Below are 72,089 nucleotides of genomic sequence, written 5' to 3'. Positions count from 1 at the left end.
ATCTTCAAAACCAGTTGACCAGGAACACTTACTTCAGTTAAACTGATTAGTGACTGTCAAATAGGTCAAATTAACTAATTTGACTGGATTAAAATTATAATATTTGTTTTGCTTTGAATTTTACTAAATTCAATGTTTTAGGTGGGTGTGTAGAAAATGCCAAAACATAATTTGTATGTTGAACTATTGAGCTCATGTGTGGAATATAGCAATCTTCCTCAATACAGAAAGCAAGAGTGGGACGAGGTCTGCCGCAAGGAGGTGCCGGGCCCAAGATGGTCATCTGGTGACTCAGACATCCATCTGCCACAGCACTGAGATATGGAGAGTAGGGTGTTCTTCCAGTGACAATGGCTAAGAGGAGCACACTCAACTCCTGAGGGTTGATTTCTTTGTGAATTCTGGAAACACATCCATCAAAGGGGCATCAAAACTTGGAGAAAGATAACAAACTCCCTTCAAGAGCAGACCGAGTTAGAGAGAAACTCCTTCTGTTATGTTAACCAAAATTATGTAGCCAAAATGGAGTCATTTTGTGACTAAATAAACTGTGGTGTTTGGAGACTGAAAGCATACTTGGCATTTTAGAAAAAATACAAATAATCTAAAAAGATTCCAGTTTCCAATGAAAGGAAAACAAGCCTGATTAAAAGTTTTAAGAAATAGTTAACTAAACAACCATCTCAGAGGGAAAGATCTACAATTATAGGAAACTTACCATTTCTGTTAACAGATAATATAGTCCAATTGAATCAATTATAATATCAATTTATACTTTAAACAATATGGATTCCAACAATAACGTAGTTGGAGGAGTACAGTCTTTCTACAAGTCAAACAATAATACAGTTGAAATAACAAAGCAAACCATGTGACAATCCAGTTATTTCAGTTACTGAAACATTTGAATCATTATGGTCACATAACAGTCTGAATGATGTCATGGTACCTGGCATCCAGATGGTTTAGAAACTTCTGCCTAAATAAAGATGCCTCTACTAGTGTTGACTCAAATGATAGATCTGTACCCTTTGGCAAAGACTAGCCTATAATACAAAGCAACTCTGAGTGTAATTGATGGTAAGTGTGTTAGTTGTAAAAACTTATTTTTTCATTGACAAAGGCTGGATGCCATTCAGTAAAAGGCATTCAGTCAGCACAATGTTATTATTCCCTAAAGACATGCATAACTATAAATAAAACCATCAATTAATAAATATTTGTTAACAACATGTTATGCTCTCAAAGTCCTTGGTCATATGGAACTTAAATATTGTTTCATAAAAAATCATATAAAACAATTTGAGAGCAAGAATGTAAGATAATGCACACAGGTGGCACAGCAGTAATTCAGAGAAGGCTGATGTAGGTGTGAGCTGTGCCTTCAAGGAAGTTCACAGACAAGGTGACAGCAAGGGTGTGGTAGAATTCCCACAGGTGGAATAAGAAAGAGTCAGGAACGGAAGGAGGAGGTGCCGGTGAGCTTGATGAGTAAGTGAAGAGATGCTGAGGAAGGAGAAAATCAGTCTGAATAAAGCACAGCCTTCACATAGATGAGTCAGAGAAACAAGTTCAAATATGTTTAAACTGCTCTCTACACTGCTTGTTTATACCGTTATAATGGACTGTGAAGTCTGACTTCCAAGACCGAACTGCCCTTTCTCTTAGAGAACCTCCATCTCTGAACTGAAACTAACACCAGGGCTGACAACAATTCTGCAACTTGTCCTTGCTGAAGGGATGGAAATAAAAATAATAATAATAATAATGGAAGATTTCTCTTAACAGGATTTTTTAAATTATTAAGCTTCTTAGGTGTGATATTGTATGGTTATATAGAAAACTGTTCTTATGATCAAGAGATACATGCTGCAGTATTTAAGGGTGAAGGGTTAGGATGTCTTTACCTTACTTTCAGGTGGTTCAACAAAATGTATGCATACAATTGATATTATTAGTAATCACTAACAATTTTTAATATTAACAATTGATGAAGCTAGGAAAAGAGTATACTGGTATTTATTGTGCTAGTATTTCAACTTTTATGTAGATTTAAAAACTCTCCAAATAAAAAGTTGAAGTGTATAGTACCCACCTTGTGAAGAAAAAAAAAAAAACACTGCAGGTAAGCTTTGGAAATTAAATGATATGTAAAGCATAAGTAAGTGGGTAGATAAATAGACAGGCCCTGGCTGGGTGGTTCAGTTGGTTGGAGCATCATCCCACACACCAAAAGGTCACAGGATTGATTCCTGGTCAAGGAACATGCCTGGGATGGGGGATTGAACCCTGGCTGGGGCTCATAGGAGAGACAACCAATTGATGTTTTTCTCTCTTTTCCTTCTTCTCTCTAAACATATACTTGAGTGAGGATTAAAGATAAAATAAAAAATAAACAGACAGGTAGTTGAAAGTAAATAGAATTCTCTTGCTTATCATTTATACAGTGAGAATACTTCCCATCTTCCTTGAATTATAAAAGTTTTAAGAAGAAGATGCAGAATAGATTTTGCATTGTAGTTGCCATTATTGAGTTCATGGTGTAGACTGGGCATTTTCTACACATTAACCTAATTGTTCTTCTCAGTTTCCCTGCAGGGTCAAATAAATTAAATATCCTGCCCAAATCTACACAGGTTGCTCTGGAAAAACTAGAATTCAAACCAAAATTTCAGTGACACCCAAGTCCTTGCTTTTCCAATTGGGGCCCCTGCACCCCAGGTTCTGAAAGTAGTAAAAGTGTTATTGGCTTCTTAAGTTGCCATGTACACTGTGTATTTATTTCCACCCCAAATTTGTATGTTGAAATCCTAACTCCCAATATGTGATCATATTAAGAGGTGGGGCCTTTTGGAGGTAATTCCGTCATGAGAGTGGAGCCCTCCTGAAGAGGATTAGTGCCCTTATAAAAGGAGCCTCAGAAATGCTCCTTTGTCCCCTTCTGCCATGTGAGAACACAGCAGAATTGAAACTAGGAAGTAGGTTCTCACCAGACATCGAATATGCAGGGACCTTGATCTTGTATCTTCCAATCCCCAAAACTATGAGAAATAAAATTTCTGTTGTTTATAAGCCAACCAGTCTATGGTATTTCTGTTAAAGCAGCTCGAATGGACTAAGGCACTATATTCAACCAGCAACTGGCCTTCAGTGACATTTGAAGTCGGTCCTGGAAGGAGTAAGATCCTTCGAGAAGGCCACATGTCAGTAAAGACTGTGACTGAGGTGCTTGCAAGAAGGCAGATAAAAGTGAAAAATTCAAAAGTTAACATGAAGAAAGAATGATTAAGTGTGCTTAAGAATAATTCTATAATAACTAAATCTAACAACAGACTTACAGGGTGTACAACATTGTAATTTTTTCTCAGCAGTTGAAGCAGTAAGTGTACTTGATCTAAAAGTAATTATACAGCATGATAATGAATGCAGCAAAATAATGCTTGCAATGGAAATGAAGACAAGAGAAAATCAAGGATTCAGAGACTAATCTGAGTCACCTGTAAACAAAACTAGAAGTCAAATGAGTAGAAGAAAGAAATCACTGTTGGATCATCTAAATGCATATTAAATAAAGACTGGTGTCTAGAAATCATTGAAAAGACAACCTAAGACGCTGAATCAGCTGGCTGGACAGGTAGGCCCAACCTACAAATCCCTGAGGCACACACCTGGGCTTGAGTTGTCAGCACACACTGCCCAGGCCCCTCTTCCCTCACACAGCAGAGTGGAGGAGACCTTGCAGGCCTTCAGGAGCTATTTGTCTTGAAGAGCCTACTTGCCACGTGACACCTAAATGACTAGGTAAAGGAATTTTTATGCTTATTTTCCAGTATTTTTGTATAGTCCCTCATTTAATTGTCACAACCAGCTTGAGAGGTAGGTAGGGCAAACATATTATAAAACTCATTTTTGAATTTAGGAAATTAAGGCGCACAGGCATTATTTAACATGCTTTTCTTCACTTCAAAAATTAGCGACAGAATAGAATTTACAATCCATGTATCTAGCTCATTGCTCTGGACTTCAGGCCAACACAGAAACAGAAGTGATTAGGTGAGCTGTACAGGGTCTGGTTTAAGAATACAGCACATTGTTCTCATAGGCCATGGCCCTGACTCATATGTCTTTTACAAAGCTATAGAAAATGCAGCTGGGCAAATGTAATTAGTGTGTTTATCCACGATAAATGAACTCTTCCAATTCTTTGTTTGGTTTTATATAGATTCTAATTACTGCCGTTAGAGGATATGCCATTTATTCCAGAAACAGTTTTATAAAGTTTATTGAAGTACTTATGATAGAACATCTGTAATTTCTCTAGGATTATTTATTGGTCCCAGTGTTGTGCACGATTCTTTCATTATGAATGCCTGTCTAGATTTCCATGTCATTAGAGAAGTTTAAAGACCTCTCTGTTCACTGACGAAGTTACTGAGTCTGGCCAAACACACAGGGTGGGGCAAAACTAGGTTTACAGCTGTGAGCACATGAGACACGGAGTTTATTCTGATATCATTGTTAATTATTGTATTTCCCACACAACCAACTGTAAGCCTACTTTTGCCCCACCCTATATACGATACATAAGGTTGTTTTGCTCCCCTCAGAAGCAGATCATGCTGCCAGCATGGCCCCCATTCACTATGCAGAAATCTTTAAGAGACAACTGTGTATGCCCAGCACTGTGTCAGGATCTGTGACAAACACCCACCTAAGTTCAATGCTGGTCCTGGAGGAGTTCACAGATGGGTAAGGAGCATTGACAATGAACCTAGCATCTGTAAAAATATCAGTAACTCCTCAACACATTTCTGTGGGCCCACTATATACCTGCTTATGGCTAAGTGCTGAGGACAGAAAAAAAATTTTCAGAAACTGTCCTTGTACTCTAAAAAAAAATCTAAAATCTTTAAAATTGGAATTTACAAGCAGTGCTGCTTTTGTAACATTATCTTATTTGGTTCTTGCAATCACTGTGAAGTACCATCATCCCATTTCATGCATGGGAAGCCTGAGGTTCAGAGAAGATAAGTCAGTTTCCCAAGATGACACAGTGAGTGGCTGAGTCGAGACTCACACACAGACCTTTAGACCTGGAGTCTTTCCATGATTCTCTCCATAATTTTGATAATTATATCTCAATGATATTTTCTTTATATAAATAAATCATTTCAGATGAAACCAGAAAGAGAAAAAAACAAAACAGAAAAAGATGAAACCACATTAGAAAGACAAGACAATACAGAGACATATTCTGGACTCAAATATATGAAATTAGGGAATAATGGGAAATGAGTTAGGGCACAAAAGAAGCCAAACAACCCATTTATTTGTTTTGCAAACAACCCAGGGAAATGGTGAGAACATATTTTAAAAATTATTTTCTGACTTCTGGTCCAGATGGAGGCGTAGATGCTTTACCTCCTTATGGAACCATAGAAGGAATTACAGCTAGATCTCAAAACAAATAACACCCAGAACCATCAGAAAATCGAGATGTAGGTAAGTCCAACAACCAAGGATTTAAAGAAGCCACATTCATCCAGATGGGTAAGAGGGGCGGAGTCGTGGAGGCAGGTGTTGAGGCACAGAGACACAGCATGGCGCAGACGGGCTGCTGCAGTGTAATAGACAATGTCACATTCATGTATGGTGGATAAAAATCCAGAGCCATACCTTAGAAGTGAGCAATCCCCACCCAAGGCCAGACTGCATAGCCCAGGGTTCCAGCATCAGGAAGATAAATCCCCGTAACTCCCGGCTGTAAAAATCAGTGGGGCTTGGGGCAGTAGAAGAAAACTGCTGGATTTTCAAGAAACTTGGCCTGAAGAGTCTATAGGGACCTCATATGCAAACTCACCCACTCTAGAATTTGCCACCAATGCAACAGCTGGGAGGGCATCAGTCGCATGTGGGAAGTAGGTGAAGTGACTGGAAATAGGATGAGTGCTGGGCAAACCTCCATAAGCCGGGCAGCGATATTGTCTCCTCTCTCTTCCCTCCCCCACAAAAACCCACAACGTGGTGAAGCAGGTTGCCCCACCCTGGCAATTACCTAAAGCTCCGCCCCACACAATTTATAGATGTCTTTTCTACTGTAGGCCATGCTACTAAGACAGGGAGTCAAAGCGGCTCTACCTAACACAAACATAAACACAGGGAGGCTGCCAAATTTGGGGAGACAAGAAAATATGGACCAAATTAAAAAACAGAACAAAACCCCAGCAAAAGAACTAAGCAAAATGGAGATAACCAACCTATCAAATGCAGATGCAGAGCTCAAAACACTTGTGATCAGGATACTCAAAGAATTCACTGAGTATAGCAACAACATAAAAAAAAAAAAACACTCAGGAAGAAATGAAGGTTACACTGAAACAGCAATAAGAAAAAAAACTTCAAAAAAACCCCCAAGGAATTAAAAAAAAAAAAAAAGGAGTCCTGGCTGGTGTGGCTCAGTGGTTTGAGTGCCAGTCTGTGAATGAAAAGGCCACCAGTTTGATTCCCAGTCAGGGCATGTGCCTGGGTTGCAGGACAGGTCCCCAGTTGGGGACATATGAGAGGCAACTGATCATGTATCTCACTCTGATGTTTCTCTCCCTTTCTTCCTCTCTTCTCCTCTGTCTAAAAGTAAATAAATAAAATCTTTAAAAACACAATAAGGATAGTATAAGAACCCTCTGGAATCTCTCTAAATGTACCAACATCTGAGTCATTGGGATACCACAAGGAGAAGAAGAAGACAAAGAAATTGAAAACTTATTTGAAAAAGTAGTTAAAGAAAAATTCCCTAATTTGGTGAAGGAAATAGACATAGAAATCCAGGAGGCACAGAGAATCTCAAGTAAGTTCCCCCCAAAGAGGACCACACCAAGACTCATCATAATTAAAATGCGAAAGGTTAAAGATAAAGAGAGAATCTTAAAAGCAGCAAGAGAAAACTAGAGTTAACTATAAGGGAGTTCCCATAAAACTATCAGCTGATTTCTCAAAAGAAACTTTGCAGGTTAGATGGTATTGGAAAGAAGTATTTAAAGTGATAAAAAGCAAGGGTCTACAACCTAGATTACTTTATCCAGCAAAGCTATCATTTAGAATGGAAGGGCAGATAAAATGCTTCCCAGACAAGGTAAAGCTAAAGAAAATCATCATCTCCAAGCCCTTATTATATGAAATGTTAAAGGGACTTACTCAAGAAAAAGAAGACCAAAACTATGAACATTAATATGATAATACATTCACAACTATCAACAACTGAATCTAAAAAAAAAACAAACAACCAGGACAGGAACATAATCATAGATATAGATATAATTTGGAGGGTTATTAGCTGGGGAGAATGGGGGAAAGAGGGGCAGGGATTTAGAAGCATAATTTGTAGGTACAAAATAGGCAGGGGGTGTTAAGAATAGTACAGGAAATGGAGAAGACAAAAAAACGTATATGCACAACCCATGGACATGAACTAAAGGGCAGGATTGCTGGGGAGAAAGGGGGTAGCAGATAGAGGGGGGCAAAGGATGAAAAATGGGGACAACTGTAATAGCATAATCAATATATTATTTTCCCTTAATTCACTACCTTGTCTCCTGCAGGACTCAATGAGAAAGAGTACCTTAAAAGAACTGTGCTGACTTCTGCCAAGATGGAGGCATAAGTGGAGATGCCGTGCTTTCTCACACAACCAAGTTTAGAGACAATTAAATATTAGCAACAGAAAACACAGCCAGAACACAGAAAATTGAACTCTTCGGAAGTCTGATAACAACAAATTCTTCAGCCTGACCTACCGGTAAGAGGGGCAAAACCAGCAGCTGGTAGAGCAGGGTTGCACAGGAAAACTCGGTCAGAGGGACTCGGGCATGTGGAACCCAGGTGCAGGGTTGGACCTGGTGAGCGACCCAGCAAGCGGCCGTGGGGGAAATAGCGAGGGAGCAGGGCTGCAGGTTGACTGTGGTCGCGCATTCGTGTGTGGGTGGACAGGCGAGGGAGTGGACGATTGGACGGGACCCAGCCACCTCCGGGGGAGGGCGCAGCCATTTCCCCGCTCTGACCACGCCCCCACATACAGCGTCACAACCCAGTGACCTGGGAGTCCAAGACTCCACTCCTCATACTTAATGGGCGCAAACAGACCAAAAATGGCTAAAGAAGATCTCAAAGCCCCAGAGCCAATAAACCTAAGCAGTGAAGAAATAGCAGAACTCTCAGACGCACAGTTTAAAACACTGGTGATCAGGATCCTCACAGAACTGGTTGATTTTAGCCACAAATTAGAGAAACATATGAAGGCTAAACTAATTGAAATAAATGGAATTGCACAGGAAACCAATAGCAATGAAAAGGAAACTGGGACTCAAATCAATGGAGTGGACCAGAAGAAAGCAAATAATGGCCAAACAGAAAAGAGTGAAGAAGCAAGAATTCAAAAAAAATGAGGAGAGTCTTAGGAACCTCCAGGACATCTTTAAATGCTCCAACATCCGAATTATAGGGGTACCAGAAGGGGGAAAGGAACAGCCACCAGTGGAAAACTTATTTGAACAAATAATAAAGGAGAACTTCCCCAATCTGGCAAAGAAAATAGACTTCCAGGAAGTTCAGGAAGCTCAAAGAGTCCCAAAGAAGGTGGACCCAAGAAGGAACACACCAAGGCACATCATCATTACATTAGCCAAGATTAAAATGAAGGAGAGAATCCTAGAAGCAGCAAGAGCTAAGGATACAGTCACCTACAATGGAGTTCCCATCACACTGTCAGCTGATTTCTCAAAAGAGACCTTACAGGCAAGAAGGGGCTGGAAAGAGGTATTCCAAGTCATGAAATCCAAAGACCTACAACCAAGATTGCTCTATCCAGCAAAACTTTCATTTAGAATGGAAGGACAGATAAAGTGCTTCTCAGATAAGATCAAATTCAAGGAGTTCATCATCACCAAGCCCTTATTATATGAAATGTTAAAGGGACTTATCTAAGAAAAAGAAGATAAAAAATATGAACAGTGAAAGGACAGCAAACTCACAGTTATTAACAACCACACCTAAAACAAAAGCAAACTAAGAGGACAGCTAGATCAGGAGTGGAAACATAGAAATGAAGATCTCAAGGAGGGTTAGCAACAGGGGAGTGGGAGGAGGAGAAAGGGGGAGAAGGTACAGAAAATAAGTAGCATAGACAGTAGGTAGAAAATAGGTGGGGGGAGGGCAAGAATAGTATGGGAAATATAGAATCTAAAGAACTTGAGACACATGGTCATAAACTAAAGGGGGGGTAATGGTGGGGACGGGGGGTAGGGTGGAGGGGAATGAAGGGGGGAAATAGAACAAATGTAATGGCATAATCAATAAAAAAATAAATAAATAAAATAAATTTAAAAATTTTTAAAAAGAACTGTGCTGAGTTTTTGTCATAAAATGTTCTCATTTTATTGGTTCTCTCATATGATGCCCAAAGACCCAGTAAGTTTCCTGCAAGTGACTCTAGAAATAACAAGTGAGAAATAAGCAAACGTTTGTTTTCAAGGATCAAGAGCATTTCTTATTGATCAATATCCATTTCTTCTTTCAATATTTAGTCACTGATATTTAAAACAGTTAAAAAAGTGAATGACTAATGAAAAAGCAGTAAAGTATTTTTCTAATGCTGCTTTAAGCTCATACATGTCCAGTGATCTAATTGTTTGCTATTAATTTTCTTTTGCCTTTTTCAGTATGTACTTAGCTGAGCACTAAAGTAAGTCAAAACCTCAATCAAGTGTTTTCAATGACTTTGAAGTAAACTAAATTTATTCTCTAGAAAGGAGTTAAACACTATTAAATAAAATCAATAGCAACTGAATTTACATTAGCATCCATATAGTGCTACTCTAATTATTGCCATTTGTTTCAGTACTCAACTACATTCTCAAGCATGTATGCTCAATACTCTTTGATTAAATACTCATGACTTAAATATCATGGTCATTCTGCATGTAGAGGAAATCAGAGCATACCAAACTGCATGCTCTCTCCAAAATAGTTCAGACAAGCAAAGGTGACTCACTCTATAAGGAAAGTGGACACTTGACCTCTAAGGAGAGAGTAGATATATCCTGGAATAGTGTTCTCTGTAGGTTTCCACATTTGCCATTTTCATCCCTAAATTAGAGCCAGGAATTAAGCCAGAGACTGAGATTACCAGCACTCCATCAGAACCGATACTCCAGTTAGTAGTCTGTAACAAATACAAACTGTAAACACTTTGCACCCTTTATCTTAAAATATCAACAATGCTTCATCTTATTTTTCATTCTATATCTTTGTGACAAGCCTGGATCAGAAAAGGTGGCTAGACACTGTACATGAAAAGCTTGCTCTCACTCTGAGACCTCTGTTGGGTTTAGTAGTTTGATGAGTCCCTCTTTTCCTGTAGTCAGGGCTGAGGGCTGTGTAGTGGGAAGTGCCAGGTGCTTTAGGTGCAACTTCCTTCTCAGTCTTCCCAGAAAACTGATAAGATGACCACTGATATCTTCATATTGCAGATGTAACTAATAGAGCTTAGTGATGCTAGGTAACTGCCTCAGGACCATAACACCTGTCTAGTCTCAAGGCCTCTGTTCCATGCCACCTTTCTGTGAGTTTTCTCCAGGTACTCCTAATCTCTCCAGATGCACAAATCTGTCTTCCTTTAACCTTATTTCTCAGTTCTGCTTTTTCAAGTTTCCATTACATCACAGCAGAATTCTGCTTGTAGGCCTAACACCTCTGTTTCAACTGTCTACTTAATTTTCTACATTAATTTCTACTCTACATACTGTATCTTAAATCTCCCTGGGTTTCAATCCCATATCCAGTTCAAAACCCTAGGACACAAGATGAATTTAACATCTGGAACTAAGTTTGGATATGAACATATATGGCCACCTATCTACTCTCATCAAACATTATGATGAAAGTCTTGCAAAGGAAGAGGCAGGGATAGAAGTGAATGAAAAAGGAAGAAAGACACTGAAAAAGCATGTCCTTAAAATGACCATTATAGTCTTACTCTAGTTGGGTCCTGTGGGGCTCAGTGTCATCTGTGAAGTTGTGCTCAGAGTCAGCAGCAGGAAGCTGAGGTCAGGGCCTAGCTCCTTCGATCAAGGTACACACCAGGGGAGTTAGAAAACAAACACATCATTTGAGCCAAAATCACACAGCTCTTTTTTTTTAAATTAATTTATTTTATTATTATTTTTTAATTTATTGAGTTGTTTTTCAAGTACAGTTTTCTTTTGTCAATTTCTCCCATCCCAACCCCCCCTCCGCCCTGTCTCCCCACCTTCCTCCCATCCCCCCCCTCCCCACAGACCTCATCCCTGTGTCTTTCATACTTGTTCTTCAAAATCCCTCCTCATTTTTCCCCTTAAATTCCCTTCCCTCTCGCCTCTGGTCGCTGCCCACTTGTTCTCAGAAAAGTAAAAATCGACCTGCCTTTTGACCCAGCAATTCCACTGCTAGGATTATATCCCAAGAATCCTAAAACATCAATTTCAAAGAACCTATGCACCACAATGTTCATAGCAGCACAATTTACAATAGCCAAGAGTTGGAAGCAACCTAGGTGCCCATCAGTAAATGAATGGATCAAAAAATTGTGGTACATATACACAATGGAATTCTATGCAGCAGAGAGAAAGAAGGAGCTACTACCCTTTACAACAACATGGATGGAACTGGAAAGCATTATGCTGAGTGAAATAGGCCAGGCATTGAAGGACAAATACCATATGATCTCACCTTTAACAGGAAGCTAAATAACAAAATAAACAAGCAAATAGAATAAAAACAAAGACACTAAAATAGAGAACACAGCTCTTTAACAAAGCTACGTCTCAGAAACACATGGCCCACTAATAATGGAAACCTTTTATTCATCATTTACAATGTACAGAGAACCATGCAGAGAATTTTGCTGACATTTTCTAATTTTCTAATGAAGTCTTTGAGGTGGGTATTTTTGTACTTACTTTACAAATAATGGAAGTGAGGCAGGAGAGGCTCAATGTTTCCAGTCTCGTGAGCACCAAGACTAGCTTTGCAACCCAGGGATATTGATTTTACAGGTTGCAGTCTTAGCTGTTATGCCAGTCTCAATACATTGTATTTCTTTTTATTTCCTTTTCATTGAATTTATAGGGGTGATATTGGTTAATAAAATTATATAGATTTTAGGTGTATAGTTCTATAATACGTTATCTGTGTATTGCATTGTGTGCTCATTACCCCAAGTCCAGTCCCTTTCTATCACCATTTATCCCCCTTATAACCTTTTCTACCTTACCTTACCTCTTTTTCTCTGGTAATCATCATACTATTGTCTGTGTCTATGAGTTTATTATGCCATTCTCCACCTCCAACTTGCTCCACAGAGCTAGCACATTTCAATCAAAATATTTATCTGAGTTTTTGTATTTATTTTTTATTACCTAATTGATTGCTTAGGGTATTATCATCTGAGTCAACAACTACAAATATTACATCATCTCAGACATAGGACAGATCTTCAAATTCATTCAATATTTATTCAACACACTGAGTGCTAGACTTACCTTGAGCTTGGCTCAGAGTATCTGGCTGTGAAACAATCATAGTCTATTGCTCCCAAGGAACTTAGAACCTAGTGGAGCAGACAGATGTGCAGACAGAATAAAGAGACAGCTATTATTCAAGGTGCTGGGTACCTCTGCGCTACGCCCAAAGTGTGCTGCTCAAAAGAGGGGGTATCTCTCTGCAGATGCAGATTGGAAAGGATTTCATAGAGAACCTAAGGTTTTGAAGATAAAAAGAAGTTCACGAGGTAAAGCAAAAGGAAGTCCATGTAGAGATCTCAGCAGGACCAATGGTGTGGATGTGAGAGAGTGGTGTGTTCAGGGACCCCTATCTTCCATTCCATAGTGTTTTAGCATCTATTATCTCAACAATAATAAACTTGGCTCTGACTACATGAGGCAACTATTTCCAACTGCACTGTGTTCTTTGGCTCAAAATATTGTTTCCCCATCTGTTTTATTTGTCTAGAGTACACAGAGGACGTGGAAGATAAGGTGGACACTTGTCCAGGTGAGAACATTAATGACCTACACAAGGCCTTTCTCTAGAAGCCACTTTTCAATATGGTAGAAAAAGAGATTGGAATTAAAGCTTTAATGAAAGAAATGTCTTTAAAAAAGAAAATAATTTGATTTGTCACCCAATACCCAATGTTAATTTGGGTGAAATAATTAATTTTATCACAATATATTTGTGTTTTTCTTCTGTGGTCAATTTCAGCTCTTGAACATAAATTGTCTCAGAAATAATATGTATTTCATTTAATATTATGGACAATCACATGAAAGAGTCTATAAATGAACACAATACAAATAAAACTTTTTTCTCACTGATCATACACAAGTAGTTCATATTTGTATGTCATTGTTAAAAGAAAAAAATTATATTAATCCAGAATGTCTAATGAAAATTGTATATTTCAGTTAAGGACCAAAAAAAATAGATTATAATTATTAATTTAAATCCAGCAGTTATATGAATAAAAATTTAAATAAATATATTGTGATTCTTTTTCTACTTTATTTTTGACTCTCAGACACTGAATAAGTTTATAAGCTTGGGCAAGTCAGTATACTTCCCTAAGGAGATTTCTTCATCTTTATGTAGGGTTAATAACAATATCCAAAAACATAGTTGAGAAACCAGACAAGGCCATGGCTCTAGAGCTCAATGAGGAGTGACACTTTAGTGAGAAGTGACATTGACATTAGTTTATTTCAATCCTTTGTCAGAAGCATGGTGACAAGTTTTAATATAGAGACATGTACGGGGTGCTAGAGAGACTCAGAGTCTGGGCACTGACCTCAGGAGAGGAAGGCACAAGTTAGGCAGGAGAGAAAAGAGGATACAGATATTGAAAACAAGCTGTGAAAATAACTGAATGCCTGCCAGTCTGGCCCACTCTGAAAATATCAAGTTATTTATTCACTCATTCACTTAACATTCAAGCCAAACCAGTGAATTCTTCATCACTCCATTAATTCAACATACATAAATGGAGACACAGTCTGTATAAGGCATGTATTATATCCAGAAGATAACATGTTCCCAAGGGGCTTCCAGTCTAGTGGGGAAGCTGGACAATTAAGTCAATGAGAAAAAAATTAGGTAATCCATGCTGTGGCCGCAATATGCACATGGTGATAGAGAGCTCAGAGGAAAGAAGGGCACTTAACAGAGGCAGGCTCATGCGGACACCTTCCCAGAGGAGATAAAGCCTGAATCCCACCCTCCACCTTGTTTTATCCATCCTGACATCTTGTTTCTACCCAGCGGCAGCACCAAGCTCTCACTTAACAGTTGAGCAGTAGTTACATTTATACAGTCCTAAAATGACATTCTGCCCTTTGAAGGCAACCTCAAGGCTGACGTGGCCCCCAGTGAAAATGAGTTTGACACTCCTGCTTTAAAGGAAGTATAGGGGTTAGCCAGATGAGTCAGGCGAGACTAGGAAGAACAGTCTAAGGAGTCAGAACCACAGGGAGAAGTGGAGAGAGTTAGACACTTTCAAGGAAATCCAGGTGTGACTTGCGGTGGGGACCATTAGGAGTTCATTGTGAAGGGATAACGCAGAGCCAGGCCAGGACACACACCACCCACCATCCCTCGGAGATCTCTGTGAACGATGCAGAGAGCCACTGGAAGATTTCAATTGGGCCCAGTTAAGATTAGATTTGCATTTTTAAAACTGTATTTTAGCTGCATAGTGGGAGTTGATTTAAGTAGATCAGGAAAACTGTGGTAATGATCCAATCAATAAATAATGCAAGCACGATTATAGATGCAGGTAATACATTTTAAAAGTTTTAGAAGGTTGAATAAATAGTACTTTGTAAACAGTACTTTCATGGAGTTTAATGACAAAAAGAGAAGATTCTAGGATGATTCCAAGCTTCTGCTTAAGACACTTATGAAAAAAATTAAGAAGAGCCGAACATTTATTAAATTCTCCCTAGGTATCAGGCATTGTGCTAGTTGTACATGTTCATGACTTTAGTTAAGCTTCATAATAATCTTATGACATAGTTATTACTATCTCAACCTCAGAAGAAGAAGTTTAGAGTCAGAGACGTAGTTTTCAAAAGAGCACATGAAGTGGAAAAGATACATTTTGGAGCCAGGCGTGTCTAACTACCTTGTCTATTAAACGAGGTCATACCAGCCATACTATCATGGTGAACGGGTCCTGTCACTAACCAAGACGGCAAATTTTGAACAAAGAACAGGTTTGTGAGGCAACCCAATGAAGAGGGATCGAAGAAAGAGGAATACCCATGGGGTTAAGAGGCAAACAAATCCTGAGTGTTAACACATGAGCACAGAGGGTTGACTAAGTGATCAACAACACTGACGACTTGTGAACAGAAAAGATACTGATTGACAAGTGTTTATTGGATTTGGTGACAAGAATTTTGATGGTTTATAACCTTGAAAAGAACAGTTGTGGGAAAGTAGTGAAGACAAAACCATATTGTGATGGTTGAAAAGGGAGGTTGTAGAAAAAACTAAATCCAACTGGAAACTCTAAGTACTGAGGGGATGAAAAGAATGAGTTATTTCCAAGGGGTAAGCATTGTCAGGGAAGGCTTCCTGCTGGTCTAGACCTGAGAAGCATAGATTTATGGCATCTTGTCCCCTGAAGAGGGTGTTTATATTAATCTTATAGGTAATGTAGGAAGGTTGCTGGTTCTGTACAAACTGAGGAACTGCAAATAGATCAGACATAATGTATTTATCCCAAGGATCTGTCACCAAATGTAAGCCCCCAAATCTTCTTCCTCAACTCTTACATGCTTTATATTCCACGGAGTCCCAGGGAAGAAACATGTGATCAGGTACACAATTCATGCATGGAGAGAATGGAAAGGAAATGCTAATTATAGAGAGAAGAAATGTACGTAATTGGATGTGTATGCGTAGCTACATATATTTACATACAAAAATCCACTTATTCCTCTATAGTTCACAGGTGAAAACCCAAATAAATACCACTGCAACACTTCAAACATCTAGTGTTATTTGGATTCCCAAGCTTTGAGAGTCCTAAGTCTTGCCCAATCTAATCAGAAAATAAGAAATTTGTGGAATAAACAGTGTTGTTTTGGGTTCTGTAAGAAACATCTATGAAGAAACTGCTTTTAGTAACAAAACAAGAAGGCTTACTTTTTAACCACACAAATTTTGAATAGGTTTACAAATAGTAGTAAACATCCCATCTGCTAAGTCCTCCTTAGACTATGAAGGATGTAATAATCATCAAGAATTTCAAAACATCCTGTTCATAAATTGAGCTACAGAAATTGTGCTACAGAAATTGTGTCTTTAACTTTTTAGTGGTTATATATCTTAACATATCTCTAATTTTAATAATTACCATTTGGTCATCTGAGATTAGTGACTTTAATTTCAATTTTAACAGTTTTTTAAATTACTGAGAATTTTAAACTACACTTTTTTAGACTTCATGTTTAGAAAATAAAGTAATTCCAGCTGAGTTTTGTGGCTTATTTTAAAGAAAGAAATTATGTAACAGACAACCACAAAGCTGGCAAAAATTTTTTAAATTACTAATATTTGATATGAGAGAACAAAGCTTGATTATATTAAGAAAAAATTGTTTCATTTCTGTGATATTCTTAGTCTGTCCAGAAGGTATCCACCCATGTAATGCGAAAAGTAGAGACATTTACTGAAGAAGATAGAAGATACAAGAAACATTGTACATGGGATAATAATACCTTAGTCCCCTTCAAAGTAGGCACCTTGGGACCTCACACAATTCTCCCAATCGCTGTCAGGTGCCCCATCATATTTTCCTAAACTCACTGATAGCCTGAAATCTCTTCTCTTTCAAAGGTGATTTTAGTTTTGGGAAAAGCCAGAAGTCACAGGGCACCAAATCTGGGCTGTAGAGGGGCTGAATCACCTGGGTAATCTGATGTTTCACAAAAAAACTCTGCACAAGACATGATGCATAAGTGGGTACATTGTAGTGATGAAGCTGCCAACCACCAGTTGCCCATAGCTGCACCCTTCCGAATCATCCCAATAGTTTCCACAGAGGAATGTTCCAGTTAACACAAAACTTGATGCAGATTTGTTGCTCTATTCATTCAGTCATTTTGCATGCAATGGTGACACAGTACACATGCTCACTCAACAGCATCTACTGACTAGTAAAGTGAAGTCATCATTGTTCATGAATGTGCATTCCAGTCCACTCTCCTTGGCTGCCAGGTTACATTGATGCCATGAACACCATTCTCATTACATTAACAATGGCTGGACTTTTTGTGGACAGACCTTGTATCTGTATATACATATATGCACACTTACATACATAAAGGGTAGGATACAAGTAGGTTTACAGTTGTTCAGATAGAAAATAATATAATAAGGGCCCCAGCTGGTGTAGCTCAGTGGATCAGGCACGGGCCTGTGAAGCAAAGAAAATAATACAATAATAAAAGAAATACAAGAGTAAATTCTGAGTTTCACATACTTACAACTATAAACCTATTCTCTTCCCACCCTGTGTGTTTATGTGTGTATATATGTATATGTATGTATGTGTGTGTGAATATATATATACACACACACACACACACACACACACACACATCACCGAGTCCGAAACAATAACAAAAGCACTAATCTCATGTAGTGTTTTCAGAGTGTAAATTTCCAGATTGGTTAATCAAGAACCTTTACAGATAGTAGGTAGTATTCACACAAAAATAAAAAACAGAAAGATTTTAAATCAGGGAGTTCTTGGTTTTATTTCTTATACTACTTTCAATTCTGTCATGTTCAGGTTGTTCCCAAATATGTTGAATTAGTTTCTTAACCTGTCTTAGCCAAAAGCATAAGTGAACATTTTCCCACAGGGTTCTGAGCATACGCTATGTCTTTGTCAGTTTGGGCTGCTATAACAAAAATACAATAGACTGAGTGGCTTAAACACCAAATATTTATTTCTCACATTTCTCAAGACTGGGAAGTTCAAGATCAAGGTACGGGCAGATCCAGTGACTGGTGAGAACCCACTTCCTGGCTTATAAATAGCGTTCTTTTCCCATACGAGTGTATTTCTTCATGTGGTAGAAAGCAGAGAGAGTCAGCAAGCCCTCTTGTTATAAGAGCTCCAGTTCCACTCGTGAGGGTTCCCCCCTTATGACCTAATTACCTCCCCAATGCCGTCACATTGGGAGTTAGGATTTCAACACATGGAAGGGGGCTGTGCAAACATTCTTAAGTCTACAACACCGTACATTACTTTTGTTTTATTTTCAGGCTACCTTAAAAGGGTCTAAGGACCCTACAGGCCTAGCATCATAGAGATTTGCCAGAGCTGCTTAGTGAATCTCCACCAACCTGTCACCTCAGAAATCTTGCCTGGAAAGCTGGCAAGTTCACACATCTCTTGTCTTGCCCCTTTTATGTCCTCTTGTGCCTGTTTGCTCCTCTGGAGAGAGATCTTCCCCAGACCTCAGCAGAGGCTACCCGTATTCCTCCCAGGGAGGTCACACTGTACTGTGAGGGGTCGCTAATTCTTCTGCCACCTGAGTCAACCCAGGTGACAGCGCCTCCAGACCTTGCGACATCGCTCCTAGAGAGAGTGAGATTCAAGAGCACTTTCAGAACTAATAACATGCCACACCGCTTCCCCGGGACATCCTAACCCCAGTGTCTGAACAGCTCTCCGAGACACTCCCTCTGGGCAATGCAGATGTGATGGAGAACCACACTCCACACCACAGCTCCCAGGTGGCGGATGCAGCAATAGCCCAGAGGTCGTGACCAAAATGCGGCTTCCCAGAAGCCACAGTCCCCACAGGCAACCTCCACAGGGAGAGCATTCTTTTTGCCATAAACATTTTTTTAATTCTCTAATTTCTTAACTCTAAATTCTTCCAATGTTGTTTAAAGAACTTTCAATTCATTTCTGTTATTTTGTTTTTTGGAAAAAAGTGTAGGAGACATCTTTCATTATTTATAAATTTTGATTCTCAGATACCTAATGAGGATTTTGAAGATGGTCACTCAGTTGATTTCAGAAAGCCCATTTGGAAGTGATCAGAAGTGACCTGGCACCAGAGATGGCACAAGGAATGTGTCTCCAAATTCGTTCCTACCTGTCATTTCCCAGCCTCCTGGGACACATGGAGATGACAGACACAACAATGTAAAGAGAGGAAAGAAGCTCACTGGGGTCAGACTAGTTGGATTGTTTCCACGTGGGATGGCTTATAGCACCATGGTTTTCAGGTACTTTTTTATTCTAAGCTATACTTAAGGAATAGGGGTTATTCTGTTTTATTTTTCCAACAAGCTCCAAAAGGGCAGCCATGGCTCTCTCGTTCTCTTGTTTAGTCTATTCACTGTGCCTCTTAAAGTGTTTGTCTTCTCCAGCATGTGACAGTTTACCTGTAACTTCTCTTTGGCACTAATAGCCACATTCCAAAAGGTTTGGGTCTGCTTATCCTTTTAATAAACCTATTTCCAATCTTCTCTTTGCTTAATCATTTATTTTCTCCACGTCTGGCTATCAGTGTGACTTGACCACACCCTAACCTGGCTATAAAATGTAATCTGCAAAATATATTGCTACTCACAGATGTATAATCTAATGACTGCTTGCATATTATGATTATTCAAAGTCTGGTAGGAAGTTTCTAGAACACATTACAAAACACCAAGTGACAAGATCTCTACCCTGAGGAGCTTACAACCTAGGTATCTAGCTTAGACAAAAACGAAAGTGGCTAACAAGCAATGAGTTGTAGAGTGTTGAGACCAACAGTAGAAAGATGCAGAGAGACACTACTGAATGTGTAAATTATAGCCACCTTTTCTATAAATATAAAAAGAAAGCATGAAGAAAAAAGGTAAAAAAAAGATGTATATATACAACGAGAAAAAATATTTCCCAAAGCCAACACAAGAGTAAAAACTAAAAAAAAATGAAATAAGAAATCAAGCTGGGTTTCAGGCTGTGTACAGCCTAAATGAGAACAAAATCATTGAACTCAATTATTTTTTAAATATTTTATTTATTATTTTTTGAGAGGGAGAAGGGAAGGAGAAAGAGTAGGAGAGAAATATCAATGTATGGTTGCCTCTTGTGGGTCCCCTGCTGGGAACTAGCCTGCAACCTAGGCATGTGCCCTAACTGGGAATCAAACCTCGATACTGTGGTTCGCAGGCCTGCGCTCTATCCACTGAGCTACGCCAGCCAGGGCTGAACTCAATTTAGAGGCAGCAGTGAGTTAAGGAAGCATGTCACAGAGAAGAGTGACAAGATCCTATTTGGGTTGGGGGGCAGGAACGGCATGCTTGGCTCAGAGTTGTAGATAGATTTCAATATAAAAATTTAGAACTTGAAAATTCATAGTGTGAATAGATTTAAAACTGCTTTTACTTCACAGTAGCACAATATAATTTAAGACAACTTTTAGTTGTCTTCTATGTCCTAAATTGTGGCACATATCTAAGGTGAGGTGGTGAACAAGGAGATGTCAGCGAAAGCAGTCACGTGAGATTATGCTGTCATATTCCATCAATTATCCAAAAATTCCTTCGTAATTAGAAGACATTTCCTCATGTGGATTTTGCTTTAAAAACTTGTTTAGCAGTGTTCTACAGCAGACAGAACATGTTTTAGCTTAGAAAGTCAGCTATTTTTTCTTTTTGTTTTATAGATGAGAAATTTCGCGCTTTAGCACCTAGTTTCTTTCTTCTTTTTAATTTCAATTAAGCCACACTGACATTGACAGGAAAACCGAGCCGATGGTTTATGAACTCTGATAAATCGTGGTAGAGTAAATAACAACCTGTGAGAACGCCCAGCAATTTACTGCTAAAATCCCGAGTGAGCGTGTGAGAGCTGGTGATGTCTCCAGGACGGCACTCTCCTCCAACAAACAGAGTTTGGCTCTGTGTGTTTAAGGTGAGGCTGCAAGGGTGTGGGTCGGGTGGGACCATGACCCTCCTCTCTGCTGGGAAAACTGCTCTTTGACTCTGTGCCTCTCCCCAGCACGGAGTCTGAACCCAGCTGCAATTAAATTTGTCATGGGGAAGATTTTTCTGTTTCTCTGTGCAGTGATGATGACACTCCAGGCCCCTCTGTCTGTGGTTTCCTGAAGAAGAAAACCACATTTTCCTAGTCTCTTCTCTATGGGGTAAGGAGTGAGCTTCCTCACAAGTCTCCTGTGGGCGCTGCAAAGAGCTAGCTGCCACGGACAGGCTCAGTCCTGGGAGTGCTACAGGAACGGGTGTGCTGGCTCTGCCCTGTAGGAAGGCCTCAGAATCGAACTATTATCGGTACCCGAGATCATCTAACATGAAGGAGATCTGAAAAATCACTGCTAACTGCTACATTTCCTGCCCCCTCCCTCCAAAAATTTATGAGTTTATATTCAAACCCTCAGCACCTCCGGATGTGACCTTACATGGAGACTGGGTCTTCTTTACAAAGGTGATCAAATTAAAACAGGGTCACTAGTGCAGGCCCTAAACCAAAATGACTGGTGTCCACACAAAATAAGGGAGTTTGAACCCAGAAGCACAAGGAGGGGGAAGATGACGTGAAGAGACACGTGGAAAGATGGCCATCTACGAGCCAAAGACAGAGGCCTGGGACGGATCCTTCCCTCACCACCCAGGATACAGCAGCCCTGGGAAAATAATGTATTTACCGAATACAAAGATCTCCTACTAAAAGTCTCTTGATTCTAGCTGAGGAAACTGAGGCAGAGAGAAAGATGACGCTGCTCCTGTCGCACAGTGTCAGTACCAGGAACCTGTTTCCTGACCCCTACATCAGTGGTCCATCAGCAGCCCAGGTGAGCAAGTTCATTATCAGGAGGCCAATGAGGGGTCACCTCTAAGGGAACGGTAGAGGTCACACCAAAGGACCCACATTCACTCAGCAATCTGCACCATAATGGGAGCCAAGTGTGAGCAGACCTAAGTCTCTACCAGAAAGATGGCTCCTCTGGGCTCTCGGCACTTCATTTACCTTCATAGCTTGAGGCAGCCACAAGCCCTTTGGTGTGATTCATAAAATGATGGAGCTGTGGGAAAGGGTTTAAAAATACATGTGCCTTTGTTTATTTTCTTGCTCCTATTTCAGACCCCCACCTCTAGGAGCCAGGACTAATCTTCCACCAGGATAAGGTAAGCAATCTTTTTTCATCCTCTCCAGCTCAGTGTGGGGGAAAAGCAATGGAGAAAGCTTGTTCCAGAGATTTTAAGAATGAAGATCCAAGGGGAAAAACTGCCCTGAGTTGTGTCCAAATCTCCTGTCCAACACCTGTCTGTAATTTCACATCATTGGTCTCAAAAGTGGGCAGGTAAGAAGTCTCTGTGAGGTCAGACACCCAACAGAATTCCAGGGCAAGTAAGAACAGAACCTTTGTGTGTCTGCTGCCCGGCTATATGCTATATTTAGTCAATTCCTTTTCTCTAATTTATAGGGAAGAAATTTCTTAGATGTGACATATTTGAACTGAGAAGCAACAAAAGTTTGCACATGACTCCTGTCCACCCATTTCTAGAAGGGAAATTTTAAGCTAGGGCTTGAATTCAGGTGGTATATTAGCTCGAGGTTAGAATTCAGGGAGCTCATGAACTCATATGAGGCACGAACAGGGATCATATCTTCATTTTCATTATCCTTTAACTAACATTTAGCATTTCCATCTATTTTGAGCCTAGGTAGTAAAGCAGTGATATTAGCAATTACAATAACAAAAATAGAAATCATAACAATCATACATATATTAATTATTAAAGATATCAGAATATCATTTATGCTCGTTACTGCTTTGAACATTTGGACTTATTACAAATACCACTAAGTATTATTATTTTACATAGTCATTAGAAAGATAGACACTGAATTTTTTCTTTGATACCTGCATTTCAGTACAATTTGTTTCTCTAGTAACCCTAAGTATTTTATTTATGTACTTACAAACATTACTCTAAGAAATGATCCAGGGGCACCTGAAACTAATACAAAGTCTAATTGAATGTAAACCATCATTGAAAAATAAGACTTAAAACTAAAAAAATAAGCAACAGGCTTACCAGACTCCCGGTGGGGTCCGTACACACAGAGGTGGCAGCAAGGAGGAACGCTGAGAAAAAGCGTGGGTGGCCGGTGGGCCGGAGCGCCATTCAGAACCAGAGAAAAAATAGGAAGATCTTCAGTGCACCACGGAACCATGGGACGCTCATTGAAAATGCAGACAACAGCTCTTTTCTCCCAGAAAGTTGAGTTCAGGTGGTTGGGGTGGAATTTGATTGTTAAAGAGATTTGAGGCAGGTGGTCTGAGGCTCACAGTTTGGAAAACACTGATGTGGATGTTCTGCTAACCCAGCCATTCCAAGTGAGTACTTAATATCTATCCTGAATGGATTATTTGTTTTCCATTTCTGGCTTCTAAACCCATGATTAAATAACATAAGCATTTTTGCATTTGTTTATTTTGGGTAGCAAAATAATTTTAAAAGCACTTTCACAGGTAACTGTTTAGAATAGCATTTATGCTTCAGCACTTTTTAAAGATAGAAGTAAACTATCAGCCCTGGCTGGCATGGCTCAGTGGGTTGAGCGCGGGCCTGTGAACCACACGATTGCGATTCGATTCCCAGTCGGGGCACATGCCTGGGTTGCAGGCCGATTCCTGGCAGGGGACTCACGAGAGGCAACCACACATTGATGTTTCTCTCCTTCTCTCCTTCCCTTCCTCTCTAAAGATAAATAAATAAAAATCTTTAAAAAAAAAGAAGCAAACAATATCAAAAAGAAGAAAATTGAGAAATTTATGCACAGGTCATAGGAACTAAAAAAGATTTCTTTCTTTCTGCAGCATCATGTACTTCGCTGATGTGAAAGATGAAGGAACTAAAGAGTATAATGCTTGCAGGCTTGTTCAGCTCCTTGAAAGTTTCCTTTTCCAAATACTTCTCTACCTTTCTTGAGTTCTGTGATTCATCTTGTGTCCACACTGACAGCTCACTGCCATTTTCCAAGAGGTGGATACAATTTGCAAAGCAGTAATTGACATCTCTCCTAGAGAGGTGCAGAGCCCTTAAGTGAATGAGGCTTTAGTTAGCGGCCCATTAAACTTAGCTTCAAGTGCTCCAAGCAAACAGACTAATTACAATAGCTTGGGGAGGACCTGTGTGCTTGCTCTGGGGTGTAGATCAAGCATTGTTTCCTCCAGTACAAAGCTACTACTCGACCTTGAAGGCCTTCTCTCTCAGTCTGAAGTATCAGATATTACAAAATAAGGTTTTTAAAAATTCATAATGTATGGCCTTTGACCCTGGTCTGCTTTTGATTACATGGCATTATATCTGGCACAAAATTGCATCCAGTTGATACATCTCTTGATGTTAGAGACTTGTCCACAGTAAACACTTAGGTGGAGTGACCTGAGGACTTCACCTGGGATCTGCCCTCCTAGCTCAGCATCTTGAACCACCAGGAGGCCTGGGGTTGGGTTTGGAGTCTTGCTTCTGCTACTTAGCAGCTGTATGGCCTGACATTACCCTAGCAAGTGACTAGCAAGTTTCCAAACCTCAGTTTCCTTTTCTGTATAAAGTAGATCATCAGATTTGTTGTGGGAATTAGAGGAGATGGTACATCTCACACACTTACGACAACACCTAGGAACTGCGTAAGAATTGTTAGTTATTGTTATTTCCAGCTTGGACAAAACCTAAAAATTACGCTACTGTGAAATCTTGAACCAGGGAAGCATCAGACAGTGGTCATCAATGGCAATCAACAACTTGAGTAATAGAACCTCATAATGGAACAGCTCCTAGCTATTCATCAGGGTGACTTCGGAGAGCTTCCTCAACACTCTGATAAGCCAGGGTTCCTATGGTCTGGACTGGGTACAGATACTTTTAAAGAATGCTCAATTGATTATGATTTTTTTTAAAAAACCTCTTGGGCAAAAATTACTCAGGTATTACAGACATGACGCCATGCCAAGAACTGTGTGGGGTGCCAGAATTATAAAAGAAGAGCCTCCAATTGAAAGGTGTATCCCACCAAAGGAAATGGGGCATTTATGTAAAAGTAAAAGAAAAAAACAAGGAGTATTACTCCAATACATGACTAAGTACCAAATAATGTTGAGATGATGATGGACTATGACATAAAAGAGAGACGGCAGGATCACTTCACACAAGGATGGGTGCTGGGGGAGAAGCTGAGGGTCCTTGAGACAGGCTCAGGTGGGAGAGGGGACAGGGCAGGTCTGTAACAGTGGGAAATGAAACCCACCCCACCATTCTTTGACCTTCTTTCTGTAAGTGCTGACTCAGACTAATGTGTAGCTTGTAGATGAGCAGCATGTTTGTATAAGAATCCTGGGAACTCTCTTCAGAAGATACAGGCTCTAACCTTCAGGCATCCCAGCTCCAGGAGATTTGCTGACCTTCAGCCATGGAGCCAGGATGGCGTGAACCCAGGACGATGCACACTGGAGCATCACTTGCCTTATCAGAATGGACTGTGCTTCTCAGAACAAAGAGAACTTTTCAACCCCCTCCCCCTCCTTATAAAAAGTTCTGCCTCCACTTAGATGTAGAGATGCGCTTTGAGACATGAATCCCCCCTCTCCCAGGTGGCTGGCACCTGAAAATAAACCACTTTCCTTTACATCCGAACCTGCCTCTCAAGTATGGGCTTTTGCAGAGGCTGGCAGAAGGATCTGCTTTCAGTTATGGTTTTCTGAGGCCAGAAACAGCAAGTACATTTTTATTTGAAGCATTTCAATATTTACACTGCCATGTCCATGCTATAATTTTAAACATGCTTAAAAGAAACATGGACAAAGCTAAAGGGAGTAGGATCAAGCATGGGAGGAGGGGATAGGTGAGGCAGGAGGACTGGTGAGGGGAGAATGGAGACAACTGTACTTGAACAACAATAAAAAATAAATAAACATGCAACTCTTCTTGACCACGTCATCTCCTGGAAGCTCCAGGCCTCTGAGAAGAACACGGTGCTCTGCCTCCTTGCCCCGACCCCCATCATAGTTTAGACTAGATCTTTCCTGCCCCGGCTCCTACTCTCCATTCAGCAACCTCTAGTTGGACAGATGCTTGACAAATAAATGATGAAGATTTATTCAAGGGTCTTGGAATCTGCAGACTGAGAACACGGCTAGGCAAAAACCTGGAAGTATTCCAAAGAAGAAAGAAAAGTTAAGAGTTCTTTTGGTAAAAAGTGCATTCTTGAAAATAATCAGTCCTTCATTTTAGCCCTAGGATTGTTCCGGGATAGTCATCAGTCTGGACGACGGATGCTAGGTGGCCTGGAGGATGGGTGTCAGGAGTTCTGGTCATGTCTGGTGGTCTGAACAGATGTCAGGTGGTCTGTATACATGTGTCCTTCAAGGGGCAGAGGGTTATGTGGAGGTTCAGATGTATATCTAGGCACTGATGCTGGACTGGAAAGTTCAAAAAGGTTTAAGTTCACGGGCTAGTTAGAACATGAATAGAGTCTTTCCTCTTGCCTTAACCTTCACGATGTTAATCTTTTAGCAGCTTGATTAAAATGGCTCCATTTTAAATATTCCCTATCTTTAATCATTTCTCAACACCCAGAACTTTGCTAGGCAACCTTCCTGTGGGGAAGCTGTGAGAAACCCTCTCCTTCTGAACGATTCTCTCTCTGTGGCAGTGATCCTGGAGCAGCATTGCTGGGAAGATGGTGCCGAGGGAGGCTGGGATGCGTAAGGCCCCTGGGGCCACCTGACTGCTGATGGAGTCTCTTAAGAATGGTTAATGACTTGCTGCTCACTTATAGGAGTTTTTATTTCAGCAGATGTTTTCAAATGATCTTTTAGACTCCAATATTTATTTTTCATTCAGATTTATACTTACAAGCAAGCAGCAAGTCATAGAGTTCCCCTATTAAAAATGATTTTAAACTATATTCAATATACACTTAAAACAGTTTAAATGGCAAGTTTTGTTATATATATATCTTACTGCATTTTTTTAAAATTAATAATGAAATATACCAAAATCAAAATATACTTTTGTGAAAGCAACAGGCCCAAAATGGTGTCACTCGTGCCAAAAGTCCGTGATAAGAAACTTAAATGTAATACCTTATCTAATTGCAGCGTCAACATCTCCCAGAAATGTAGCCCCTTAATCAACCAGTCTAGAATTTTCTGGTCAAGCACCAATAAAGTAAGTAATCTGTCATGGGCCTTCTTCATGTCCCCCCCCAACCCAAACAAGAGGCAATCTGCATGATTACTTTTGTCCCAGAGAAAAGATGTTCAAGAATAATTCTTTCTTTTCTTTTGTCAATAGCTCCCTTGCCCTACCCTTCTTATAAAAACCTTCCATGCTGTTTGTACAAGGCCTCTGAGCACCCTTCTGGTTGCTGGAGGAGATGCTGCCCAATTCATGAATCGATTAGTAAAGCCAATCAGAGCTGCAAATTTTGGTTTTTTAAACACTTTAAATAGGCGTATTATATGGTGTGTGAATTACAACTTAATAAAGCTGCTTTTAAAAGTCTCTATTCCAAATAGGGAAAAATTTCAAATCTGTTTTGCATGAGAGGGGTCCCAACAATATCTTTGTTCCTGGTAGTCAGAGCTTATAAGTAACTTTCTCCATACATGTTTTCAAGCCAAAGCAAACTTTTAGTCCTCTGGGACTCAGGGAATTTTCCTAGAAAATGCTGATTTAGGTTGAAGAAGAAGGAGGAGGAGAGGGAAAAGGAGAAACTAAGATAAATATAATATATACTTACAAGGTGTTTCTTCCTGTCGAGCTCAGCAATCCCACATTAGTCTTTGGGACATACTACAATAACTCAATTTTTCATTATCGTTCTTCAGTCTCCTTTTCCCCTTGATCTTGCTTGCTCTTTCCTGAAATATCAACAATAATGTGCTACCCTGGGATGCTCTCTGGGAAAAGAGCCTCTACAGAAACTCCCCATGCCTACTTGCCATTTCCTGGGTCAGTTCAATCTCATTATCTCCATTTGGCAAGTCACACTAAGGTGTGAGGGGCTGATAGAGCCACAGTGAGTTAACATTCCCGGTTCTGTTAGAGAAGTGTAGCTCATTACCTAAAAAGGCTGAATCTCTGGGAGCTGCATGTATCCAAGGTAATTTGGGTCAGGTGGGCTTCCATCCATCTCGAGTGTAATCACAGTAAAATGTATCTGAGCCTAAGGCTGTCACCATCTGCCTTTCCCTTGGAGGGACAGTCCTCCGTGCTGGTGGTTAATGAGATGAACAATGTCCTTGGCCTTGTCTTCAGACTCAGCCTGCTTGACCTGAAGATGCCATTTGGAAAGTTCCTCTCAATGGAGGATCAGCAAAGCCATTTTTAAAGCACATGTCCCTGTGTTTCAGTGTTTACAAAGCAAAGACACAAGATTAGAAGTTTGTTTTTTTTTTTAGTTTGCATTCAGAAAGCACCACTTTGGTGTTTTAAAGACTAAGAAATTCTTCTACAGTCAACTGGTTAACTAATAGCAAACAGAGCTAGAAATGAAAATACTCCATTATGTGACTTAAGACCTCAAATCACTCACTACCTGGGCTTTAATCTCCGTACCTGCCTGGGTTGGCTGAGAAGCCAAGAAAGGAATTCTATGACTCTCAAGGTCACTGTCAGGTACGTAACTACAACTTTACTGCAGAGAAAGGCTCATCAGAATGGTGACGAATTAGCCGACACTGCCCCACCTAAGGTGACTCAGGGCCGTTCTGATTTGTTATCTGGGGGGTGGGGCCCACCATTCCTCTCCTGAGTACACTAGTAGATATACAAGTGCACACATTAGAAGCAATGATCGTCACAGAAAAATATCCAATAAATGATTCAAACTTGTGTAATATAATGATAGCACTATACTAGTAGCACATTCAGAATGTCTATGAGTGGGACTGACAATCAGTTGATAGCTGAGAATGGGGATTATGGCCGGCTTTTCTTTACCCAGACCAGTCCCAGCAATTCCCTTGGCAGGCTCCACTTGAGTCAGAGCAGGAAACATGTTCTGTATTTGCTGCTTGAGAAAGTGCATGGACTTTGGATTCAACCCATCCTTCTCTTTGAGGTCAGGGCCCCTACTTGAAATAGCCCAACTCTCCTCATCCATCACCTGGTTTACGCATGTGTATCTTTTGTGCTCCCCACTCCTGTCTCCATCTCCTCCTGGCCTCCTTAGGCACCGTCCACCCCCTGCACGGCTCCCATCGTGTCCTGTGCCTCCCTGTTTCTCCCTGGGGAGGATGCCATAGTCATCCTCATTTTATAGAGAAGGAGCCAGTCTAGAGTGGAGATTTTAAAAAAGAAGAAAGGTTGACGAAGCTCTGAAAAGCAAGAACTACATAAGGAAGCTGACCTGGAGGGCAAGAAAGGGGATGGAAATTTTCTTCTTTTTGTGTTTCCTCCACAGCAAGGCCCACTTCGCCCAGGGACCTGGAACTCAGGATCTTTGAAAAGACTCAATCAGTTAAGAAGTCATTGAATGAACATCATTTATGTTGCACGACCCAGGTTAAAATGGAAATTAGGGCATTTGCTGCCAATTCTACACATTTTGCATCATCTGAGGTTTCAAATACAGCTTTGGGCTCATCTATCAGAGAAGGTAGGGCTTTGTGCTTCCTGTTGTCAATATCCCCAGAAATACAAGAGGCATAGCAGCCCGTAGGTAACATTTTCCGAAACAAACTTCCATGAAGTATTGATTCAAAAGGATATATGCATTGCTATGTTTGTAGCAATGTTATTTATAATAGCCAAGGTTTGGAAACACCCCAATTCCCATCACTAGTGAATGAAAAAAAAGCTTCTGTGCATTTACACAGTGGAATACTACTTAGCCATAAAAAGGAGGAAGTAGGAAGTTTTGTGACAGTGTGAGTGGACCTGGATAGTATTATGCTCAGTGAAATAAGCCAGTCAGAGGACAAATACCATATGATTTCACTCACATGCAAATCTAATGAACAAAATAAGCTAAGGAACAAAATAGAAACAGACTATTATATACAAAGAACACACTGACGGCTGTCAGAGGGGAGGAAGGGCTGAGGGGCTAGGTGAAATGTGTGAAGGGATTAAGAGAAAGAGAACCTCACGGATACAGACAACAGTATGGTGGTTACCAGAGGGAAAGGGGGCCAAGGGGAGGGAGAAAACAATAAAGGGGGGCTAAATGGTGATGGAAGGGAACTGGACTTTGGATGGTGACCTCGCAATGTCTAGATGATGTATTAGAGAATTGTAACTTAAAACCTATATAATTTTATTGACCAATATAACCCCAATAAAAATAAAATAAAATGAATGGAAAAACAAAATATGTATATAGATTTATAAGTGTATATATACATAGGCACATATATATCTGTGTGTGTTTGTAAATTGAAGGGGAAAAGCCACCACAGATCAACTTATATGTGAAACAATAATCATACCTAATCCATGGTTGTTCAGCATTAAATGAATAAGCATAACTTTCATTTGCAAAATCCTGGGAATGATTGAACAGAGAAATAAATTAGCATCTTCCTGTCATATCACCTTTGTTTGAATACTGACTGACAGTTTCAAATTGTATAATCTATACTTATTATTTAAACTTCCTGAGCCTCAGTTTTCTTATATATGCAATGGGGGTTATAATAGTTTCTGCTCCCAGGTTGGGAAAACTAAACAAGTTAATACATATAAACTGCTAGAACAATGCCTAGTCTACAGTAATATTCACATATCGCCATCATTGTGTCATTTATTAAACATAGATTCACTTAGCATCCTAGCACCTTCCAGGTACAGTCCTGTGTTAAGTCTAGGGACACATAAATAAACATTTTCCTTATTAAAGCTCGTAGTTGTTTAAAACATTCTTTCAGATGACTTAAAAAGATATAAACCCTGCTGCCAGATAACAGGAAGTGGATAACGTAGATAAGCCCAGGGAGCAGAAAAGGGGGCGAGTGCAGAGGCAGGAAAACTTCCCTGAAGGGTCACATACTTATTTAGGGTGGGCCACCTTTCTGGCTCTGGACTTCCCTGCAGCCAGCAGGAAACTGCACAGTTGAACAAGGCAAGATTTCCGACCTCAGGGAACTCTGTGTCTAGTTGAGGAAACAGATGTGTAAACAAACAATTACAGTGCAATGTGATGAATGCAAAAGTGGAAGTTCTCCAGGGGCTTTGCAGAGGAAGTGATACTGGAGACGGTTTTCAATGATGGAGAGGCTGGAGAGCATCATCAGGACAGGCAGCAGCACAGACACAGGCTTGGAACTGTTGTCCGTTTGCAAAATGGGGTTCAATTTCCTAGTCTCATCAGAGAAGTTGTAGAAGGCATACAGGTGCTCAATAATTTTTCTTTTCAGTAAAATAATGACAGGATTCACGATAAGTGTTCCAAGGCAGCAAGAACAATAAACATGGTTTCAAAGAACCCAGAGTGAAGTTAAGAAATCGGGCAAAATGCCAAAGAAAGAAAGAAAAGGAAACCCTAAAACTCCACCTCTGTTACTTTGTCCACCACTGTTTGGATTTCCTCAGGAACCTGTTGGGAAGAAGAGGGTTCTATGCTCACATAGAAATAGTGAGCAAGTCACAGTCATCTAAAACACACATCTGAAACAGTGAACTAACAGAACGGAATTTTGGAACTGTGTCACATCATTAGAAATTGTAAAATCTCATGCTCTCATCTCAATTAAGAGAAAGGAAACCTAAGTAATTTTTGAAAACAGCTGGATAGTAGTAAAGTTGGTATAAGACCAGAGATTTTCCCTACTTTCATTTGGCATCACTTTCCACTTGACAACAGGGACCCTCCCAGTCCAGTTACAGGGTCTTGAGATCTGATGTGCGTCATCACAAATGGAGTGACCGAAGGCCAGAAACAGGAGAGTAGCTTAAAACTGGAGGCACTGCCGTATTTTTAGGACTATAAGAGACACCGGACCATAAGATGCACCTAGGTTTTAGAGGAGGAAAATAAGAAAAAAAAATTTGAAGCAAATAATGTGGTAAAATATTTAATAATCTGTGACCCTGCTCCACCGTTGCCCCCTGCACAGTGAGCCAGGTGAGCTACATTTGGACTATGAGACACACACACCCCTTCCTCCCAAATTTGGGGAGAAAGTGCATCTTAGAGTCCAAAAAACACAGTAATTCAAACTTCAAGGATCAAAATTATCTGTTACAAAATATGAGAGTTTATTATCTACATGAAGAAATCTAAAAGAGGGATGTGTGTGTTTGAAAGTACAGGATATTATAATTACGTGACTTTTTGATTTTTTCAAAATTCTTCCAGCCTGCCTTAAATGTATCCTCACATCTAGATAACCAATTCAAAAATAACTTATTTTCAATGAAGAGCAAATTACTATAACTTGACAAAAGTTTTATTTTGGCACATTTTTTGGCAGAGCCACTTCCCCTGTTGGGTCAAACTGTTTTCCCAGGAATCCTTTATCTTCCCGGCGAAGGGATGGTCCTTTAGCAGTGACTCCAAACCCCACGTGGTGAGCGTTTTCCATCTGGCTCTCAATCAATGGGTTGGTCTTCTCTGAACGTGTGTTTAAGAGCTTTGAGCCAGTTCCACATTCAAAGAAACTCTTTGTTGAAATCTTTTAAGTGAAACAAAGACAAATAACTTCTCCCCTGCTGTGCGCCTTTGGGAGCTGGTTACATATTCTGCATTGCATTGTTTTGTTTTAAAAGGGATCACCTGTTTCCCTTCCAAAGCTGACTGGGGTTTCTGATGTGAATGATTTGCAGGTACTCACTTCTGTGGCGTGGCCAGTGATTGAAATTTTACGGTCCCTGCTTCACTGGGACCCAGACCCTGCTTCCCAAACAAGCTTCTCAGTGATACAAATGCCCTTCCTGGCCAGATGGCTGGCTCTCTAATTCCAGGGATCACTGACCATTTGGTACCACCTGTGCCAACTTAGTATCTGACTGGAGAAGCTGAGCCAATTGAAGGCTAAAAGATGAGAATCAGAATGACATGGATAAATGTGGGTTTTAGATCTTCAGCAACTATCCTTGTCAATGTTTTGGGGTGTTTTTCTCTCCCCTAGGGATATCGATTACTCACTGTTCAATAGCTGTCCAAAGCCTTCACTTTTGCTCTTCACCCTTATAAATGTCAACCACTATACATTAGTACTGGCAGTATTAACATATACTACACAGTTTAAAAAGGTCCTTTCTATTATCTCCTTGAATCCACACAACAATCAAGGATTGTTACTGGGACATACATGCAAGGCAGCCAAGGGCAGAAGGACTGCAGCGTCTGACCACTGGCACTTGCATTAAATGTCAATGGTGTTCCTATCCCTCCATGGCCCTTGACCTTGCTTCATATCATCCTCATTCCACAGAAATAGCTCTCATTCCACACCCTTCTTAAAGGGATAAAGTCAGGCCCACTTGCTATTGTGGCACCATTTGCTTAACAGGCCTAGACCTTGTTAAACATTTCTGCCATTTTACTCACCTGAGCTTACCTTCCCAGGACTGGAGATTATGAGAAAGCAGGAACAGAACTCACCTCTCCCTACAGCCACTGGCAGGAGATAGCATTGAAACAAAGCGCAGCCTCCAGTTACAATGCCCCAACAGCCCAGGGGCCACAAGACAGCAATCCCTGCCCCTTTTAAATCCAATTATAATCCAATAAAAGCTCAAATCCCCCACCCTTCAATGCTGGTGTATCTCTCCATACCATACTGTTCCCTCCTTTCTTAGAGAGTAAAAAAAAACTTTATTCTCTACACTTTCTTCTTTTTGTGAATTCTTTCACAGTCCGTGTGACCCACTACCCTAACACTTCTTTTACTCTACATTAAAATAGCCATAGTTTATCTACACCATTCAGGAAGTTCTTATGATTAAAAAGTAAAGCTTAGTTTCAAATCTAATCTCTACTCCATACCAAATCCCTCAACCTCCTGGATTCTCAGTCCTCTCATCTGTAAATTGTATTCATATATAATTGCTTTTACAATGAACATGCATTCATTTATTAGCTGTGCAATTAAAAACATTTTTAAAAACAACTGTAAGTGAGTACGTGTCTGTTCATTGAGATGGCGTACGTAAAGTACCTAGTAGAGAACAGGACCCTAATGCTTGCTTTTTTTTTTCCACCTGGGCAGTTGGATTACCTAATTACAGAGACTGGTAAGCTTCACTATGATATATTTGTTTTAAAAAGATGGCCATAACTAAGTGGCTTTCTAAGTTGGTCAAATATATGAGAAAATTGTCCACATTCCCGCTTATCCTCTTGCCCACTGTGCCTTCTCTGGGGGCAGGGTGCAGAGAGGGGGTATGGGGGGGGCAGAGTCTAGGGAGCAGCCGCTCCCCAGCATATGGGAAGTTGGGTTAATCTTGGACAAAATAGTTAAATATGGTAAGTTTGGTGTCATGTCTTCTCACTTCCCTCTCTGTGTATCTTTCCACATTTGGGTTTTTCCTCTCCACTTACTTGACCCACTTTTCTGGATTCTGTATTTTAGCATTTTCCTCTCAACCTAATAATTACAAGTTTCTTTCTTTCTTTCCTTCTTTTTTTTTTTACAAATTTGTTTCTTTTTAAGGCCAACAAGCCCATTGCATTAAAACAGTTTTGGTTTTGGCCACAAAGTATTTTTTATAACTAATGATTGTAGTTACAGAGCTCCAAGACTCATTCTCTGTCAGAAGGAATACATTCCCATATGCTTCAGGAATGTGTGCTAGCTTTTTTATCTGTCGTGGATAATTATCCTGGTCTCTCCACACTGGAGTGGCAGTCTGGAAGCCCCAGCCTACTGTGTCCTGTGGCCAGGAATTTTACCAATACTTCCATGGCATTATGACTTACATTAATCAATGAGGCCACCCATCTTTCACAGAACACAGAGATGCAAAACAAACCTGCAAGTGAGCACACATGCACGTAACACGCACATATCGCCTACACACTTAACCCCCAAAGAAACCCTTCCCAGTTTTGAAAGATAAATTTCTAAAAGTGGAGAACTCAGAGAAAAGACAGTAATTTTTTCCACTTGGCTGTTTTCTAGTGATCATCAGTTGAACCATACCTTTGCTGGCACAATGTAGTACAACGTCTAGTTCTATCTAAACATCATAAATCTAAACTTTGTAGCTATCCATACATGCCCCTGGGGCCACCTTTTTAGAGAGTAGAAGGGAAGAAGAAAGGAAAACATCAATGTGTGAAAGATACACTGATTGGTTGCCTCTTGAACACCCCCAACCAGGGACCTGGACATCAACCCCTGCACGAGCCCAGACCAGGAATTGAACTAATGACCTTTTGGTTCCCAGGTCTTCGCTCAGTCCACTGAGCCACACCAACCAGGGCTCTGTTTTTTTCTTAATGGACATGAAGCCCATGTTTGTAGCTTATATTATGTATCTCTTAAGCAGCACTTGTCTAGGTATTAATTCAGTAAATAAAAAGGAATGTTTTCTTATTCTATAGTGTGCGGGGCTTGCTGAGCACAGATCTCCAGCAGTCATGTAACATCTGACATATTTACTTGCTTATTTGTTTATCTCTCTCTCTACCCCCACTGGAAAATAAAATTTACATAAATAAAACTCAATGGGCTGTTAACCCACTGTCAAAGTAAGAACATCCAAACCTGTAGAGAATTTTTATAAATATTTGTTTGACCAAACAGTATATACTAGGAAGAAATATTTCAACAGATTGGGATAAATGCTTTGGAAAGGATCAGTTTGCAGTTTCTTTTATGGATTAAGATAAAGGAGGGAATGTAAGGAAAATCACATGAAGGCAGGAGAAAGCAGGTCAGGGGTGGGATCTTGCATGCCTTAGATGGAGGGGTCTGAAAGGAGGCATTGTTAAAGTGTGTGAACCTCGATGCACAGAAACAATAAACAACTTGCTTAAGGTAGAAACAAGCCTTTTAGTAACAAAGTTACATGCCTGGGGCATGATTACCCACTGTGACCTGCCCAGTGAGGAATCTGCGATCAGATCACCTTCCAGGGTCACTTTCCACAGAACCTCTTTTTCATCCACACCACAGTGTGTGAAATAATTGAAAATTCAAAACGCACCTGCCCTCCTCCATCATAAGCACAGCCTCACTGGAAGGCCTTTTCAGCTCTTCTTTGCTAGAACTGTGGACTCCATGCCTGTGGGTACGTGCGTGCAGCACCACGGTTCCATGGACGGCGGAGTCTGACAACAGTCGGCAACTCCTCCGAAAAACTGTCACCTCTTACTGAGTGTCTGAAAAGTTTGGGGGCCGACTTTGGAGATTGCAATTCAATTTTGGTTTATGGCTTCCCCCTTGTTCCTTTCTTTTCCTCCCTGATGCTTAAGCCAAAAACCTTCAAGTTATTTTTGACTCTTTTTCTTTTACCCTCTGCTTGTAATTCATTGGTAAAGACTGCTGGCTCTCCCCACAAAGTATTCCAAACTCTGCCCACTTCTTTCCACTTTGCCACTGTCACCTTGGCCCAAGTCACCAGCACCTAAATAAACAGAAGTCAGATCGTGGGACTTCTCTGTTTAAGACCATGCAACCTCTCCATTGTGGTCAAAGCAAAAGCCCAAGTTCTCACAATGACATTCAATGCCTATCCTACTCCCATCCCCCAGACTCTCACATCTCAGTCCTCTAATGCTCTCCCCTTGGCTCACTCAGCTCAAGCCTCACTGTCCTCCAAGTTGTGCCTTACACCCCCAAGCACAATCCTGCCTGGGCCTTTGCACTTTCTGTTCCTGTCACTTGTAGTGTCCTTCCTCCAAATCTTTGCATGGTTTGTTTCTCCACTGCCTTCAAGTCTCTGTTCAAATTTCATCTTCTTTGACCACTTGTATAAAATGCTATCCTGCCCTAGTTGATGTGGCTCGGTGGATTGAGTGCCGGCCTGTGAACCAAGAGCTTGTTGGTTCTATTCCCAGTCAGGGCACATGCCTGAGTTGCAGTCCAGGTTCCCAGTTGGGGGTGTGTGAGAGGCAACTGCTCTGTGTATCTCTTATGCATTGATGTTTCTCTCCCTCTCTTTATCCCTTCCTTCCCTTCTCTCTAAAATAAATGGATAAGATCTTTTAAAAAAATAAAATGCTATTCCTTTTACCTAATCAGTTTTTCCTTCTGCTTTTTTCTATTAGCACCCCCACCACCACCACACAGGGGTTGTGGAGGCCAAGGGCCAGACAGAAGGTGGACATGAGAGGTCTAAGAGGAGCTGCAGGGTCAAGGGGTAAGGAGAAGTAAAGGGGGCCAGAAGTGGTACTGGCAAGTGCCTAGTTCCACCCCAGCTTCCTTCCTGGGAGAGGGAGGAGCTGGCAGGACCAAGGCAGTGAGGGTGAGACAAGCTGTTCTGTGAGGTGAATGTGGGTCCACACTCTGTGACACTGGGTGGCAGTGGAACCTGTGTTCAGGAGGGCTCAGGGAGGGCACAGGTGGGGGAAGGCTCCAGAAAAAAAGGGGCAAATATTTCGTCTCCCCCATGGAGGGAGCTGAGCCCCTTTCTCCTGCTCTCCCAAGCACAATGCAGGTGTCATTGCAAGATTGGGAGCTGTGGCCAGAACCGTACAGTGAGAGAAGCCTGGTCAAGCCAGGAGTCTGTAGCCCTCAAGCTGTGTAGGGGTGGAGTGGGGGGAGGTCCTCAAGCAGCCCTCGGTTTAGACAGTCTGTTGTCCAGACACACAGTACGCGTCCCCATCAGTCAGAGGTTGAGAACGGGCACACCAAAGAGGGCACAGACACTTTCATTCTCATCCAGATTATAGATGTGATCATGGCCTCCAGGTAGGGGTGGGGGAGGGAGAAAGGCAGAGAAAGGGGCAAACACTTCTGAGCCCATCAGCTCCTCCAGCAGCTCCAAGTTCATGCACTGTCTTGTGGGATCAAAGATTTCTGACAGCTCTTTGGGTAGTTCCAGAATACCTGTGGGGTCTAACTTGATGGGCTCAGCCTTGATGGGCTCATGAGAGGTAGAAAGGTTGGGTCCACATAAGTGGCTATTGCTGCTGCTGTCCAGCAGGGTAGAAGACTACAGTGGCCCGGCCCAGTGGGAGTGAACTGGGCTCACTGCTGTCCTTGCTAGAGGCTCCAGGGCCACCACTCTGTGTGCACTCAGCTGTTGGACTGGCCATCCCATCGGCTTCAGTGCTGCTAGAGACACAGGTGGTAGTGGTCACCTGGGGACTGATGGGTGTGAGGCATCCTGGGGCAGGGCCAAAACAGGTTTGGGCAGAGGTGGGGGAATAAAGAGGGCAGGCAGCTTTGGAGCAGGTCTTCAGGTGGAGGCACAGCCATTGCCACAGGTGGCGAGCTCCATGCCTCCTTGTTCACCAGCAGCATCTCAATGGGGCCACTCATACTCTTCAAATGTATCTGATACTTCTGCCCATTGAGGCCTCTGTGATAGGCACCTCCAGGCTGGTGCCAAACGGCCTGGATGGCCAGGAGGGTGTCTCCAGAAAAGCATCTACAGACGCCCTCGTGAGTCATATAGGCCAAGCAGCTGTTTTACATGTTTGTCCTCTGTGACATTCTGGGTATTCTGCTGAGCCCATACCTTGTGCTAGTCCAGTTCTTGCTCTCACTGCTGCCTTGAACTCAGTCAGCCTGTCCATAATCTCGCAGGTATTGCAGCCAGGCCCCATGCTGTTCCCCTGGACGCAATTCTTGGATTTTTTTCTTCATCAGCCTAATACCTTCCGCCATGTTGGAAATGTCATACATCTGTAGCTCTGGTGCACAGCTAGGGTGTCAACTGATAGTTGAGGTCGGTATCCTCAGCCTCCTGCAGAAGTGACACAAACTTGGCAATGAGAAGCTCCAAGCTCTTCTCCATGATGCTCAGTGTCCCCTGGGGCAGGGACCCCTATGGCCTGGCCTCTGCTGTTGCCCCCACTGCCTCCCCTCAGCCAGGCCAGGCCTGGCCAGGCCAGTACTGCTGCAAGCAATATTTCTATACATACAAAAACAGCATCATCAGTTGGTTTTTTTTTTTTTGGAAAAAAAACAACTGTGGCCCTGGCTGGTGTGGTTCAGTGGGTTGAGCACTGGCCTGTGAGCCAAAAAGTCCCTGATTCAATTCCCAGTAAGGGTACATGCCTGGGTTGCAGGGCAGGTCCCCAGTGGCGGACGTATGAACTGATCCAATACCTCTAGCAAATCAGTATTTCTCTTCCTCTCTTTCTCCCTTCCTTTGCCCATCTAAAAAAGAAAGAGAGAGAGAACTTTGAAGCAAACTTTTATAACAGAAATCATATTTAAGTTAGAGTCTGCACTATATGAACTGACTGTGTGGGTGGGTGTACATAGTGTGTCAGTGTAAGTTTCCCACTGAAGAATAAGAGCTTTCTTCATCTCTACTACCAGCATCCCTTCTCGGGGCTCAGCGCCTCCAGCCAGAGCTCCCCTCTAACCAGCTGAATTGTTCTCTTTCTCTTAGAAGATGTTCTGTTTGCTGAAACTGGATACTGCACAGCCTCAAAAACAGGGTCTAGAGCTTTAAAACCAAATGTGTGCTTCAGCATGGATCACCCACGCCCACCCTACCCAAGGACAGCAGACTTTTTTTTTTTAATTCTAAGAAAATGTAGCTCTAGAGAGGAACTTATTTATTTTTGTGATTGGGAAGAAATGGGGAGAAAAACAGCAACTGTTACCCCACTAAGTTCTTCATTTGTTAAAATTGTTCTGCTGACAGAAATTTTAGTATTTTTTAAAGTTGCTTCCCAAAATTTGGTTAAGATAGCCCCTCATTGTCTTACCCAGCATTAAGGCTTTCTAATTTTATTGCATCACTACCCTGAAATGAATGACATGTCGCTGGTCTAACCCCTCAAAAAAGCCTTTTTGGGCAAGATTTCTTAATTTGTTCTTTCATTGGATAAATACTCAAAGAATACACTAAGGTCTTTAAACTTAGCTGGAATCAATTTATTGGGCAAGTAATGAACCTAATTGTTATGCTAGCTTCCATGTCAGCAAAATAACAGATGTAGAGTATAATGGAGAAGAAAAAAGTTGCTTTGGGATTGTTACAGCAGGTGCTACATGAAAAAAAAATCACATGGAACTTTCTCAAGTGCATTTGGGAACAGTTGGAAATTAGCCAGGAGGAACATTTTTCTTTAATCCTTGGACATCCAGTTGTGGACTGGGATTAGGCCCCTGAACAGCTGAGTCGGGAGGACACTGACACCTTGTCACTTCTTCAAGCTCTTTATTCCTCCCTCACGCTCCAACAAAAGCACCAGACACAGCCCTCCCCCAACCACACACACACACACACACTCACACATGAGTCCAGCTGCCACATATGGCTTTCAGAGAACACTACACAGCGTTGAATCCAAGCAAGTTACCATGGTTCTCTGGCTATTATCGCGTCCAGCACATCAGCGAATGGAAATAAGTGTGCACATGTTCTAAAAGGCCCTTTGGGAAAGATCAGTGGGGCTGCATAGGGGACACAATGGCAGGCTTTGTCATAGAGAAAGGATTTGGTCTGGCAGGCAGCAACAGTACTGCTGGACACAGGATTTGTCTGCAAGAGCAGTGTGGGAAAACCATGTGCAAGTTTACAGAACATCCTCATTAGGAAAAGTAGGGCATTTAGTATAATTAAAAGTCATCCTGAAGACATCAGGTAAGAGCCTGCTGTTTTTAATTAATTGCTTCCTGTGACTTTAAAAGGGGTGCCTTTTTTGCCCACAGAGGTTTAGAATTACTTCAGTAACACAAGTCATTCAGATGGAGGCAAAGCAGAGTGTATGTGAAAGTTTTATAAAGGCAATAGAAGAAAAAGAGGAGGAGAAGTATGGGAAGAGTGAGAAGGAACGGGAAATTATAAACAGTCACCTTCTGTAATTTGCTGAAATGGTCCTGTTCCCTTTTCATGCTCTGTGCCTCAACATCCTCGCATGTAAAGTACAGCTCCCCACTGTCCTGCATCCTGCCTTAATATAAATTATTTGGGGGGGGGGGAGAATGCCAGAGTCAAGGTTAACAGAAAACAGCTGGGAAATAAACTGAGAACCATATGTCATAGATTTCTCCAGTAAATAGATTTTTTAAAACTCTATTTGAAGAGTCAGCACATCCAGAACAAGCAGTGTGAACCAGGGACTTTACGTGGTCTCCATGTTCATAAAGATAAGGATTGTGAGGGGAAAAAAATTGTGACAATTAGGCAAAGAAGGGAAGGAGTGGACAAAAAAAAATCTGACCTGAAATGCTTTTCCCTTTCACAACTATAAAATCCCCAAACTAAATTATCAAGGTAATTACTAACACTCTGCTTTTCTTATGCATAGTTTAAAAATAAAGAAATGATAAAATATTTTAAATATTTTTATTTAGACTTTATAAACTATAAACTACATTGTATAAAGGAGCATCTGCCTGCACATTAGGGAGAACTTCACAAAAGGCTGGAAAGGAAAAATAGCATTGATTCACTGCCTAAATCAAAATATGTTTTTGTAATATATTTTCTTCTTTTCCCCATCATTTAAATTGCATTGTATACATTTGTATTCTACTTCTCTCACTTAATATGGCAACTATCTCTTCATGTCACGACAGTATGTTGGATAGTCCATGCAAACACCTGAAAGTTATACTTATACCGCCCTTTTTTAAGAAGCCACCAGTGTCACTAAGCTCATACCTCTGTGTGTGCATGCCTAGCCAGGCTCCGTGCTGTCTGGCCCTGCTAGTAAGGCTGATTCAGAACCAAGGTTGACATTGTTCTCAACACAGATGCTCTCTATTCTATTAGGTCTTGTCAAATCTGTCAGATTTTCTGTCACAGGTCATAGAAAATAAGAATTGGTGGTTGCTGGAGTGATGAGAAAGCCCAGAGAAAACCACAGAAATGATAGCAAAGCAAGAACCATGAGGCAATAGAACCTATGAGGTGGAGAGAGGAGTAAACTGCAGCTCATTCAGGTTAAGCAGAGTTGCTCTAATATGTAAACCCCTCTCGGAGCCAATAGTCAGTTACTTTCAAAAAGTGATCAAAAATTGAGTCAGTAGAGATGCATTAAATCCTCAGTAATAGCAACTAACACCTAAGAACACTGCTTGTCAGCTGTTGTTCTCTACATACCTGTTTATCTAACCTTGCTATCAATTCTAACTTCACAGAAACTCCACTTCTTCAAACATCACCCTTTCTGCTTTCTGCCCGGTCCACTCCCTTCCTTATTCATGAAGCTCTGAGGACATCAGATTCTGGTCAGCATCAAAATGTTTTAACAACAAAGCCTTAGGTCTGCTGATGACAAAAACAGAGTTTGGTTCAAACTAAAGATAACATCTTGACCTCAATTGTGTTTCATCCCCAGGCCCAGGAAAAGAGAATGACCCTTCTAAACAAACAGTAATCCTTCCAACCACACCCTCATGAAACTAGACAGAACAACACCATGGTTGACATCTGGACCTGATACAATAATCAACTGCTCCGTATCCTGGCCTCAACAATCAGAAGAGCTCCCAGCCCCAACTCCCTGAATCACCATGATTAGGAATCTCTCCCACATATAATCTGTCCATGTGTGGGACCCAGGGTTTTAGGTATAAGCTCATCTGTGACTCCAGGCATGGTAACATGCTGTTAATAAACCTTTATTATCTTGGCTGCAAACTTGTGTTCCTGTTTGATTGGGCTTTGATGCATGCAGGCAGACAAACTCCTTTAGTTGGTAACACAATCCTATAGTGTGGGCTCTATTACAATCCAAGAAACTCAGGAGCAAAGCTTTTAAGTGACTTGCCAGAGATTCAGATTCAGGCAGGCTGTGATATTACGATTTACAATAATAAATACATATTCACTCTTTGTTCTGTTTCTGGTTCAGAGCTCCTAAAAACCTTGAAATTTCCTAATTGATAAGAATATGAAAGATATATGAATATTCATAAGAAACCCCTTCCAACCACACCTGAGTTTATGTTAATGAAGGGGTTTTGGAAAGCACTGAGGAGAGCTGGTTTCCAGGAGAACCAACCAAGTGATTAAAAGGTTGGAACACCCCTGACCTCAGAGAAAGGAAAGGGGTTGGAGATTGATCCCAGTCACCAACAGGCCAATGATTTAGTCAGTTGTGCTTATATAATGAAGCCTCCAGAAAAGAGAGGTGATGCACAGAGCTTCCAGTGTGATCAACTGTGGAGATTCAGGGAGTGTTTGTTGGAACTTCTGAGTGATTGATCGATTGGCCACTCAGAAGCCCAGGTGACAACCTGGACTTTGAAATGGCATCTGAAGTGTGCCTGTGTGTTTGGAGGTGGAGGTGTCAGTTTTACACAACTGTGTCCTTAACCCATGGGATCTGATGTTATCTCTAACATCTGAAGGCATGTGAATACCTATGTGTGTCTATATTTTTTCAGTCTGAAAGAGTGACTCTCATACGATGTCTTTATACATTCACACATATGTACATATATGTACGTGCATGCCTGTGTGTTTGTGTGTGTGCAGAGAATATGCATATGTATGTATACTTACATATATACATACATATGCATATATACCTATATATACATACATGTATCATCAATCCAGTGATAATGCTAGTGTTCACATAGCTCAAAACTATTCCAGAGAGTTAGAAAGTAGGTGAGTGCTTGCCAGGGGTGCAAATGAGAGAGAATGAATGACTCATTCATTCAATAGAATCGATAGATGTGGGGTCTTTTGGGGGCCAATGAAAATGTTTTAAATTACATAGAGATGAAAGTTGTACAATTGTGTAAATAAAATAAAAATCCACTGAATTGGACTTCTGGTCAAGATGGCATCATAGGCAGGCAATAGCTTGCCTCTTTGCACAACCATATCAAAATTACAACTAAAACATAGAATAACCATCACTCAGAACCATCAGAAATCAGGTTTAATGGAAGACTGACAACTACAGAATTAAAGAAACCACATCCGCCCAGACTGGTAGGAGGGGTGAAGATGTAGAATGGGCTGGTCCCTCACCCACATGTGGTAGACAAAAATTCAGAAAAGATATTTTGTGAGCAAAGATCTTAGCCCCACACAAGGCTCCCCAGCCCAGAATTCCAGTACCAGTAAGATAAGTCCCCACAACCTCTGGCTGCAAAACTAGTGAGGATTTAGTCAGTGGAATAAAGTTTTGGAGCCCCAAGCAGTTCCTTTTAAAGAACCCACACATGGACTCACCTACTCAGAATCACTCCCTCTGAGCTCCAGCACTGAGAGGAAAGCTTGAAATGAGCCAGAGGTATATAAAGAGAAATTGAAGTGTCTGGCATCAAGGTGAGCAGAGGCCATTATCCCTCTCTAAACCCTCCCTCCACAAGCCAGCCAGCTGATGCCATTATGAGAATTCATCAACCTGGCTAACACTGTTTGACCCTCCTTGAAGATCCCCAGACACTCTGCCCCACCCAATTTATGGGACCACCCAAGATGCTTTCCCATATCAATGACTGGTCTTGACTCTTGCTTCACAACTTCCTAAATCCTCTCAAACAAGCAACAGCTGGCCTCACATCTCAGTGAGCCCCACGCCTAGCACTAGGAGCAGCCAGCCTAAATTCACAGCTTGGCTTTGCCTGGGAATCTCCAAGCCCAGCACAAGTAGCAGCTATCTTAGATTGCTTTATAGCTCAGGCAAGGTGGACTCAGGTAGAACACAAGTGAGCACTGACCTTGCACCACCTAGGAAATCCCAGATCTGCATACCCACTAGACAACTACAGACCACATCAAAGCACCACCACTCTGCATCTGCACAGTTGATCCTCTACAGAGCGCAGGGGTTGGCATAAGTGGTCATAGACAGTCCTTTCAGCTGACTGGCCTGGGTAAATCCCTCCCATTGATCTGGCAACAGCAACAAAGGATCAACTACAAGAGAATGGTGTAGTCATCCCACACAAAGGGTGCACTTCGAGTACCCTTCTCAGGTGATAGTGGGGGCTGTACCACTGGACCTTACAGAACACCTACTTAGGCCACATGACCAAGACACAGAGTCAAAGCAGCTCTACCAATACAGAGAAACAAACACAGAGAGGCTGCCAAAATGAAGTGACAAAGAAACACAGCCTAATGAAAAAACAGATCAAAACTCCAGAAAAAGACATAAATAAAATGATGATAAGCAATCTATCAGATGCAGAGTTCAAAACACTGGTTATAAGAATGCTCACGAAACTTACTGGGGAATTCAATAGCATTAAAAAAAAAAATCTACTCAGAAATGAAGGCTACACTAATTGAAATAAATTACAATTTACAAGGAAATAACAGTAGAGTGGATGAAGCTGAGAATCAAATCAATGATAGGGAACATAATGACATAAAAAACAACCAATCAGAACAAGAAGAAGAAAAAGAATCCAAAAAAATTAGGATAGTGTAAGCAGCTTCTGGGACAACTCCAAGAGGTCCAATATTCATCTCATATGGATGCCAGAAGGAGAAGAGAAGCAGCAAGAAATTGAAATTCTATTTGAAGAAATGATGAAAGACAACTTCCCTAGATTGATGAAGAAAATAGGCATGCAAGTCCAAGAAGCACAGAGAGTCCAAAACAAGATGAATGCAAAAAGGTCAACTCCGAGACATATCATAATTAAATTGCGAAAGTTTAAAGGTAAAAAGAGAATCTTAAAAGCAGCAAGAGAAAAAAAGTTAATTAACTACAGAGGAGTTCCCATAAGACTATCAGCTGATTTCTCAAAAGCAACTTTGCAGGCTAGAAGGGATTGGCAAAAATATTCAGTCGTGCAAAGCAGGGACCTACAGCCAAGATTCCTCTACCCAGGAAAGCTATCATTTAGAATTGAAGGGAAGATAAAAAGCTTCCCAGACAAGAGAAAAACTAAAGCAGTTCATCATCACCAAACCATTATTATATGAAATGTTAAAGGAACTTATTTCAAAAAAAAAAGAAAATCAAAACTTTTAACAATGAAATGGCAATAAATACATATCAATCAACAATTGAATCTAAAAAACAAACTAAGCAAACAAAAAGAACAGAGACAGAACCATGGATATGAAGAGCATTTGATGGTTGCCAGATGAGAGGGAGGTGCAGGGGATGAAGAAGTGAGGGGATGAAGAAGTACAAATAGGTAGTCACTGAATGGCCATGGGATGTAAAGTACAGCATAGGAAATGGAGTAGCCAATGAACTTACATGCATGACCCATGGACATGAGTAATGGTGTGGGGATGTCCTGAAGGCGTGGGGGTTGTCAGATGGGGGGGGAATGGGGAAATTGAGACAACTGCAATAGAAAAAGGAAAGAGGAAAGAAAAAAAGAAAAACAGTAAAATAAAATAAATCCACTGAATTGTATGCTTCAAAATGTAAATTTTTTATCTAAATAATAGATGAATAAAGCTGTTATTTTTTTAATAGTCATACTATTCAAGTCTCCTGTAAATAACATTTTCCACCTCTGTAAAATGTTAAGTCATATCAGAGACATGGAGAACATCTGGAGAGGTCATCTATTTGTCTTCAGTCAACCAAATGCTTAATTCTTGAAAGAATTCTAAAATCTTATCAGAGTAATGTCAAACAAATGGTATCTTTTATCCTAGTCACTATTTTTCATCTACTCATTTTTTGTTCACAAGTATGAACCTCATGAATTGGGTTAAAAAAAAAAGGAAAAGATAAGTCTAGTCAAATTGACCCTTAATTTTCTCTAAATTTATAGCATATGTATCCTCTTGAGGAAATATATATAATTTATATTACTTATAAAAATGTGCATATTTTAAAGCTAAGATACGATAATGAAGGAATAAGGATGAATGTGTTGAGCTTTTGGTTCTACCTATATGTTGTAGGACTACTAGCTGTGAGCTTTAAAGTCATCTTACAATTTATTTCCAAAAAAGATTGGGAACATGTTAACTATTGGTCTATTTCATAACCCACCCCAAATCTGTTCTTCATTAGATGAGGTAGAGAGTTGGGTACACTGAGACCCAGTTCCATTCACGTTTACCCACAACAGCCAGTAATGAACTATAGTGAGAAATATTTACTATTTAATTACTGGAGAAATCTAAAAGCACAAGGTCCAAGAAACTGGTCAGATAGTTTCTTAGTGTAACCTGGTTCCATCCACCACAACCACAATGGAGGCCTTTAAAGAAGCAGTATGTCACCACTAGTTGGCTACAGGATTCAGTTATCACTGGTACAGAATTTTTTATTATATTTTATGTTTAAACAGCAAAAGAATATCAGAGGAAATCATTTCTTTCTTTAAAAGAAAACCACCTACAATTTTACCATCCTACCAAACTATTCCCATTTTTTGTTTCATTGTGGTTTTTCTCAATACATATATTTTACATGGTTGCAATCATAGTGAACATACACTTTCATATTTTTTCTTTTGCCTAGCAAAAGAATCAATCATGACTCTTGCTACATTTTCATACTTACTCAATTTTTTTATATTGAAGCACCATGACTACGAAACCAATTTCCTAATTTTGAATATTTAGGTTGTTTGCTTCCAATTGATTGCTAATATACTATAAATATTACAGCAAGGAACATCCTAGTGTATACATTTTTTTTCTATTGGCTTACTGGTTTTTGGAGGAATTTACAGAATTGGAATGACTGAGTCAAAGATAGAGTGTATAGTGATTCCCTTATGGAAGCTAACACCATTATACTTATTCAACCTGCTTCTAAGAGCTCATAAGAATCTGGTACTGTTGTACCTTCTTTTCTCAGATGAAGTTCACATTCTGAATTATATTTTTTGTGATCAAATATGACCAAAATAATATGATTTCACAGAATAGACATTTGCTACAATATTTTATCCTATAACAAGATTAAAGTGTTCTTTCCAGTCAAAAGTAAATATCTTGGGTATTTCACCATACATATGATCTTAGATTAATGATTGACTAGCAGAAACAAAGCATTTTATTGAACTGGTCCCTGAATTTTATAGAAATTAAGACTACCTCGGCTAAGAGATCAAAGTAAGAAGGTAAGACTCAGAACCCTTAGTTGACACAGCATTCACTTAGTTGTACGATCATTTGGCACACACTTATCAACATGTATTATTTCCTTTGGTCATTAGAGGCAAATAAGTTCTCCCACTAAGACATTTAAAGGATTGTGGGAATCCAATGGAAGATACAAGAACCTCAGGACACACAAGAAAGGTGGCAGAGGTTGCTGTGTCTATCCCAATATCACATTTTCATCTAACTGAACCTGCCCACCTCTCCCTCAGTAATAGATTTCCCAAGTTTTTGCTCGGCACAGGGTCTCCTAGTATGGAATTTATTTCCAAGCCTTCCTTGTAGATGAGGTGTAACCATGTGACTAGTTTATAACTGGCTTGACATAAGAGAAATGTTGAGTGGCAGCTTCAACAAAATTTATTTGAAACTAGCTGATGCGCATACCTTGCTCTTTTTGCTCCCAACCTCCATTTTACGACTTGGAATCGGTTGTGCAGGCTGGTGCTCTCCGGCTGATATCTTGGGCCATGAAGAAGAGACCCACACTCAGAGCCATGAGCTAAAAGGAACTATGTCTACAAGGGTTTTTTTCTAATATACTTATTATAACAGTGAACTGTCTACCTCCAGTGTCCTTTTGCATACAAAACAACTACAACAAACCTCTTCATTTAAGTCATTGCAAACTGAGGTTCTTTACTTACTTAATAGTCAAGCCTAAGTGATAGAGATGACTTCTGTATACTGGGTCATAAAATCTGTAAAGAGGGTGCCAGATAAGGCATGTGGAAAAGGGAGTCCAGGAAAACAGTCATGAGTGGATCAAGCAAGGAGATCCAAAGGGGCAAAGGATTTGCTTGGCAAAATGTGGCATGAGATTAAGAGCAAGATTTTTCTTATTTTATAGAATGCATATTTTAACACATGATCCTCAGGGATCTTGGTATTTTTAACCAGTAGCTTTATAAGCTATTGTTAATAATACATTACCTCAAACTTAGCAGCTTAAAATAGCAGTAAATATTTATTATAATGTTTTGAAGGTTAGAAATCTAGTTGGCTTGGGATCAGAATCTCTTAGAAGATGCAGTCAAGATCTTTATGAGGGCTGCAGCCATCCAAAGGCTATGGACTCAAAGTTTCGTTTCAAAATGGCCCATTCACATGCCTGGATGTTGGCAGGAAGCCTCAGTTACTTGCCAGGTAGACCTCTCCATGGGACTGCTTGAGTGTCCTTACATCATGGAAGTTGGCCTCCCCTGGAGTGAGTGATCTAGGGAAGTAGAGTGGCCTAGCCTCAAAAGTAGTCTTTTTTCTATATTCTACCATTTACATTGCATATTGTCTATTGTTTATATTGTTCTATTCAGTGTGGAAAGGGAATACATAAGGATGAAAATACCAACAGATGAGAATTACTGGGGGTCATCTTGTTACTTTAGTAAGTTTGAAAAATACAGACGACCCAAAAAAGTCCAGTTGTTGGTGAAGGATAAGTGGGTGTCTTTCTTCTGAGCATAAAAGTATCTTTCTGTAGAATTAAAGGTATAGAAGTAAATGAACTGGAGTAAATATTGTAAAACATTTAGCATTACCACTTTACTCACCTGAAATTGACTTTCTTTATCCTCTGTGACTCTCAGTCCTTGTAGGTCCAATTCAGGACGAAGTTTCCTAAAGGATCCGTTAGTCACTAAAACAAACAAACAAAATGTCTATTATCTCATTTTAATAAAGTACTCACATGGGTGAGTACTTTATTAAAACATCTCTCTGAATGTTTTATGTATACAAATCTTTTTTAACCACCCAAATTGCACTTCCTTTCATAATAGAATTCAATTTTAGTTCATATCAACATCAATTGAGCACCAACTATGCGTGAGGAATCACGGTCTCTTCAGAAGTTTAGAGTCCAAAGTAGAAGTCATTTAAATGTAAATAAATATATTCAGCAGCATTCACCAAATACAATAACAGGAAAATGCACTGGGTCTCAGGTGGTCTTTGTCATTCTTTCAAGCCTGCATATAGGACTACCCACATAGGTTTCAAAAATTACTAAGGTTTTAATCAATCAGTTATTGATTTGTTAAAACTTCAGTAATTTTCAAGGGCTTTTTCTCAATCAAAATCTTGAAGTTGTTAAATTAATGAAACAGGAAAGCCATTAGATTGAAGCAGTACTAATGCCTTAGCAGCCAAAGTAACCAAACCAAACCAAACCTAAGCTTCGTGGTTAAGAAATCAAACCCTGAAGACAACCAATCATAAAGAGCCTTCTAGGCTTTCCCAGAAAAGGCAACCACTTAATCAAATAATTTCCTTGCTTTGCTTCTGTCTGTGGAATGCTTTTAACTACTTCTGGTTTGGAGCTGCCTAATTGGAATAGATGTTTGCTCAAATAAACTCCTAAATATTTTGGAATGCCTCAGTTTATCTTTTAACAGAGCAAAACCTCAGTAGTGTTCTGTGAGATATTAATGGGTATAGCTATTTTGATTTTTTCCTGATAATTCCCCTTTAAAAAGAGTGGTCACCTGCAGGACCACGTGGGTTCCACCACTGCTACACTGGCACTATCTACCTAGCAACTGGTGCCACACTTTGTCTTCTGTTGTTGTTATTAGTCTAAGGTAGGTGTCTCATCTGATAATTTCTGCATGTATCTATGGTGTTATGCAGTGTCAACTGTGTACTTGCCTATGAATCAAATATTGAGAGTTTCTAAGTGCAATTATGTTTCACAAGTCTCTCTCATGACTTCCGTTAATCCAAGTCTATTTCTCCTGAGCTCCAATCACTGTCTCATCACTAAGGTATACTTTTTAAAGTACTGTATTTCCAAATGTGTTTAAGAAATTCAGACCTAAACATACTAGAACATTTGTGCTCAGAAAACCCAACAAGTTTGGGTTTTAAACCAAACTCTATCACTCACCACCTAGTAAAATGAGCTGACTACCAGTTACACTTGTCATTCATCATATCCTAGGCATTCATAAGAACACAGATCCCTGTCTTTAGGTAATTACAGTCCAGAGGAAGCATTCCTTTCTTCTAACCACATTCTGACAACAAATCAAAATGACTATTTCCCAGAATTATAGAACTTTAGAATAAAAAGGTTGATGGAGATCATTTAAGTCCCCATTTAATACCTGAACATTAGAGAGAGTATTGTGTTGCATATTCAGAAAGCAATGATAAAATTATGATTACAACTTACAATAGATTGTATCACCATTTCCAAAGTATTCACTTCCCTTTCCTATAAAAGGATTAATTCCACCCTTTGCAGTATAACATGCAGTGTCTCTTGCAAGAGAAGTATGTATCTCCACCTTAGTGACATTGGGCTTGGCTATGTGCTTTATTTGGCCATTGGCATGTGAGAAAACATTGTATATGCCATGATCAAGCAGAAGCTTTAATAGTTACATGGTTTTGTTCCCTTATTCTTCTTCTGACACTTGCTCAAATGTCCTGAAGGGAACAGCTCCTTCAGCCTAGAACAAAGGGGACAGACACTCCAAAGAAGAAACACATCTGATCCATCTTTTCAGATGTCAACAACATAAAAACAAACTTTGTTTATTTTTGGTGTTGTGAGCCTTGAGATTTTATAGTTATTTATTAGTAGAGCAAAGTTGAATACTTCAGAATATAAAATCAAAAAGGATAAGTAATTTGCTCAAATTTACACAATTAGGTAGCTAAATGGCAGAACCAGAATGAAATCTCAGATCTTTTCTCATCTAGTCCAGTATTTTCTCCAAATCTCAAAGCTTCTTAAATGACCAATGTAAACATCTACACAGTATATTTTACTGAGATATTGACAACATCCCCCAAAGCCATTTGCTCCATAACAACAGCTTTGTCCAGTTATTTTTTCCTTATATGGCAAGGGCAAATAATATGCCGTGATAATCCATGAAGTTTGAACTCACTGTGGTCACTACTGACCACACTAACCAGGAGCTGTCCCTCTTAATGTAAACTGGGTGGTGTGAAGTTGGAGATTGATAGAGGTTTTCCTTTTTTCGTCTGTTCACGTTGTCCTGGTCATCTTCAAGTGCCTGTTATCTGGGCTGAGATAAAGGATTCTAGCAACAGTTCTATTGTGTTAGTCTTATCTTAGGAACATATGACCTCTTTCACACTTGGAGTTCCTAAGTAGGACTTTAAAAGTGATGGCAAATTCTGTTAATACTTCACACCTGTTTTGCATCCTCTCCAGTAAAAATGTCAAGAAGCTTCAAGAAGCTCACTCTACTACAGGGCCACTTCATGCTTGTTTTACTTGCTCCTGTAGTCATTTCCCATCCAGAGTACTATAAAAAATTTATGTCTTCAATAAACCCTTCCAGTTAAAACTAGAAGCATCTATCTACTGACTATGCTATCGTTTGGATCTTCACACCTTATTTGAACTATATGCCATAGACTTTCTATATTCAACTCAATGTGTGTTCTGTATTTACTTTTGGATGATTCTTAGACTTGTCATCATATTAGACTATTAAAATGGGAATGTGTCTAGTGCTGCAGACCTTAACAGGCATTCAGTATATCCTGAGTTGTACTGAAGATGATCAATTAGACTTGTTTTATGAGGATTTATTGCTCTTTCAAAATTAAAATCTGAGTTTGGTAAAGTTTAAAGATATATAAATAATATAAAGTGAAGGAGATCTGGGGTTGAGTAATCATTGTACTAAACAATATGAACCATTCATTTAGGAAATAGATTGAGTTTTATTCTGACCTATAAGAAGCCTTTATCTTAGTTTTCATGATAATGTCAAAATATAATTTACTGCTCTATATCTGATATTGTACTCAAAAGATAAATTCCCAGTGGAATAGAGACTTAAATATAAAAATTAAAAGCATAGAACATTTAGAAGAACACAAAAGGAAATCCTTTCTAACTTTTGAGTATAGAAGGCTTCTCAAATGTGACTCAATTTAGAGGCCATAAGAATGTCAATCAATTTAATAACATTTAAAAGAAAATATACACATGACAAAAAAAGTTTTCTGCTTAAATTGTAAAATGCTGTTTTCTAATATATAAAGAACTATTAAAAATCAATAATAAATAATGACAACCCTTTATGCACCCAACATAGAAGCACCTAAATATGCAAAGCAAATCTTGATAGCAAAGAGGGAGAGATCGACAGAAACACAGTTATAGTAGGGGATTTTAATACCCCATTGACTTCAATGGATGGCTATTCCAGACAGAACACTAACAAGGAGACAGTGGTCTTAAACTACACACTAGATCAAATAGGTTTAACTGATATCTTCAGAGCATTTTTCCATTAAAGAGCAGACTATACATACTTTTCAAGTACACATGGAATGTTTCCTAGGATAGACCACATATTAGGACACAAAGCAAATGTCACTGAGAAGACTGAAATCATAGCAAGCATATTCTTTGACCAATATGCTATGAAACTAGAAATCAGTCATAAGAACACTGAAAAACATACAAAAACATGATAGATAAATAACATGTAATTGAACAAAGAATGGGTCAACAACCAGATCAAGGAAGAAACCAAAAGATACACATTAAAATAAATGTAATAAGGACACAACAATCCAAAATCTGTGGGACCTTGGGAAAGCAATCCTGAGAGGGAAATTCATAGCATTATAGGCCTATCTCAAAAAACAAGAAAAAGCTCAAATAAACATTTAACTTCATACCTAAAAAAACCTGAAAAAGAACAACAAAACCCAAAGTGAGTGGGAGAAAGGAAAAAGTAAAGATCAGAACAGAAATAAATAAAAGAATGTAAAAAACACTATGAAAAAAGATCAATGAATCCAAGAGCTGGTTCTTTGAAAATATAAACAAAACTGACACACCTCTAACAAGACATATCAAGAAAAAAAAAGAAAGAACCCAAATAAATTAAAATCAGAAATGAAGGAGGAAAAGTGACAACTGACGCCAAAAAAAATACAAAGGATTGTAAGAAAACATTATGAAAAACTCTATGCCAACAAACTGGACAACATGGACAAAATGGATAAATTCCTAGAAACATACAGTCTTCCAAAACTAAATCAGGAAGAATCAGATAATCTAAATAGACAGATCACATCTAATGAAATTGAAGCAGTAATCAAAAAACTTCCAAAAAACAAAAGCCCTGTACCAGACAGCTTCACAGGTAAATTTTACCATACATTTTGAGGAGAACTACAATGTCTCCTTCTGAGACTATTTCATAAAATTCAAGAGAAGGGAAGGCTCCCAAACTCATTTTACAAGGCCAGCATTATCCTAATTCCACGACCAGATAAAGATACTATAAAGAAAGAAAATTATAGGCCAATATCCCTGATGAACACATACACTAAAATCCTCAACAAAATATTAGCAAAACAAATACAGCAATGCGTTAAAAAGAGCATATACCATGATCATGTGGGATTTATAATGGGAATGCAAGTTTGATACAACATTTGCAAATCCATAATGTAATTCACCACATAAACAAAATGAAAGATAAAAACCACATGATCATATCAATAGATGCAGAAAAAGCATTTGAGAAAATCCAGGACCATTTATGATAAAAACTCTCAGCAAAGAGGAATTAGAGGGAACATACCTAAACATAATAAAGACCATATATGACAAACCCACTGCCAGCATCATACTCAATGGGCAAAAACTACAAGTGTTACTCTTAAGATGGGGAACAAGACAGGGATGTCTGCTTTCACCTCTCATTCAAAATAGTACTGGAAGTCCTAGCCACAGCAATCAAACAAGAAGAAATAGAAGTCATACAAATGGGAAAGGAAGAAGTAAAACTGTCTTTGTTTGTGGATGATGTGGTACTGCACATAGAGAACTATACAAAGAGTCTACCAAGAAACTATTAGAACTGATAAATGAATTCTGCAAAGTAACAGGGTACAAAATCAATATCCACAAATCGGTTGCATTTTTATATGCCAATAATGAACGAACAGAAAAGAAAATTAAGAAACAATCCCATTCACAATTGCTTCAAAAATAATAAAATACCTAGGAATAAACCTAACCAAGGGTGTAAAAGGCTTGTACTTGGAAAATTATAAGACACCAAAGAAATAAATTGAAGAAGATACAAATAAGTGGAATCACATATGTCCATACTACCCAAAATGGTTTATAGATTCAATGCAATTCCTATCAAGATTTAAATGACGTATTTCGCAGAACTAGAACAAATATATCAGAAATGTATATGGAACAACAAAACGCCCCACACAGCAGTAGCAATCCTTAGAAAGAAAGTCAAGTTGGAGGAATCACACTACCTAATATCAAACTATACGACAAGGCCATAGTAATCAAAATAGCATAGTACTGGCATAAAAACAGACACATGGATCAATGGAACAGAATAGAGAGCCCAGAAATAAACCCACACCTTTATAGTCAACTAATATTTGACAGAGGAAGCAAACACATACAATGAGCTAAAAATAGTTTATTCAATAAAAGGTGTTGGGAAAATTGGATAAGTACATGCTGATTAATGAAACTAGATCAGCTATTTACACCACACACAAAAATAAATTCAAAATGGATAAAAGACTTAAATGTTAGACCTGAAACCATAAAAATTCTAGAAGAAAACACAAGCAGCAAAATTTCAGACATTGCTTGTAGCAATATTTTATCAGGTATATCTCCCCAGGCAAGGTAAACAAAAGAAAAAATAAACAAATGGTACTACATAAAACTAAAAAGTTTTTGCATGACAAAGGAAATGATCAACAAAATAAAAAGACAGCCCACAGAATGGGAGAACATATTTATAATTTTATAAAGAACTTATAAAACTTAACACCAAAAAAACAAACAAACCAATTAAAAAATGGGCAAAGGACCTGGATAGATATTTCTCCAAAGAGGACATACAGATGGCCAATAAATGTATGAAAAAATGCTCAACACCACTAATCATCAGAGAAATGCAAATTTAAACCACAATGAAATATCACCTCACAGCTGTCAGAATGGCTGTCATTGATAAATAAACAAATAACAACTGCTGACCAGGGTGTGGAGAAAGGGGAATGCTTTTGCACTATTGGTGAGAATGCAATTGGTGCAGCCTCTGTGGAAAGCAATATGAAGATATCTCAAAAAATTAAAAATGAATCTGCCTTTTGACCCAGTACTCCCACTTCTGGGAATATATCCAAAGGAACCAAAACACTATTTCAAATGAATATAAGCACCCCTATGTTCATTGCTGTATTATTTATAATCACCAAGGTATGGAAGCAGCCCAAGTGTCTATTTTTACCTTTTGCAACAGTAGAATGGACCTGGAGAACATGCTAAGTGAAATAAGCCAGTGAGAGAAAGACAAATACCATGATTTTACTCATATGTGGAAGCTAATGAACAAACTGAACTAAAAAGCAAAACAGGGACAGACTCACAGATGGAGAGCAGAATGACAGCTAGTGGGGGGAAGGTGAAGGGGTGCAGGGATTGAGCAAAAAGGTAAAAGGACTCATTGGACATGGACAGGCATGGTGATTGCTGAAGAGAGGGGGTTTTAAAGATACTAAATAGTAGTGGAAAAATACAATAAAGATTGAATTTAAAAAATTACAACCCCAAAGTGGGCAAATTATATGAACAGATTGTTAAGAAATAGAAATATGAATGATTATTAAACATATGATTATACACCAACCTCATTTATTATAAGATACAAATATAAGGTACAAATTAAAATTACATTCAGATATTATATTTTATCTAGAAGATTGGCAAAATTTCAATGGTTTGAAAATATACCTATGGGGTATATACCTATGGGGTTTAAATTTGGACAACTGCTATGATAATTTGTCAACATTAACAAATTAATAAATGCATACAGAAATTGTTCCAGTAATGTTATTTTTGAGGATTTATTTGACCACTATACTTGCGTATTTGCAAAAGGATATTTGTACAAATATTAATTGACTCATTGTTTATAACAGCAAAATAATGGAAACAACCTATATGTATACCAATAGAAAACTTTCTATCAATTATGGTATATCCTTACCACTAAATACTCTAAAACTATGAAAAAGAGAATAAGAAAACTTTATGTACAATATGGAGAGACTGCCAAGGAATATTATTCAGTGAAAATATATAGGGGTGGGGGCAAAGAACAAGGATAAAGACATACCTCTATCTTTACCTCTGAAGTCTTCATACCTCTATCTTTACATACCTCTGAAGTCTTCATAACTTTCAGTTTTTCAACTATCCAAAAAAAAATTAGTACAAATAGAAGAGACAGTGTAAAGGGTCAGCAGAGTTAAAACGAAGTTAGGAAAACAGGTTAGTTAAGTTAGTTTTCAAATTCTGCTTGACTTTAATACAAGAACAACCTTAGATATTTTTATTCCTTTCCTTCTTAAAACTCACTGTAGAGAAATGGTGTGGGCTAAATCGATGTTGCATCTCACAATGTTGCTAAGTGAAATCCCAGTGAAGCATGTTCTAACACACTTGAAATATATGGACCCTGAACACTACTTTCTGGCACCTTCTTAAGAGTAAGTATGTGAAAAAAAATTTCTGGACCTAGCAATTTATGTTTTGGTAGTCTGATACATTTCCTACAGTGTCTGAAAATGCAGTGGCATTTTGCACTTCTTTTCTTGGCAAAAGCCATAGTGGTGAGATAGTCTATTTCCACCCATATGCTTTCACACTTGATGGCTACATTGGAGGAGGACAAGTGCTATGTTTCTTTAGAAATTATTATGGATCCATGATTAAAAAATATTTAAATACAAGGGGGTAGAGATTTTTTCTCATGATGAGCACTATCCAAGTGCCTCATTGAAAAAACTATTTGGTTAAAAATAATTTTAAAAAAAGAAGAGCCTTGCAATAAATGTTAATGGATTCAAGAATATATACAATAATCATATGCTTTAAGTCTCTATGGTGTGCAAAACAAAATTATAGGCACAAAGAGAGACAGAGAGATTAGTGGTATATGATCTCTGCCCAAAGAGCTTCAATTTAATACATAAAATAAAGTATGTAGACAGTTCATAAAAATATGAAGCAGAATGTTTTAAGTCGTAAGGGGCAGATTTACGTAGTGCAGAAAAATCACTTCCACATGGATAGTTGCAATGTCAAGAAAAGTAAGTATTACGAAGTAAAAATTTGTGATCATTCTTTAAATGTTGTGTAAGAAAGAAGAAGATGCTGAGAACTAATGAAGAAAAGTTCCCTATCTCTACCAAAGCCTGGACAAAATATCCCCCACAATTCACCAACTTCCTTTTTGTATGGCAATTCTTTTCTCCCAGAGAAACTTTGTAGCTACTGACCTGGGATGTCTTAAGACCAAGAAATTCTTTGGAGTCGTCTAATTTCAAAAATCATCTGTCTTCAATTTGTACTACAAACTACTAGGCCTCTACAAACAAGCATCTCATAAGTAAGATTAGTTGACATACTAGTTGGTCACTTCAAAGTCCTATCAACTCTGTATCAAGGGAAAACATTCCATTTCAAAACCTGCTAAGACAGGCACAGCCACAGGACCTTCTGGGATTTCAGGGAAGTACCCGCCCTGAGCAAAGCCAGAAGCAAACAAGAGGCCACTCCCACCTGCCTCCCCATAACATCTTTTCATCTGGTAGCAAACTTTAGTACTTTTGGAAATTTAAATTTGGTGAGCTAATAAATATGAAAACAGGAAAGTACTTCCTGAGACAAATGCATATTTTTACCACAGTATGAGAAAAGCAGTCATAGCAAGTCCCAGAACAGACAATCTAAAATACAGGGTCCTGAAGAAGTAACGCTTGCTTGTGTGTGGTTGGTAGGGTAATAATATGGATGTAATAATTTGTAGTTTTTATTTGAATGTTTCACCTAAAATGTCATATAATGTGCCTGAATGTGATATTATTGTGTTATGGAATCACATGCTTAAAAGATTCTGGAATGAAAAAGGGGCATTATTTGTGCCAGACCCCTGTAATTGCCAGGAAAAGACTGTCTAACTAAAAGGCACAGTTTGGTGAAGCTACATTTCCACAGCCTGTTATTAAATCTGAACAAACTAGCTTCAGGTTGCTGTTATTTTGAAATCAGAATATATAACCTTATGTATAAATAGAGCTTCAGTAGCCATTTCCAAATACTATGACCATGAAACACCTCTAAAATTGGAATATAGTAAATTTGGAATTTACATAAATTAATTCTTATATTAAGGCAGATACAGCAAAATAAAAGACGGATGAGAAATACTTTTTAAAGTAAACTATATAAGAATTATGCTAAAGGTGATCTAATTTCATACCAGAGAATCATTCACACAGGTACTCTGATGTTCATCTCAGTTCTAGTGTGCCTCTCTTTGAACTTGTCTGGAGGACACTGGGCAAATAGTGACATTCTTCAGCAGTTATCTAGTCACCCCCACAGAATTCATCTTTCTTTCCTCCCCTTCGGGCTCTCTCCCTGCTGTCCCTCTGCTTGGTCTCTCACTCCATTCACACTGTTCTTTCAGTGTCAACATTATGAATTCTCCCATCAAACTTTAAACTTGTAAGCAGTACTTTTATTACTGAGTTTTTGATTATACACCCTGTTAAGAGTTACATTTTCATTAAAGAGTAAAAGTTACCAAAGTCCAACATGTGCTTGCCGTTATTTTCAAAGTAATCTACAGAAAACATTTAAGACTGCAAACCAGCAAGCTAGCAGCCCAAAGTATACACTACATGGACTTGCTGCTTTCTTGCAATGGAAACCTTCACTTTCATACAGTAAGCATATTTTCTTCTGACTTCGCTTGGTTCAGCTTAAAATAGGAAAGGACCCATAGCACCACCACCACCAACACACTTCAGTTTTGAACTGAGCACAGCAATTGTGCAAGATGGGGTTTCTGCCCTCCAGGGAGGCAGACAACATCAAAATGCCTTTATGCTACGAAGATTAAAAAACATCCTGGAGTAGAGCTGAGAGAATCCTTAAGAGTGTTTAGAAGTTACCTACAAGGGAGCTCCCAAAAGACTGGCAGCTGATTTCTCAACAGAAACATTTTAGGCCAGAAGAGACAGCCTAAAATATTCAAAAATATTTAATGGCATAAAATATTCAAAGTGATGAAAAGCAAGGACCTATAATCAAGACTACTTTACTCATCAAAGATATTATTTAAAATTGAAAGAGAAATAAAGAGCTTTCCACACAAGGAAAACCTGAGGAGTTCATTATCACCAAAACAGTATTGTAAGAAATGTTAAAGGGTCATCTTTAAGAAGAAGAAAAAAATACAAAAGAACATGGTTAAAGAATAAAATGTCAATAAATATGTACCTATCAATAATAACTGTAAATATAAATGGCTTCAATCTTCTAATCAAAAAACACAGGATAGCTGAATGGATAAATAAACACATATATACACATGCGCTGTCTACAGAAGACCCACCTCACAACAAGATACACACAGACTAAAAGTAAAGGAATAGATAAAAATTTTTTATGCAAATGCAAATGAAAAAAAAAGCCAAGGGAATAGTAATTATATCTGACAAAACAGACTTTAAAACAAAGGCTATAGCAAGAGACAAAAAAGGACACTACATAATGATAAAGGGTACAATCCAACAAAAGGATATAACCCTAGTAAATATTTATGCACCCAACATAAGAGCACATAAATATATACAGCAAATCTTGATGGACATAAAGAGAGAGACTGATAGTAATACAGTCATTGCAGGGGACTTTAATCCCCATTGATATTAATGGATAGATCAACCAGATAGAAAATCAACAAGGATACAGCAGCCATAATGAAACATGAATCAGATGTCTTTAACTGATACCTTCAAAGCATTTTATCCCAAAGGAGTAGAATATACATTCTTTTCAAGTACACATGGAATATTTCCTAGCATAGGCCACATGTTAGGACACATAACAAGTCTCAATAAATTTAAGATGGAAATTATGTAAAGCATCTTAACTGATCATAATGCTATGAAACAGGGAATCAGTCACACACACACAACAAAAACACAACTGAAAAGTATGCAAAGACATGGAGGCTAAATAACATATATTACCAAACAGTGACTGGGTTGACAATGACATCAAGGAAGAAATAAAAGAAATCAAATGAATCTGAGAATACAGCAACCCAAAATCTATGGGACACAGTGAAAGCAGCCCTAAGAGGGAAATTAATAGCATTACAGGCCTATGTCAATAAATAACAAAAACAATAACAAAAACCCCAAATACACAATCTAACTTTACACTTAAAGGAACTCTAAAAACAACATCAACAACAACAAACAAAGCCCAAAGTGAGAACAAGGAAGGAAATAATAAAGATCAGAGCAGAAATAAATGAAATAGAGTTAAAAAAAAGACACAACTCTTTAATCTTATTCATCAAGAAAAAGAGAGGACCTAAATAAATAAAATTTGAAATAAAAGAAGTAATAACTGATACCAAAGAATTACAAAAGACTATAAGAAAATATTACAGACAACTATGTGCCAACAAATTGGACAATCTGGAAAAAATGAATAAATTCCTAAAAACATACAAACTTCTAAAACTAAATCAGGAAGAATCTGAATAAACAGAATACAACTAATGACTTTGAAGCAGTAATGAAAAAACTCCCAACAAACAAAAATCCTAGACTAGATGGCTTCATAAATAAATTTTACCAAACATTCAAAGAACTAACACCTATCCTTCTCAAACTATTCCAAAAAATTCAAGGGTAGAGAAGACTCCCAAGCTCATTTTACAAGGCTAGCATTATCCTAATTCCAAAATCAGATAAAGACACGATAAAGAAAGAAAATTATAGGCCAATATCCCTGATGAACATAGATTTAAAATCCTCAACCAAATATTAGCAAAACAGATCCAGCAATACATTTAAAAGATTATACACCATGGTCGAATGGTATTTATTCCAGGGATGCAAGATACAATATCAATAAATGTGACAAACTATATAAGCAAAGTAAAGGATAAAAATCATATGATCATATCAATAGATGCAGAAAAACATTTGATAAAATCTAGCACTATTTATGATAGAAACTCTCAGCAAAATAGAAATAGAGGGAATATATCACAATGTAATTAAGGCCATATATGACAAACCCACAGCCAACATCAATAAAGACACTCAATGAGAAAAAACTAAAAGCATTTTCCTTAAGATAGGAAAAAAGACAGCAATGACCATTTCACCACTCTTATTCAACATTGTACTGGAAGTCCTATCCACAACAATTAGACAAGAAGAAATAAAAGGCATCCAAATTGGAAAGAAAGAAGCAAAACTGTCTTTATTTGCAGATGACTGATACTATACATAAAGAACCCCAAAGATTCCATCAAGAAACTATTGTACTAGAACAGCTCAATGAATTCATTAATGTAGAGAGATACAAAATAAATATCCAGAAATCAGTTGCATTTTTATACAACAATAATAAACTATCAGAAAGGAAGACTAAGAAAACAATCCCATTCCCAATTGTTTCAAAAAGAATAAAATACTTAGGAATAAACCTAACCAATGGTGTGAAAGACCTGTACTCAGAAAATTATAAGACACTGAAGAAGATATAAATAGGTGGAACATGTACTGTATTCATGAATAGGAAGAATTAATGTCATTAAAATGTCCATACTACCCAAAGAAATCTATAGATTCAATGCAATTTTTATCAAGATTCCAATGGCATATTTCACAGAACTAGAACAAATATTCCAAAAATGTATATGGAACCACAAAAAATCCCAAAGAGCCACGGCAATCTTGAGAAAGGAGAACAAAGTTGAAGGAGTCACACTACCTGATATCAAACTATATAACAAGGCCATAGTAATCATAACATCATGGATGGTACTGGCATAAAAATAGACATATAGATCAATGGAACAGAACAGAGAGCCTAGAGTAAACCCATGCCACTATGGTCAATAAATATTTGATGAAGGAAGCAAGAACATACAATAGATAAAGGTAGTCCATTCAAAAGAAATGGTGTTGGGAAAATTGGACAGGTATAGGAAAAAAGAGAGAGAGAAAGAGAGAAACTAGACCACCTATTACACCATACACCAAGAATAAACTCAAAATGGAATAAAGACTTAAATGTTAGGCTCAAAACCAAAAATTCTAGAAGAAACATAGGAGGTAAAATTTTAGGCATTTCTCATAGCAATATTTTTTTTCTGATATAGCTCCTCGAGTAAAGGAAACAAAAGAAAAAATAAATTTTATTCTATTTATTCTTTTGGGACTACATCAAACCAAAAAATTTTTGCATGGCAAAGGAAACCATCAGCAAAATGAAAAGACAACTTAGTGAATGGGAGAACATAGTCACCAATGATACATCTGATAAAAGGTTAATATCCAAAATATATAAAGAACTAGAAAATTGAACACCCCCAAAAACAAACACTCCAATTTAAAAAGGGGTAAAGGACCTGAATAGACACCTCTCCAAAGAGGACATACAGATAGCCAAGAGACATGAAAATATGCTCAATTATCAGAGAAATGCAAATAAAACCACAATGAGATATTACCTCACAGCCATCAGAATGTCTATTATCAGTAAATTACAGACGAGTGTTGGCAAGGATGTGGAGCAAGGGGAACAACCTTTATGCACTGTTGCTGAAATGCAGATTGGTTGGCAGGAATGCAGCCAATGTGGAAAGCACTATGGAATTACCTCAAAAATTAAGAATGGAACTTCCTTATGACCTAGGAATTTCACTTCTGGAAATAGATCCAAAGAAAACCAAAACACTAACTTGAAAGAATATATGCACCCCTATGTTTTTTGCAGCATTATTTATAATAGCCAAGATTTGGAAATAGGCCAAGTGCCCTGCCCATCAGTAGCTGTGTGGATAAAAAAGCTGTGGCACATTTACACAATAGAATGCTACTCAGCCATAAAAAAGAAGGAAATCTTACCTCTTCTGACATCATGGATGAACCTGGAGAATGTTATGTTAAGTGAAATAAGCCAGTCAGAGATAGGCAAATACCACATTATTTCTCTGATGTGAAATCTAATGAACAAAATAAACTATTGAACAAAATAGAAACATACTCATAGGTAGAGAGAACAGAATGATAGCTGTCAGAGGGGAGGAGAACTGGGGCTGATTGAAAAAGGTGAAGGGATTACACAACAACAACAAAAACCTTATAGACATAGACACGATATAGTGAGGGAAAGGGGGTGGGAAAGATACAAGAGAGTAAAGGGGGGATAAATGGTGATGGAAGGAGACTTGGGATAGTGAAACATAATACAATATACTGATGATGTATTATAGAACTGCACACTTGAAACCAATAAAATTAGTAATTTTATTAACCAATGTCACCCCAATAAATTCAGTTTTTTAAAGGGAAAAATTACATTTAGAGGAAGGAAGATTTGGTACCAAGTTCTAATATAAAACAGGGAATTCATTTTATTTCTGTTCCTGGTATACATTCTTTTTTTTTTAATTTTTTAAAATTATGCCACCATGGTATATATATAGTTCTTCTCTCCCCCCTCTTCCTTTCCCTACATTTGTTCATCCTCTCTCCCTCTTTCACCCTTTTTAAATAATATTTAGCCACCTCGAAGTGTTACTAGAAGGATTCATCAGTATGCTAAGTGCTTTAAAGATTAAAAGCAAAATATAAATACTTAAGTTTTACTATAAAAGTTCAATTAAATGAGCTCACAGCATGTGATTTAAATGGAATGCATGTAAATACACAACCCACAGTAGCCAATTAAAGAAGCTCCAGCTAAAACTCATAACCCACATGACACTAAACCTTTGATATCCTAGAATGTTTCAGAGCTAAAAATTTCTCAGAGATCATTCAGTGCAAGTCTTTCATTCTACAGACTGAGAAAAGGGAAGTCACAAATGATAGTCCAAGGCACACAGATGGGTAGAGACGGACATGGGACAAGTTTTCTTAGTGCTCACTAGTGCTTCTAACATCACACCATGCTAACTACCCAATGCCAAATATGTGAAAGAAAATAGCGTGTTCAAATATTCAAATTTAAATAACAAGTTGAATTGTTCACATTTGTTGCCACACATCTGGATAATGGTATATACAGATATACCGATTTAAGATTGAATTTTTTTCATTCAGTAGAAGTATCCTATAGACACATCTTGATTCGTATTTGTCTATCTGAAATCATTTTCCCATCGGAAAAGTAGTTGTAAGGATCTATATCTACACTTATGTTCTATGAATCCTCGAAAAATATGCAAGTGCTGCTCTGCAAAGTAGGTAAATATGGGTGAGAGGAGGCATGAGAATATTTTCAGCTGACACCAATCACTAGAGGTGTTGGCAACAATGAGTAAAAATGGTCATTTACACCAATCCTTAAACTGACAGCTCTTCTTTCGCAAACTTCTCAAATGAGACTCATTCTAATTTGAAATTATATCTTTATAAAATTTTAACAGACATGTCAAAGTATCTATTAACACGCTCATAATAAATGCCCAGCACCATTTGGAACATCACACAATCAGTGAGCTCTGGCTCTGGAATGCTGGCACATCTTACCACCAACCCAGTGCATCCGTTCTGGTTTGTGAGGCTGCCTTAAATTCCTTTCAAGTAAATTGGGAACCTCAGACTTTTAGTGGGCATCAGAGTCCCATGGAAGAGCTAGCTAAAAACAGATTTCTGGCACCACTCCCAGAGTTTCTGATTCAGTAGGGCTGGGGAAGACCATCCAAAAATTTATCCATTTGGGATGCGCAAATTTAATTTGCATTTCTAACAAGTTCCCAGATGCTGCTGACTCAACTTAGAACCATGCTTTGAGGACCAGTGGGTTAAAAAAAAAAAACATGCAAATGGAGTCAACAAGTTGTTTAGCTCTCCTCAGATTAGCTGCCTGGGTAGAAACACCATAAGGGTTCAGAGGGCAGTTGGTAAATAACCAGGTAACATTAATCCCTGAAGACAGGAGTTTACAATGAGTAAGGCTAAAGTTGACCCAGAAGGGTTTTGTTTGATTCACATAGCATTATTTTTCAAATGGAATTTGTTGTCAACTTTTAAAACTCAAAAATTTTTATATAAACATCCCAGACCTGGCTTCTCTCAATGAATCAACTACAATATCTGCCCCGGGTAGACAGGTGCCAGATCAGGAACTAGTCTTCGCGTGACTTGCTTCATTTGCTCAGACTGCCTTTTGCTGCTGCCTGTGTGTTTTTGTGTAATGCAGGTAAAGTTTTCAAGCCTCCAAATATTTTTTGGTCAGTTTAGTTATCTACTGTACACAGCTATATCAGATAAATCAGGCACCACACCACTTGTTCCATTTCAGTGTGTTTCATTTGAGAGCAGCCTACATGCACAAGGAAGGACAAAACAGATTCTCCCAGAGATGGCTGGCATCTTTAGCATTGGTCAGGCACTGTGTTAGTTTTACTTTAGAATAGCTAAATATTATAATGCTTAAGTTTTAAAGCACTTCAGAAATAACAAAAAGCTCAGAAATGATGTGATTTGCTATGTAGAATGAATACACTCAAACATGTAGTTTGATAAATAATGAAATATATTTTCTTTTTTATCTTCTTTTTAAAATAGTTTCTATATCTATGCACTACTTGATTTTATTTTACTCCTCAATTCTTAATTTTCACCCAATCTTTTTACTCTTTCTTAATTTAAAAATTTGATCTATTATATATACTTTTAGAGAATTGTTCAAATCTGTTTTGGAATAACACAGAATTATACTAAGTGAAATAGTCACATTATTCTTCACACATTTATAATGAACTTTTTGTGAGAGGTGTTCAAGTTCTAACTTAGTTAGCTGTGGTCCCAGGACCAGCATCACCTGGGAACTCATTAGAATTATGAAATAGTGGATCCCAACCCACACCTACCAAATCAGAAACCTTGGCATGGGGGTCCAGCAATCTGCATTTTATCAAGTTCCCTGGGTAATTTGGATGCAAAATAAAGTTGAGGACCACTACTCAAACCATCAAATAGGTATGATGAATGTACTTGTACAAATAGTAAAGTATAATGCCAAAAGATTTTGTGAAAGTGACTTCTGAATAATTTTAGAACACAGCTAGTTGGGGGAGGAGGTCAGGAGGTAGTGGGATTAAGCAAAAAGGAAAAAGGACCCACAGACACAGACAACAGTGTAGTGATTGCTGGGGGCGCAGAGTATAAGGGGACTAAATGGTAATGGAAAAAATACAATAAAGATTCAACTAAAAAAATTAAAAATGAAAATAAATAAAATGGTAGCAAAAATAAAATAAAATACAAATTTTTGGTCAATGTCATTCTTCTCTATTTAGTAGTACTCATCAGAACATAAACATTTTGCTTTTGCATCTCTCAGAAGAAAGTTCTGTGTTCTACAATTTGCTTTCACAACTAGCTTTGAGGACTGTAAGTTATATTTTATTTCAGACTGATACAGGAGACCACTATGCTAGTGAAAAGGCAAGAAGATAAACTCAGTGATATTTTGCCTCATCTCTTCTCAATATTCTTAAAAGTCAGATGCCTGTGGTCTGTCACTCAGGCAACTGAGCTGAAGTAGTCTCTTTTATTTATATCTCCAACCATCAGCATGATGGTCTCCTTTTGAATCCAATGCTTCTCAATCTTGGATGCTTTCCAATCATGAGGAAGCTTTTCGAAAAGATCCTGACCTAAGCTCTGTCTGTCCTCAGAGATCCTGGCTTGGTTGCTCTTACATGAGACCAAGGCCACTGGCAGGCTTTGAGTTTTGAAGAGCTTCCCGGGTGATTCTCCTGGGCAGCTGGGATTAAGAAGCCCCCTTTGCTTCCTTCCCCAGCACTGGCAGTCAACTGAAAACCCAATCTCCAGGCTCAGCCCCTCTCTCCCTAGGAAATGTGAAACCACCTCTCCTTATTTGAGGACAGTAAAGTTGAGTATCTAAAAAATCTTGAAGAACTATCATACGAAGTCACTCAGTTTACACCAAATAAAGATAAGAACCAGGCTTTCGAACTCTTTTTACCAAATGATCAGAGCTAAATTCCTTTTTCTTTGACTGTAAATTTTGGGTAATTGGCTTAACTCTCCCCTGGCTCTGGGGTTTAGAGTGAGCCCATTGCAAAAGTCCTGCATTTTGCTGTTTGCTGGACCTCAGCAGAGAAGAGGAGGGGGTAGCACTCTGTTCTCCATTTTACTTTGTGGGCGGGGTGTTGGTACAACCAAATCTAAACACCTTCAGTCTTATTCTGGATTGTTACTTGTGAAAACATGAGATTTGAATCAGAATTCAGAAACAAAATGTTAATTCCTTCTCTGCACCCCCCTCAATACTCCTCATGTTTATTTATTTATTTTTGTAATTCCCAGTATTTTTTGTGACAATGCTCTCTTCCCACTCTTTCCTCATGACAAGCTAAAGGATCTTTGGGTTTTGACCTTCTGGTACAAAAACATGCATCACAGCCATGCTTTTGCAGCTCCTTTTTTTTGATTTAGGGAAGTGGCAAGAATGTGTGGAACAATCACAAAGTTCACATTTCCTCTTATAAACAAACGAAAAGGGCAACTCACCAGGGTTTCTCACTAACTTCAGGGAAATTTTCTTTAAAAAGAAAGAGAGAGAGAAGAATGTTTAAGAAAATATTTAATTTTATGATATCCATAACGACCATGACATTGGGGAACACGCGTTTATTTCCAAAGGTTTGGTAAAATTACTATTTTGCATTATAGCCTTGTGAAGATCTGAGATGGAATCTTGGTTTTATCCTCTAATTGTGTGACTTAGGGAAAAATTATCTAACTTCCCTCAACCTTGTTTTTCTTCTTAAAGTGATCTCACAGGATTATTATGTAGATTAAATTAGATAACACATGTAAAGCATTTGCACAGTGCCTGGCAAGAAGTATAGAGTCAATACAAAGCAATTTATCCTTATTATCGCTCCAGGCAGATTCCCTGAAGGCCATCAGCTCAGGCTACATTTCTCAACCTTTGCTTTGTTTGCAACAAACTGAGGCATTAAACCATTCAAAAACTGTGATTTGAGATGTTTCCACAGCAGATAAAGTTCTAAGCAAAAGGAGAGAAGTAGCACACTCAAAAATCACAGAATATATGAAAATCGCATAAGCAGGCTTTTATAATGCAATATTCACTTTGGAGAAAAATACCCCCCAAAATATGAGGCTGATCGCTCCAAGCAGACCTGCAATCATGGAACACGAGGCCTGGGTCATCAAAAAATGAAGGGTGTGCCTGTCATCCTAACTTCACCGGATCTAGAGGGATGGGACTCACTGAAACCTTGCCACAGTGCATACACTGGAGCAGACAGTACAGGACAAGCCTATGTAAGACTGTGGCGCAGAAGCCTTCAAGAGCACTGTCCCCTGTTGAAGAAGTCAAACCCCCCCCCCCCCGGTCCCCACCCCACCCCCAACTGACCTATTGGCTCAGAGCCTCTGCTGTACCTTCCAGGCAAGCAACAGCTCCACTTCCTGCTACACTCAGGATCCTCCCCAGGGGTTTTCATTCCAAGCCTGCCCTTACTCTTCCTCCAGGGGACTCCTCTAGGCTCACAGTCTGTGGCATTTTATGTCTGTCAGAAGACACTCCAAGAAGAGTGGGAATGAGAACTATTTTAACTCACAAACAAATATGAAAGGGGGATGTGGCTCTGCACTCCCGGATGAAAGAGATCTAGGCTTGTGAATCACTGAAATAGCAGGGAATCAGACAAGAAGGGCCTTGTCCCAGAGTAACAGAGATTAAAATAGGTCTGACCTTTGTCCATGGGATTGTGTGGTCTCAGTCTTAGCTGCTCCAGCTGAGGACTTCTGAGAACCTCCATCTGCATGTTGCGAAACTTATTTCTGGGTCAGAGGGTGGTTTCCCCCTCAACACAGAGGAGACACTTATTCAGGGTGGCACTTAGCTGGGACTTGTGGCTGCTAAGCCAAGAAAATGGAGCTTACTGAAATTCCAATCTTTTTTTTCCTCCCTGCTCAAATGAAGTTAGAAACAATAAAATGAGAGAAAACGAGAAACAGAGATTCTCCAACCACAGATGAAGTTATGTAATGGTCATGCACGTATTCATTCCCTCCAGGAGGTACCTGAAAGTCCAAATCCCCTTGTGTGGCTTCTCTGCTTATAAAGCTTATTGTGAGGGGTGGAGAGGGGATGAGCCAAATGATACCATGTCTGGGGACCTTGGGGAGAAGCTTTGTTGAATAGGATCAACAGAATAGAAGGCCCGTTCTTTCTAGCCAGCAGGCCCCGAGATGAGGAAATGAGAAAACAGGTTTTTGCCTCTGCCTCAGACTCAAGTTATTTTTCTGTGCCTCAGTTTCACCTTCTATAAAGTGGAGATAATAATCTCAATTCTTCCCTACTTCCTCAGTGTATTTGAAAATAAACTATTGCATATATGAGCCCTGGGGAGAAAGGCTTAAATTAAAACCCTTTTAATTTCTCCCTTTTCTTCCTTTTCTGGGGAGAAAAGGCTTAAATTAAACCATTATTATTGGTTTTTTTTTTCTTATTGTCAAATAGTCTCCATGGTAACTATAGCTTTCTTTTACAAATAATGCATGCCACCTCTGGCCCAGTGACCTAAATGTTAAAAGTGGAACATCTCATTACAGTACGCAAAGGCCTCTGTTCTTTAAAACTTTGCTTTTAATTCACAAAACATCTAATTTTGCTCAGAGTCACTTCTTTTTGCCAAAAGTCATCCTGCACGAGCAGCCTCAACAGAGATGCAACAGGAGTTGAAGTGAATGCTCAGATCATTATCTATTATATAATAATGACACTTTTGTGATATAAACTCTCGATCCCAGAGTGTACCATCCACTTAGACAGAGGTAGCCAGCTGCTTTTCTGATTTACTCTTCTGTTGGTCTCTTGATCTGGAAAGAATAAGGTGACACCACTCGACCGCACGTGCAGTCGAACCACGCTGACCACCAACCACTGCTCTGAAAGGAGCCTGCACTGAGCAGGACCACGTGACTCCCGCCATCGGCCCTCACTCACCCACAATTGTTCTCTGTTACTCTATGTTAAGAGTGACATGTAACAATCAAACTTGAAAATATCTTTTTATAGTTTTTTTTGATCCTCACTCAAGGATATATTTTATTGATTTTAGAGAGAGAGGGAAAGACAGAGAGAGAGAAACACTATGTGAGAGAAAAACACCGATCAGTTGCCTCAGGTATGTGCCCTGACTGGGGATCATACCTGCCACCCTTTGCTGTATGGGATGAAGCTCCAACTAAGTAAGCCACTTGGTCTGGGTAAAAATCTATTTTTTATCTTTTTAATTTTTTTGTGGGTTTTTAAAAATTGTTGTTCAAGTACAGTTGCCGCCATTTTCTCCCCATCACTCTCCCCGCCCCACCCACCCCAACCTCCCACCCTCAATCCTACCCCCTTTGGCTTTGTCTATGGGTCCTTAATACATGTTTCTCTTTCAAATTATTTTTTATTATGGTAAAATACACATAACAATTAATTGTCCTATGCAGTTTCCTGGGATGAAGGTGCATAACTTGTCAAGTTATCTTTTGTGTGTTAGTGTGGAAAAAAATATATAACATTGGATTTATCATCTTAACCATTTTAAAGTATACAGTTCAGCTGTGTTAAGCATATGCACATTGTTGTACAATGGAAAAGTTTATGTAACTATTTTTGGGCGTGCAGTTCAGTGGCATTAAGTACATTCATATTGTTTTGCAAACATCACAATCATCCATCTCCACAACTTTTTCGTTTTTCCAAACTC

General features: G+C 39.0%; 2 long non-coding RNA genes and 1 pseudogene across 2 annotated transcripts; all 3 read right to left on the bottom strand.

The window, feature by feature from the left end:
- Positions 1–25,873: 25,873 nt before the first annotated feature.
- LOC128627370 (uncharacterized) lies at positions 25,874–28,426 on the bottom strand. The gene is made up of 3 exons (XR_008391551.1): positions 28,199–28,426; positions 27,875–27,995; positions 25,874–26,549 (listed from the first exon to the last, which is right to left on the bottom strand). It is a non-coding gene; the product is annotated as an uncharacterized LOC128627370 (long non-coding RNA).
- Positions 28,427–33,830: 5,404 nt separating this feature from the next.
- Positions 33,831–39,102, bottom strand: LOC119038666 (transcription factor E2F4-like; annotated as a pseudogene).
- A 153-nt stretch (positions 39,103–39,255) lies between these two features.
- Positions 39,256–69,851, bottom strand: LOC119038667 (uncharacterized). The gene is made up of 4 exons (XR_008391505.1): positions 69,740–69,851; positions 68,863–68,893; positions 49,764–49,849; positions 39,256–39,353 (listed from the first exon to the last, which is right to left on the bottom strand). It is a non-coding gene; the product is annotated as an uncharacterized LOC119038667 (long non-coding RNA).
- Positions 69,852–72,089: the final 2,238 nt, after the last annotated feature.

This window comes from Artibeus jamaicensis, unplaced genomic scaffold (assembly GCF_021234435.1).
Source record: "Artibeus jamaicensis isolate MK-2021 breed Jamaican fruit bat unplaced genomic scaffold, CSHL_Jam_final contig_387, whole genome shotgun sequence".
Lineage (NCBI taxonomy): Eukaryota > Metazoa > Chordata > Mammalia > Chiroptera > Phyllostomidae > Artibeus > Artibeus jamaicensis.
Note: the sequence above shows the minus strand (reverse complement) of the source record. Positions and strands in the feature narration are given on the sequence as shown.